The 70137-nt window shown below is 17.0% G+C and overlaps 16 protein-coding genes across 16 annotated transcripts in view, besides 94 other annotated features; 8 read left to right on the forward strand and 8 right to left on the reverse strand. All coding sequences in view use genetic code 6, as the record gives it.

The window, feature by feature from the left end:
* The first annotated feature begins 5 nt into the window (after window positions 1-5).
* Window positions 6-66: a microsatellite.
* Window positions 67-414: 348 nt separating this feature from the next.
* On the forward strand, window positions 415-1565 carry IMG5_184770 (hypothetical protein; the record flags this gene model as incomplete). The annotated part of the gene is made up of 1 exon (XM_004027303.1): window positions 415-1565. A coding segment is annotated over one exon (945 nt), but the record flags the coding sequence as incomplete, so codon positions are not given.
* Window positions 1513-1547: a microsatellite.
* An 86-nt stretch (window positions 1566-1651) lies between the features above and the next one.
* Window positions 1652-1688: a microsatellite.
* A 27-nt stretch (window positions 1689-1715) lies between these two features.
* Window positions 1716-1758: a microsatellite.
* Window positions 1731-1797: a microsatellite.
* Window positions 1747-1802: a microsatellite.
* Window positions 1752-1793: a microsatellite.
* A 398-nt stretch (window positions 1803-2200) lies between the features above and the next one.
* Window positions 2201-2232: a microsatellite.
* A 328-nt stretch (window positions 2233-2560) lies between these two features.
* Window positions 2561-2622: a microsatellite.
* A 98-nt stretch (window positions 2623-2720) lies between these two features.
* Window positions 2721-3858, reverse strand: IMG5_184780 (ibr domain protein; the record flags this gene model as incomplete). The annotated part of the gene is made up of 2 exons (XM_004027304.1): window positions 2721-3208; window positions 3305-3858. The coding sequence occupies 2 exons, from the start codon at window positions 3856-3858 to the stop codon at window positions 2737-2739; spliced, it is 1026 nt and encodes a 341-aa protein (XP_004027353.1). The 3' UTR covers window positions 2721-2736.
* Window positions 3210-3263: a microsatellite.
* Window positions 3218-3299: a microsatellite.
* Window positions 3261-3299: a microsatellite.
* Window positions 3264-3302: a microsatellite.
* Window positions 3859-4792: 934 nt separating the features above from the next.
* Window positions 4793-4818: a microsatellite.
* A 143-nt stretch (window positions 4819-4961) lies between these two features.
* Window positions 4962-4995: a microsatellite.
* Window positions 4996-6811: 1816 nt separating this feature from the next.
* Window positions 6812-8035, reverse strand: IMG5_184790 (protein phosphatase 2c, putative; the record flags this gene model as incomplete). Its single annotated transcript, XM_004027305.1, has 5 exons — window positions 6812-7149; window positions 7216-7365; window positions 7399-7580; window positions 7631-7793; window positions 7858-8035. 5 exons carry the CDS (start codon window positions 8033-8035, stop codon window positions 6812-6814), a joined length of 1011 nt encoding a protein of 336 aa, XP_004027354.1.
* Window positions 7339-7372: a microsatellite.
* Window positions 8036-9200: 1165 nt separating the features above from the next.
* IMG5_184800 (hypothetical protein) lies at window positions 9201-9978 on the reverse strand. Its single transcript, XM_004027306.1, has 3 exons — window positions 9723-9978; window positions 9404-9654; window positions 9201-9288 (listed from the first exon to the last, which is right to left on the reverse strand). The coding sequence occupies exons 1-2, from the start codon at window positions 9894-9896 to the stop codon at window positions 9478-9480; spliced, it is 351 nt and encodes a 116-aa protein (XP_004027355.1). The 5' UTR covers window positions 9897-9978; the 3' UTR covers window positions 9201-9288; window positions 9404-9477.
* Window positions 9330-9395: a microsatellite.
* A 2227-nt stretch (window positions 9979-12205) lies between the features above and the next one.
* Window positions 12206-13587, reverse strand: IMG5_184810 (hypothetical protein). The gene is made up of 3 exons (XM_004027307.1): window positions 13482-13587; window positions 12756-13256; window positions 12206-12684 (listed from the first exon to the last, which is right to left on the reverse strand). Exons 1-3 carry the CDS (start codon window positions 13558-13560, stop codon window positions 12311-12313), a joined length of 954 nt encoding a protein of 317 aa, XP_004027356.1. The 5' UTR covers window positions 13561-13587; the 3' UTR covers window positions 12206-12310.
* Window positions 13582-13651: a microsatellite.
* A 318-nt stretch (window positions 13652-13969) lies between these two features.
* Window positions 13970-14017: a microsatellite.
* A 118-nt stretch (window positions 14018-14135) lies between these two features.
* Window positions 14136-14244: a microsatellite.
* Window positions 14140-14246: a microsatellite.
* A 97-nt stretch (window positions 14247-14343) lies between these two features.
* Window positions 14344-14388: a microsatellite.
* Window positions 14389-14559: 171 nt separating this feature from the next.
* Window positions 14560-14605: a microsatellite.
* Window positions 14574-14614: a microsatellite.
* A 138-nt stretch (window positions 14615-14752) lies between these two features.
* IMG5_184820 (hypothetical protein) lies at window positions 14753-17189 on the reverse strand (the record flags this gene model as incomplete). Its single annotated transcript, XM_004027308.1, has 2 exons — window positions 14753-16035; window positions 16082-17189. The coding sequence occupies 2 exons, from the start codon at window positions 17187-17189 to the stop codon at window positions 14753-14755; spliced, it is 2391 nt and encodes a 796-aa protein (XP_004027357.1).
* Window positions 14762-14801: a microsatellite.
* Window positions 14799-14843: a microsatellite.
* Window positions 14812-14853: a microsatellite.
* Window positions 16044-16106: a microsatellite.
* Window positions 17190-17594: 405 nt separating the features above from the next.
* Window positions 17595-17743: a microsatellite.
* Window positions 17595-17744: a microsatellite.
* Window positions 17599-17745: a microsatellite.
* An 841-nt stretch (window positions 17746-18586) lies between these two features.
* Window positions 18587-18628: a microsatellite.
* Window positions 18588-18621: a microsatellite.
* A 1971-nt stretch (window positions 18629-20599) lies between the features above and the next one.
* Window positions 20600-23277, reverse strand: IMG5_184830 (hypothetical protein). Its single transcript, XM_004027309.1, has 3 exons — window positions 22337-23277; window positions 20677-22197; window positions 20600-20636 (listed from the first exon to the last, which is right to left on the reverse strand). Exons 1-2 carry the CDS (start codon window positions 23088-23090, stop codon window positions 21437-21439), a joined length of 1515 nt encoding a protein of 504 aa, XP_004027358.1. The 5' UTR covers window positions 23091-23277; the 3' UTR covers window positions 20600-20636; window positions 20677-21436.
* Window positions 22221-22279: a microsatellite.
* Window positions 22255-22307: a microsatellite.
* Window positions 22256-22334: a microsatellite.
* Window positions 23278-23485: 208 nt separating the features above from the next.
* Window positions 23486-23539: a microsatellite.
* Window positions 23540-23861: 322 nt separating this feature from the next.
* Window positions 23862-23913: a microsatellite.
* Window positions 23914-24356: 443 nt separating this feature from the next.
* Window positions 24357-24421: a microsatellite.
* A 581-nt stretch (window positions 24422-25002) lies between these two features.
* Window positions 25003-25048: a microsatellite.
* Window positions 25049-26364: 1316 nt separating this feature from the next.
* IMG5_184840 (protein kinase domain protein) lies at window positions 26365-27429 on the forward strand (the record flags this gene model as incomplete). The annotated part of the gene is made up of 3 exons (XM_004027310.1): window positions 26365-26659; window positions 26701-26946; window positions 27011-27429. 3 exons carry the CDS (start codon window positions 26365-26367, stop codon window positions 27427-27429), a joined length of 960 nt encoding a protein of 319 aa, XP_004027359.1.
* Window positions 26800-26843: a microsatellite.
* A 734-nt stretch (window positions 27430-28163) lies between the features above and the next one.
* Window positions 28164-28234: a microsatellite.
* Window positions 28235-28262: 28 nt separating this feature from the next.
* Window positions 28263-28347: a microsatellite.
* Window positions 28327-28353: a microsatellite.
* A 142-nt stretch (window positions 28354-28495) lies between these two features.
* Window positions 28496-28522: a microsatellite.
* Window positions 28523-28561: 39 nt separating this feature from the next.
* Window positions 28562-28605: a microsatellite.
* A 678-nt stretch (window positions 28606-29283) lies between these two features.
* Window positions 29284-29325: a microsatellite.
* A 206-nt stretch (window positions 29326-29531) lies between these two features.
* Window positions 29532-29570: a microsatellite.
* A 288-nt stretch (window positions 29571-29858) lies between these two features.
* Window positions 29859-29893: a microsatellite.
* A 356-nt stretch (window positions 29894-30249) lies between these two features.
* Window positions 30250-30283: a microsatellite.
* A 46-nt stretch (window positions 30284-30329) lies between these two features.
* Window positions 30330-30360: a microsatellite.
* Window positions 30361-30884: 524 nt separating this feature from the next.
* Window positions 30885-30934: a microsatellite.
* A 302-nt stretch (window positions 30935-31236) lies between these two features.
* Window positions 31237-31315: a microsatellite.
* A 2018-nt stretch (window positions 31316-33333) lies between these two features.
* Window positions 33334-33363: a microsatellite.
* A 243-nt stretch (window positions 33364-33606) lies between these two features.
* Window positions 33607-33658: a microsatellite.
* A 335-nt stretch (window positions 33659-33993) lies between these two features.
* On the forward strand, window positions 33994-34404 carry IMG5_184850 (hypothetical protein; the record flags this gene model as incomplete). Its single annotated transcript, XM_004027311.1, has 1 exon — window positions 33994-34404. One exon carries the CDS (start codon window positions 33994-33996, stop codon window positions 34402-34404), a length of 411 nt encoding a protein of 136 aa, XP_004027360.1.
* A 1172-nt stretch (window positions 34405-35576) lies between these two features.
* Window positions 35577-35650: a microsatellite.
* Window positions 35577-35654: a microsatellite.
* Window positions 35584-35660: a microsatellite.
* Window positions 35620-35662: a microsatellite.
* Window positions 35661-35708: a microsatellite.
* A 57-nt stretch (window positions 35709-35765) lies between these two features.
* Window positions 35766-35832: a microsatellite.
* Window positions 35833-35875: 43 nt separating this feature from the next.
* Window positions 35876-35925: a microsatellite.
* A 2608-nt stretch (window positions 35926-38533) lies between these two features.
* IMG5_184860 (hypothetical protein) lies at window positions 38534-40287 on the reverse strand (the record flags this gene model as incomplete). Its single annotated transcript, XM_004027312.1, has 3 exons — window positions 38534-38578; window positions 39062-39146; window positions 39761-40287. The coding sequence occupies 3 exons, from the start codon at window positions 40285-40287 to the stop codon at window positions 38534-38536; spliced, it is 657 nt and encodes a 218-aa protein (XP_004027361.1).
* Window positions 38992-39039: a microsatellite.
* Window positions 39042-39071: a microsatellite.
* Window positions 39645-39673: a microsatellite.
* Window positions 40288-40346: 59 nt separating the features above from the next.
* Window positions 40347-40393: a microsatellite.
* Window positions 40348-40393: a microsatellite.
* Window positions 40394-43120: 2727 nt separating this feature from the next.
* Window positions 43121-43165: a microsatellite.
* Window positions 43166-44850: 1685 nt separating this feature from the next.
* Window positions 44851-44942: a microsatellite.
* A 479-nt stretch (window positions 44943-45421) lies between these two features.
* Window positions 45422-45492: a microsatellite.
* Window positions 45430-45492: a microsatellite.
* Window positions 45460-45509: a microsatellite.
* A 555-nt stretch (window positions 45510-46064) lies between these two features.
* Window positions 46065-46116: a microsatellite.
* Window positions 46066-46124: a microsatellite.
* Window positions 46125-46315: 191 nt separating this feature from the next.
* Window positions 46316-46357: a microsatellite.
* A 1715-nt stretch (window positions 46358-48072) lies between these two features.
* Window positions 48073-48142: a microsatellite.
* A 33-nt stretch (window positions 48143-48175) lies between these two features.
* Window positions 48176-48228: a microsatellite.
* Window positions 48225-48254: a microsatellite.
* A 504-nt stretch (window positions 48255-48758) lies between these two features.
* Window positions 48759-48808: a microsatellite.
* Window positions 48762-48819: a microsatellite.
* Window positions 48820-49436: 617 nt separating this feature from the next.
* Window positions 49437-49476: a microsatellite.
* A 14-nt stretch (window positions 49477-49490) lies between these two features.
* Window positions 49491-50149, forward strand: IMG5_184870 (hypothetical protein; the record flags this gene model as incomplete). Its single annotated transcript, XM_004027313.1, has 1 exon — window positions 49491-50149. A coding segment is annotated over one exon (594 nt), but the record flags the coding sequence as incomplete, so codon positions are not given.
* A 117-nt stretch (window positions 50150-50266) lies between these two features.
* Window positions 50267-50329: a microsatellite.
* Window positions 50330-50485: 156 nt separating this feature from the next.
* Window positions 50486-50541: a microsatellite.
* Window positions 50498-50541: a microsatellite.
* Window positions 50542-51355: 814 nt separating this feature from the next.
* Window positions 51356-51385: a microsatellite.
* A 998-nt stretch (window positions 51386-52383) lies between these two features.
* Window positions 52384-52447: a microsatellite.
* Window positions 52400-52443: a microsatellite.
* Window positions 52448-52751: 304 nt separating the features above from the next.
* Window positions 52752-52804: a microsatellite.
* A 557-nt stretch (window positions 52805-53361) lies between these two features.
* Window positions 53362-53402: a microsatellite.
* A 721-nt stretch (window positions 53403-54123) lies between these two features.
* Window positions 54124-54176: a microsatellite.
* Window positions 54177-54301: 125 nt separating this feature from the next.
* Window positions 54302-56314, reverse strand: IMG5_184880 (npl4 family protein, putative; the record flags this gene model as incomplete). The annotated part of the gene is made up of 5 exons (XM_004027315.1): window positions 54302-54391; window positions 54446-54553; window positions 54602-55414; window positions 55461-55716; window positions 56094-56314. 5 exons carry the CDS (start codon window positions 56312-56314, stop codon window positions 54302-54304), a joined length of 1488 nt encoding a protein of 495 aa, XP_004027364.1.
* Window positions 54562-54599: a microsatellite.
* Window positions 55965-56288, forward strand: IMG5_184890 (hypothetical protein). Its single transcript, XM_004027314.1, has one exon. It carries the CDS (start codon window positions 55967-55969, stop codon window positions 56270-56272), a length of 306 nt encoding a protein of 101 aa, XP_004027363.1. The 5' UTR covers window positions 55965-55966; the 3' UTR covers window positions 56273-56288.
* A 541-nt stretch (window positions 56315-56855) lies between the features above and the next one.
* Window positions 56856-56893: a microsatellite.
* A 1651-nt stretch (window positions 56894-58544) lies between these two features.
* Window positions 58545-58653: a microsatellite.
* Window positions 58654-59101: 448 nt separating this feature from the next.
* On the forward strand, window positions 59102-61953 carry IMG5_184900 (hypothetical protein; the record flags this gene model as incomplete). The annotated part of the gene is made up of 6 exons (XM_004027316.1): window positions 59102-59179; window positions 59238-59862; window positions 59924-60054; window positions 60104-60403; window positions 60468-60708; window positions 60771-61953. The coding sequence occupies 6 exons, from the start codon at window positions 59102-59104 to the stop codon at window positions 61451-61453; spliced, it is 2058 nt and encodes a 685-aa protein (XP_004027365.1). The 3' UTR covers window positions 61454-61953.
* Window positions 61954-63551: 1598 nt separating this feature from the next.
* On the forward strand, window positions 63552-65248 carry IMG5_184910 (hypothetical protein; the record flags this gene model as incomplete). The annotated part of the gene is made up of 2 exons (XM_004027317.1): window positions 63552-64738; window positions 65194-65248. The coding sequence occupies 2 exons, from the start codon at window positions 63552-63554 to the stop codon at window positions 65246-65248; spliced, it is 1242 nt and encodes a 413-aa protein (XP_004027366.1).
* Window positions 65115-65178: a microsatellite.
* A 1216-nt stretch (window positions 65249-66464) lies between the features above and the next one.
* Window positions 66465-70137, forward strand: part of IMG5_184920 (hypothetical protein) — a gene marked incomplete at both ends in the record, with an annotated part of 4798 nt that continues 1125 nt past the window's right edge. The window contains 3 exons of the mRNA XM_004027318.1: window positions 66465-66861; window positions 67021-69180; window positions 69859-70137. The exon at window positions 69859-70137 is cut by the window's right edge and continues 680 nt beyond it. Coding sequence (XP_004027367.1) covers window positions 66465-66861; window positions 67021-69180; window positions 69859-70137 — 2836 coding nt within the window. The remainder of the gene's footprint in view (window positions 66862-67020; window positions 69181-69858) is intronic.

The following is a 70137-nucleotide window of genomic DNA, read 5'->3' on the forward strand; positions in this document are numbered from 1 at the left end:
AAATAATATAATATATATATATATATATATATATATATATATATATATATATATATATATATATATTGTTTATTTTAAATATTTTTGTTTACATCTTCAAAGTAAATTTTTGAACAATTAGACTAACTTTAAATATTTTACAAAATATTTTAATTAATGAATTTTTTAGCTAATTTTTAATTAACTAAAAATCTAATTTTCCCTTAAAAATCTTCAAAGAAAATTTTCTTTTATTATGGTTCAGATTTTTTTATTTTTTATTCTTAGATCTACTTCTTGATTTAGAAACTTTTCTTTTTTTTCTGAATTACCCCTACTACTATAAGCAGATGATATTTTTTTTAGCCTTTTTATTTTTGTTTAAAAAATATTTATTTTTAAACTAAAAAAACAAAACAAAAAAATTACTTTTTAATTTAAAATTTTCTATTCTTAATCCTAAAGTGAGTTTTTGAATTAATTAGCCAAATTATCATTTATAGCTTTCCCTGTTAGAAGAATCGGTCCTCCGTTTTTGAATATTTCAAGCTATTACAAAATAATGCAACAAGCATCAATTTTACTATTAATATTTCCTGAAATACTAATAGGGCATTCTTTTTAATCTCCAAAGTCTTTTTCTTTATTACTCATGATTTTAATCTATGCTCCTTTACTTTTTTACGAAATTTCTTTAATCATACACCCCTAAGCTCCAATAAGTTTTGTCACATACTTATTTGGTATCATAAACTTAATAAATAATTCATTATTTTCATGTTCCTGTTCATAGTATTTATCGATTTTCTAATAAAGTTTAATAGTCGAATTTTAAATACTTTACAATTTTCCTTTAAGTAAACAAACCACTTCATTTTATTTGAGTTATCTTAGTTTTCTATCATCATAAAATCTCAAATTTATATCAAAGTCTTTCTCCAAATTTCTCAAAAAGTCCCTTTTATTTTCCAAATATCTTTAAACTCTATTATGTAAAATAAACCTCACTTAAGTCTCTTATTCTGTATAATTTACAGGATTATTAGAATTTTCGTTTTCGGTCATTTTAGAAGCCCTCTCTTCTATTATTTAATAAATCATTTTTATTGCACTTCCGACATTTCTATATTCGCCCTCGACACTTATAGTTCTTTAAACCATTTTATTTATTGGTTAATTTGCAACTACCTTAGTCTTTGACTCCTCCATTATTTAGTTTATTTATTTACCTTTTATTCCAATCACTAAGCTAACCATATTATTTGGAACTAAACACAAAACGTTATATTGTCTATCTTTTTAGTATTTTTAGTTTATTTCTTAGAGTTTTTCATGGACTAATTTTAATAATTTCTATAGCTCTTCATACTTTTTGCTTTGATTTTTATCAGCTATTCTTACAAGGATCCCATTTAAATCTGCAATTGTAAAATTTTTATCTAATTATAATGCTTCAGATACTATTTAAGATTCATATTTTAATACTATTTCTCGCTAATCGTTTTCAAAAAATAACTCGTAATCGAATATTCTGTTTTCTTTATTTTAGTTTTCTTTATTTTGGTTTTTTTTTGGAGAACTACTTCTATTTATTTATTATTATTATTAATATTTTTTTAAAAAATATGTATATATAAATGTTTACCTGGAAACTGTAAATGAAGATTATGAACTTGATCTTGACCTTGATCTTAATCTTGATCTTGATCGCGATTTTGATCTCGATTTATTTGACATTTTTTTAGTATTTTTTTTTTTTTTTTTTAGTATTTTATTTTTATTATATATTTTAATTAATTTTTATATATATTTTTTTTTTTTTTCTCTTCTTTATTATATTGTATTATTAAATATATTTCTTATTTTTTTTTAAAAAACAAAAAAAATATAATTTACATATTAAAAAATAACTATTTAATAAATCAATTTTTTTATTTAAACAGTTTCTATTACTTTAAAAAGTTATGAAAACGTATTTTTAAGGATAATTGTTAGTTATAATTTGTAAAAATTCATATCTTCACATTAATTTTATTTAGTATAATTAAATTAATAATTTTGGTTTTTTATAATTTAATAGATATATCTAATATATTAATATAAGAAATTAAAATACAATAAATATCTTAAAATATAAAATGATTTAAAGTTTAATTTATTAATTTAATAAAATTTATTATATACTATATTTATAAGATAAATAGTATTAATAATAATTTATATATATATCTTAATAATATATATCTTAATAATTCAAAAAAATATTAAAATCATGATATTTTAAATCATTTAATTTTTTCTATTAAATACTAAATTATATCAATTATTATTTTCTTAATTGTTTATTTTTATTATAGGACAAACAAATTTGTATTTATTGATACTCTTTTATTTTCTAAATTTTAAATAGATTAATAAATATGGAAATATTATAATTATGATAAAAAAATATAAAAGAAATATATATATTTAAAATTCATATATATAGAATAACTAAGCAAAACTTTTTTTTTATATCAAAAATTTAAATTTAATATTTAAATTAAATAATCAATTACCCGAAATTATAATATATATAAATTTTATAAAAAAAAAAAAATAAGCATTTTATAAAAAAAAAAAAAAAAATCTACTTTATAAAAACTTTTTTTTTAAAAAAAATAACTTTAATTTATATCACAAGTAAGTAAAATTAAAATCTAAAATACAAAATCTAAACACATTTTTAAATTTTAATTATAATATTAAACATTTAATTCATAACTCATTATTTTCTCTTTATTATAATCTTTAATTAGCTTTGCTTATAATTCTATTTCTTTCTTTTATATACAATACAAATAAATAAATTATTCCTGGAACAAGTAAAACTGCAAAAATAACATCAAGAATGAAGCCCAAAAGAAATATAATAATTCCCAAAAAAAATAAAATATACTTAATATAACATTAACAATTTAAATAAGTACTATTTCTATATTTTCTCAACAATTCAATATAAGCGCCTAACAAAAAAGCAGGCCCACTAAACAAAAGAGCAAAAGGAAACAAAAATATAATTAATACAAATATCCAAAATCTAATACAATAGATTTTCCACATTTAAGTGTTATGAACAGTAAACCTACCATTTTATAACATAGGACATCCGAAAGGATTTAAAGCCATAGTATGCATTTAAGTATAAGTATCTCCACAAAGCCAACACCATTAATATTCACAAACAGAACTATATATATATATATATATATATATATATATATATATATTATATATATATATATTTTATTTATTTTATTATTATTTATTATTTTTTTATTATTACCATGTCATATGATTGCATCCTTCTATTTTTTAAACTAATGCTTTACATTTTCTACACCTTTAAATATCTCTTGTATTTATTAATATTGTAATTTCTTTTTCGAGAATTTAATTGCAAGAGAATTCTTCATGATAATTTCTATTACATTAAGTACATATAAATGCTTAACATTAATCACATTATATTTTTTGCTAGTTTTTGTTTTCTAATTATAATATATTTTCACAATTTATTGTCGGGCAGAATCTTTTTAATGGATCTTTTTATATATTGACCCTTTTTTGAAAATATCTAAATTTAATATATGTTTGATTATCGACATTATCTTATATAATTTAATCAGTTAGTAATTCCAAACAATGCGGACATTTCATATTTTCTACTTTTGAAATTCTAATTTCTTCATTTAAATAATTCTTAAAGCAATCCATACATATTAAATGGCATACTTTTTAGATAAAAAGCATTTAATTTTCTTCTACTTAAGATAAGCAAATCTAACAAATTTTATAAGAAGTATTCTCTTTTAAGAATTCGTCCACATTCAAATTCATCCGTAAATTTTCTATTTTTTGAAATAATTGTACAGCATTTGTTATATCAAAATTCGAACATTTTAAATGCAAATTTTTCTAACTTTTACAGATTTAACATATTTATTCATTATTTTATTCAGGTAAAAATAAATGCGTATACATATCATCATCGTCTGTTGTTAATTATAAAAAAGCTTCATCCGCACTCATACAGTTTTCACTTATAATTATAAAAAATGCATGATTTTGAAGAACTCCTGAAGTAGTTAATTATTTATATATGTTATATTAATTCATTTTCAAATTTAATTTTGCGGACATTATTTATGAATTTATTCGAATATATTAGTTTTATTGTTTACTTTCACTTGATAATATTGAGTCTATCATATCTTCGGAATCTATACGACTTTTATAATATAAATGGTGTGGGGAATTATTTAATATATTGTTTTAATAATTCGAAGATATTTAAAACGAAATATTTTCGTTATTATTCATTTTTTTTTATTATTATTCAATTTAAAGCTAGTATTCCTTTTTTTTTTTAATTTGTTAATATAAAATTATTTATAATAATAAAATATAAATATTTTATTATTTTTTTATTCATTAATAAAAATTTTTTTTTTTAAATAAAAGTATCATATAAAATTAATAAATAAGTTTGAAATTAAATTAAAATTATAGCCACATATACTTTTATTAAAGGAAAATATATAATATTTATATGATTAGAATTATAAATTGCATTAATTTTAAAAATATAAATTTTACTTATATAACATTTTTTATATGTGTTTGTTTTATAAAAATATTTTATATTTAAACAAAAATTAAAATAAAAATTGAATAATATATTTTTAAATAATAATAATTTAAAATTTATTTACTTCTAAATTATTTACATGTATATATTATATAATAATTATAAATTTATGTTTAAATGTAAATATATATATATATATATATATATATTTTATAAATTATATTGAATTTAAAACACTTTAAATATTTATGGTATAATGAAATTTTAATAAATCAAAAATAATAAAAAGCTATGAAAAGCATTAGATAATATTTTTAATTTAATTTTTTTTTAAATTTCCTATGCGTTACGATAATTATATATATTTTAATTATAATATCTTTTAAAATTAATTAATATATTAATAATAAAAGTATTTTTTATAAATAATAATAATAAAATTCTATAATTAATACAAAAGCTTTCTAAATCTAGTGTTTTATTTAATTTTTTTTAATAATAAAATTATAATTGACTACCAGAAAATAGAAAACCTAATAATAAAATAAAAGATAAGAATAATATATTTAGTATTTAAAAAATAGAAATTCTAATAATTTATATTTCATATATTAAATTTAAATTAATCTAAAAATATTTATAAAAAATTAGATTATTAAAATATAATTTATATTATAATGTTTATAGTGTACATATATAATTAAGATAATTCAGATTTTTACATATTACATAAGAATTCTCATAAAAATAATAAACTTAACAATACAATAATAGTTTTACAATTATATATAAAACACATTTAATCTATTTTCAGGTATAATTATTTTTTTAATCTAAAAAAATAAAAAAAACCTATTCAAAACATTAAAAATAATGATTTCTTAGAAAATGTATTTCAAATATTAATTTTATTCTCAGTAAAAATTTTCCTAATCTAAATAATTAAAAAATAAAGTAATAATTTTAAATATTTTATGAAGCTTTTTAGTTAATTAATATTCCATTTTTAATAATTATTTTATTAAAGATAATTTTTTAATATAAATTATATTATATTTATTTAATAATTATTAGATTAACTAAAATAAAAATATAATAATTTTCTTTTTGTTTTAATTTTTATTCAGTTTCCCTTTAATTTTTATTTTAATATATAAGTTTTTTTTAAAAAAAATAAAAAAACAATAAGAGTGACAAGTGATAGTTAAAAAATATTAAGGTTTTAGCCATTAATAATTTATAAATTATTATTGTTTTTAAATAAAAATTAATTTAATCATTAATATTAATATATTAAGTATATAAATATTATAATAATAATTATGTATTTATATTAAAAAAAATTTAAGATTTTAACCTTTTAACCCAACAAAATAAAAAAATAAAATATTAAACAAAAGAAATACAATATAAAATTGCATATCAGTACATTTGGTTTTTTTTTATTTAATTTTTAATGTATTTATTTGTTAAAGTTTAAAATAATGTTAATAAATTATTATGATAATTAAATTTTTAGAATATTAATAATAATAAATTAATTCTTATTAAAATCTAATTGAAATATTTTATATGATTATTTAATCTAATATAAATAATAATATTAGATAACATAAAAGTTATAATGTATTTTTTTAATTTTTTTAAATTTAAAGCATTCTTTTAAGTAAAGAATATTATTTATCAAAATAAAACAATGTTAAAGAAAGAATATATAATAATTTTGTGTGTATGACAATATTTAATACCAAATAAAAATTTATTAGAATAATTATAAATAAATAAATTAAGTCCTTCTTTTTTTAAAATGTTTGCAAGAAGATTTAGTACAAAATTATTATATAAATAATTTTGATTAAATAATTAAAATATGTTAATGATATTTAATTTTATAAATTATATAAAAGATAGATATATATATATATATATAAAAAATAAATAAGTAATTTATATTTTTTATTTATAAATTCACTAATTTCTATATTTTTATTAAACATATAGTTATTTTATATATTTTTATTTTAATAAAAAAAGCTAAAAAATAAAATAAATATTTTAAAATCTTTATTATTATTATATTTTTTATGTATTAATAAAAACTAATATTAACATATAGTATATATAAATCTTATTTTTATATTTTATTTTTTTCAATATATATATAAAAGATCTAAATAAAATTAATGTAAATAAAATAATTTATCAGTTTAATAATTTTAAAATAATAAAACAAAAAAATTCATAAAAATATAACGATTGCGCTAATATCATCCCTTTGATTGGCTTAACACTTAAAAAATTATTAAATAAAATATAATATAAACTTTAGAAAAAAAATAAAAAATAAATATATACTTTCTTCCACTTAAATAGAGCCCTATTTATTAAATATTTAACAGCTTCTTCCACATTTTTTTATTCGTAAAAAGGCTTAACTAAATTAACAGCTTCTTCGTTATCAATAATAGACCAAATTCCATCAGAAGCAACGATAATAAATCCATTTTATTATATTTATTAATAGTCAAATTCAATAATTTCTTTTTTTTATAAATAAAAAAAAAACAATTAAATATTATTTTTATTAGTATTTATTAATTTATTACCTGGATCGCAAACAATTCCTGCCTAAACACCTATTTTATCCCCAAAACTTCTTGTCATAGCCAAACCTGGGGCTTATTTATTTTTAAGCCAAACCCTTAAAGGCCCTTGTTTACTACCATTAACTTTTTTTTATTTTTTGCTTTTTTTTACTTTTTTTATTTTACTTAAACATTAATCTATACTTCCTCCTGCTTTAATTATTCTTTGATATTCTTATTATATATAAGGACTATGATCATTTGATAACTTTTAAATTATGTATTAATTATTTCTAAGCTTTTTTGCAAAAATAGCTCTAGAATCTCCAACATTTGCACAAAATATTTTTTTTTCTGTAATGTATATGTTACATAATGTAGATCCACTTATAATTTAAAAAAAAATATTATGTAAGTTATTAATAAAAAATAAAACCTTAAATTAACATCGAATTATCTTTACTCATTAATTAATTTATTCAAATTAGAAAAAGCTTTCTAAATGCAAACTTTTAAATTTTAGTTTTAATTTAATTAAACTTCTAAAATACTATGTAAATTCTATTTAATAAATTAAGAAACTAAATGACCATTTTCCCCTTGTTTTTATTTGTTTTTTATTAAAAAAATAAAAATAAAATAAAATATAAACTAAATAAATACCATGTCCATCACAAATCCCAAAATTAAAAATATATTAATTTTTAAGATTTTAAGGTAAAGTTATAACTTCATCTTAATTTATTTTATTTTTTTACATTTAATTAAAACCAGCAATTGATTTAGATGCAAAAATTATGTTTTTTTAATTTTCTTTTTTCTATTATTTTATTAAATGCATTGATATTTCTTTTTACATTTTCGGGAATCCTTATTCAATATAAATTTTTTATTACGTTTAAGCGTTTTCTATCAATATGCTTCTTTTTAACTATTTTAACTAAGGTTAACTATTAAATTAATTTGTAGCTTTTATATTTTCTTGTATTAAAGGTAAATTATCGAAAGAAGATCTTTTTTATTTTTTATTTATTTGTATTTTTTATTAAGTATAAACATTTCTTAAATTTTCTAATTTGTATTTTTTTTAATTTATTTTATTTTATTTTTGTTAAATAAAAAAAAAAAAACCTTCATTTTCTTTTTACTTATTAAGATTAAAATAAGAAAATTATTCATATTTTCTTTTTTTAAAAAATAAGTAATATATTATATTAGCTTATTTTATATTAAAATGAAAAATACAATAACTAGGAACATTTTCTTAATTTATTTATTTGCTGTAAAATACAATCTTTATTATTAGTTTGCTCTATATCAACTTTTATTTCTTTTTGAGATTTTCTGTTATGTTTTTCACTTATATCTAGTAACTATTTACTTTTTAAAGTATTTATAAGTTATAATAACGGAGAAATCATATTTTAGTTTTAATTCATTAATTTTTATTTGTCTATTTAGAAATAAAAATTATAAATTTTATTATATAGTTTATAATTTTAATAAAATAAAATTTTAATTTAAATTTTTATATATTTAAAATGTATTTACATCTATATATATATATAAATTTTTATATGTTAATGGCTTAAATTTTATATTTTTTTAATATTTATTTTTAAAAACTAAAAAAAAAAAAAAACTGACAAATAATTGATTATTCTTATAAATTAATTTTTTTTAAATAGAATTTTATAAAATAAATTACATAAAAATAAAAGATAAACATTAATTAATAATAAAAAAATAATTATCAATAAATTGATAATAATTAAACGAATTAAAAATATAATGCACTTAAGAACAAAAAAACAATATACAAATCATTATTGATTTAAATTAAGTTCTTAAATTTTTATTTTTCTAGCTTCTTAATCTTAATTCCTTTTTTTTTTAATTTCATTTAAAATTAAATGTTCTTAATTTTATTCATTTAAAACATTTTACAATTATCTAAAAATAAAATAAAAAATTATTATATATTATATTTGATAACATTTTTTCATCCTAAGTTGCATGATTATCGTATCTTTATTTAATAATATTCTTTTATGTTAAATATCTCATTTCTTCAGTAATTCCTTACTCTAATTCCTAAATAAATATATATAAAAATAAATAAATATTTTAATAATTTTTAATAAATATACTTTTTTAAAATAAAGTTTTATAATATATATTTTTTTAAACAATAAAATTTTTAAAATACTTATAACATATCTTTTTCCCATTCATGTCTTTCAATTTCATCTTATATAAACTATTTATTCATTTAAGAATTTTTCAGTAGATATTTTTTTTACAATATATTATTTTCTCTTTCTATTAATTCTTATTTTTTTTATTCATAATATTCTTTTCTTTCTTTTTCTAATTACAATTTTTCTTATTATTCACAATTTTCAATTTTTTTAAATTCAAAATCAACTAAAATTTTTGATATATTTTTTCCTTATTATTCTTTAAAATTATATTCGAAAAAAATAAATAAAAAAAAATGAAATTTTATTTATCTTTTTTTTATTTACATAATTTATCATATATTTTTTCTTTTTATTTTAATAAATCAACTGAATATTATTTATTTTATTTTTAAACTTCTTACTATATAAAATCTTTTTGTATTCTTTATTCGATTCCTGAGTTTTTCTTTTATGTTAAATCATTATATTTTCTTTATTTTTTATTTCCTTATATTCCATTATTATTTTATTCTTCTTTTCTTTACATCAATGCTATTTGTAATCCTACTAACTTTTTTTTATATTTTATTTGTTTTATCAATAAACAAAAACTTAATATGAATTACTGAAGAATCATCCACTTCAATTTTATTTTATTGTTTTTTTGGAATTATAGTACTTTCAGCTAACCAACCTAAATCACTCATTTTTTTTTTTTATAAAATTTGATTAATTTATTAGATAAAATATAATATAATAAATATTTATAATTATAAATAAAAAATATTAAAAAGAGAAGATAATTATTTAATATTTAAAGATGATAAAATTTTATAAATAATATATATTATAATAGCGATAATAACTTTAATAAAATATAAATATTCTAAAAAAATTCATATATATGTTAATAGTAATAAAAATAATAAAAAATATCTTAATAGTATTTTTTGTTTTATAAATTTTAAATGTATATATAACATTTTACAAATTAAAATTCTTATTTAATATTTTTATAATATATATAAATTTTTAAGATAATCATTATTCTTTTTTGTCTTATTCTTAAACACTATAGAAATCTAGAAAAAAAATAATTAGCGATTAAAATAAAATATAATAAAATACACTTTTTTATTTAGTTGGTTATATTAAAACAATTCCTAAAAAAGCAGTAAAAACACAAACAATTAAACAAACTATTAATGTTGGAATCATATATGCATACTTTTTTCTGGAAAATAATTTTATATTTAATGTGTTGGCTCAATAAAAGGCTTTTTAATATAATATTAGCTAATATATATTTTTTATTTAATTACAGTTATTAATACCCATATTAAATAATAAATATATAATAATGTTAATGTTATCATTCCTATTTATCCTATTGATTGCATACTCATTTTATTTAATATTTTTGATTATTTTTCAATATTTTTTTTTTTTACTTTATAAAAAAAAAAAAAAAATTTTAATTAATTTAATTTGAAAAAAAAGAAAAACTAAATAAATAAAATAATAAATAACCCAAAAATGAAATAAAATAAATATATACATTTTAATATCACTAAGGTAATTTAAGATTCTTCTACTACGCATAATTTCTAGGTTTTCTAGGTTAATAAAAATGTCATAAAGACTTTTGTTAGTTATTTATTTAATTATTTAAATATCACATTATTATTATGGCTTTTCGTAATATTTTCTAATTAATTCAATTTTTTAAGCAAATTTTTATATTTTTAGACTTTATTTCTTTCTAAAAGTACTATTCGTTCATTCTTTTTTCAGTTTAATTTTTTCTGTTTTCTGAGTTTTCTATTTATATTAAAAATTATTCATATTCGTTATTTTTTCTGGAGTAATTTTTTTAAATCTTTATATTACAATTTTTCAAAAAAGTAAATTTAAGCATTAAATTTCAATTTTTTTCTCTTAAAAATCTTTATTTATAAATTTCATTTAATACAAAAAAAAAATTATCTAATTTTTAATTTTTCTCTTCCTATAAAACTAAAAGTTAATTAAATTTTCGTATTTTCTTCTATTAACAATTTTAGACCAATCTTTAGATTAATCTTGATAATTTTATTTTCTGAAATCACCTTTAATATTCATCTTATTATGCTATTAAACTAAACTGTCTGTCTTTTGAATTTTTTATTTATTATTAAAGAAACGCCACCTAAGATTTTAACTAGTTTAAGCATTTTATAATTCCTTTTATTTTAATTAACCGAAAAAGTTCAATGGAAATATATTAAAGTTTTATAATTTTATTAATTTTATTTTTTTATTATTTTTGAACATTAAACTTAATTCTTTATATAAAATAAATAAATATATATATTGGTTTGTAATTTTACTTTTATATTTTACAGAACCTTTTTTTTTATTATTAAAATAGTAAATATAAATAAAAGTTCATATCTTATTTTAATTTATATTTATAAATTAAATAAATAGAAAAAATATATATTAAAAATTATTTATTTTAAGAATAAAAATATATATTAAATACATTCATTATTTAAGCCCCCTCAATTAGTCTGTTTTAAATAACACTAAAAGGTCTTATTATTTAATATTTTTTCCCTCAAATTATATAAAAAGACTTACCTGCTTTTTTAAAAAAACCAAAAGGTAAAAATATTAAAAAATAGCAATAAAGCCTTAATTTAATTTTTTTTTTTAATATATTTATATTAATTCTAATATAAATAAAAAATATTAACAAGTAGTATAGAATATATAATCTTAATATAATCCATAAATAATTTATTTATAATTGAATTATTATAATAATAAAATTTTAAATTAATATAATATTTAAAACTTTTTATATTTTATGAATATTTAAAAAATAAAAATTATACTAATATTTTTGATTTTTTTGTTTTTATTATTTATATGATAAAAAAAAAATATTATCAAATCCTAATATCATCAGTTATCTAATTAGAATCTTTTTATTTAATGAAATCTTTCTATTAATAAATATTAAATTTAGTATTTTCAGGATACCAGTTTTCATCTTTTAATAAATTTTCTTCTTATAAACTATCTTAACTTTTCCATAACTCTTTTCTACAATGAGGATTTCTAGGACTTGGGTAAGGTCTCATATCTTCCGGAATACTCATTTAGTCTTGAATAATATTAGCCTCTTACCACCATTCCTATTCATATTCAAACCAAGTATTAGGCACATTTAAATCAAAATCATTAATAGGTTTAATTGGTGGATCTGCCCAAAGGAAAATTTCCCAATGATAATCCACACTTTCTAGTACAGGTGCAAAACCTATAAATATATAAAAAAAACAAAAAAATATATATAAGTAAATATTTTATAAAATAAGTATTTTTATTTACCTACATTAAGCATTGCAATATCTTCATAAGCTTAAGAATTCCATAATACTTCCACTTTTTCACCTTTAGAATTAGTGACTACTTATCTTGCAACAAAAACTTGATTTGTCAAATAAAATATATCAAGTCCAATATTATATGCTATATAAGCAAAATCTACTTATTCTTAAGGGGATAAACCTAATTTTGTTATCCATTCAGCCTCCTTTCTTGTTATTCCAGGAACTCTTCTCATTATTTCTTCAGGGTCCATTTGACAATAACAATAATCATAACCTACTGTGGTATTGTAATACATTGATCTTATGTCTTCCATTGTATATGGACCGTCATATGTGGGTAATGGACCTGATTCTCTTACTGGATTAATATGACGAACGTTTCTGACAGGAGAATTGGGAACAGAATGTACACTATGAACATATTCGACTATTTCTTCATTTTTTGGTAATGTTCTTGGCACGTAATAATCTTTATATCTGTTTGGATTATATGGACCGGCTTTTTATAATTTTTATATAAAAAAAATCTTAATTAAAATGATTTATATCATTATTTTTATTATTTTAAAAGCTCAATAAAAAAAAATATTAAAGTTAACATTTTTTTTAAAAAAATACTTTTTAAAAATTACAGAAAAATAAAAAAATAATGCCATTAATAAAAAAAATATTAAAAAAAAATAAGAATAAACTTTGATAATTAATATATATATCTTTTATTTACAGAAACCGCTACTGAAACTCTATGTTTTAGTTGAATGAATCTGCTTTAAAGGTTAAGTTAAAAATTTCTTTAGGAACATTTGATATATTTTTTGTTTTCTTATATATAATGAATATTTATATAAATATATATATATATATATATATATATATATATATATATCTATATATTTATTATAAGAAATATTTTTTTTTTTTTTTTATTTTTAAAAATAAATATATATATTTTTTTTTATATACTTTTTATTGATATTTGATTTTATATTATTAATGAAATAAAAATTATATTCTTCAGATTTTTATTTAAATAATCTTATTATAATTATATTATTTTATTTTATTTTTTTTAAATATATTATAAAATATTAGAATTTTATGAAATATTTGTTTTAATAAAAATACATAATAATAAATAAATATATAAGTAAAAAAGATTAATAAAATAAATTTTATCAAATTAAATCTAAATCTTCTTCATCTATAGCTTCGAAATCTTCTTCAATATTTTCTTCAAAATCTTCTTAATAACTTTATTCATTATTTTTATTATAATTATTTTAAACTTTCTCCTACTTAATCTATTAAATCGGTTATAATTTTTTATTTTTGTCCCCAAAATCATCTTTTTTATTATTATTTTCATAAATATCATTATCATCTTTTTTTTTTTCAAAAGCATCTTTTTTTTTTTCAAAAACATCATTTTTTTTTCCAAAAGCATCATTTTCTATTCCTAAAACATTTTTTTTTTTCCCAAAAACATCATCTTATTATTTACCTTTACTATCTTAAAAATCATCAATTTCATCACTTAAATCAAATTCGTATGCAAAACCACTTTTTTATTCTTTTTTAGGCTATATTTCTTATTTTTTTTCTTCTTCTTTTTTTTTTTTATCATCTTTTTTATTAAATATATCATCATCTTCATCAAAAAAGTCATATTTTTTCACTTATTATTTAATTGGTTATATTTAATTTTTATTCTCTTTTTTTCCTAAAGAATCATACTTTTTGTTTAATGAATTTAATTTTTTACTTTAAATATCATTATCATTTTATTCTTTTTTTCCATAAAAATCATCTTTTTTCTCTAAAGGATCAATTTTTTTGCCTAAAGGATCAAATTTTTTGTTTGAAAAATCATCTTTTTTTCCATATAATATATGATCTTCATCTTCTTCGTCTTTTTTAGAAAAAGAATCGAATTTTTTTGCAAATGGATTATTATTTTTTTTATTTAATAAATCATCTTTTTTTCCAAAAAAAGAATCAATTTTTTTTCTTAAAAATCATCTTTAATTTCTTAAAAATCATCTTTTTTTCATCCGTTTTTTTCTTTCTTCCGTTTTTTTTTTTCTTCTTCTTTTTTTACCGAAAAATCATCTTTTTTCTTTTTTTCATAATCTAATGGTTAGCCTTTATTTTAATAATCATTATTATTATTACTATTATAATTCTTATTTTTATTTTCAATAGGAGAATCATGAATATCTTCAAAGATATATTAATTATTTTTTATTTTTATTTTTAATAAATATCAGGAATTTCCAATAAATTTTTATTTGAAAAAACATCATTTTTTCCTTCCTAAGAAACATCCGTATTAATTTATTATTGTAATTATTCGCTTTATTTATAAAAATTACTTTTATTTTTCTCCAAATTATCTAATAAATCTTTCTTATCACTTATAGGTCGGGTAGGACTTTAAGTCTTTTTAATAACAAAATCTTCTGTATTTTTCCTATTTCTTGACCTTTCTACTTCAGTAAAAACTCTCAATCTTGAATTTGTTAATTAATTATTTTCAACTGATTTTTCTTATTCTTTTGATTATTACATTAATTTTTGTTCATATTTTAAATAATCCATTTCTTCACGAAATGATTCTTCTATTAGATTTTTATCATTAAAAAAAAATTATTTTTATCCAAAATTATTATTTTAAAGATCAAAAATTTTATAATTTTATAAAGAATTATTTTTATCCAAGTAATCATTTTCTCTTTAAAACATTTAAATTTATTTATTTCTTTTATTTTTAAGATCTTCTAGTTCTTTCTAAATAAAATTTTAATTATTCATACTATTTCTATTTTCATTATTATTATTATATAACTATTAATTTTAATTAAATTATTATTATTATTATTTTTAAGAAATTAATTCTTAATTTTACATTTACACTTTTCTATATTCTTTAATTTTCGTTTCTAATTCTTCTATTTTGTCCTAATAACCTTAAATATCATTATTATAATTTTTTAATTAATCAATTTAATTCATTTTAATTTATTCGCTCATTTTTTTACTTTCGTCTAAAGCATTTTTATAGAAATTTATTTCTTCTTCTTTTATTTTTATCTTTTATTCATAATTTTTTATTATTTCTTAATCTCTTCTATATGATTCTGATACATTTCTCATATTTTCCCTTATTTAATTTATTTCGATTTCGAATTCTTTCTTTTTCCTTTTTGTTTCGTGTAAATCTTCCGTTAATTTTCTATTATCCTCAGCTAGTTTTTTATTTTATTCAGTAAATTAATTTACTGTATCCTTTAATATAAAAAAAATAAATATTATTTATTTAAATACAAAAAAATACTTTCATTTATTTAATCTTATATAAATCTTCATCAAGAATTTTTTTTTTTTCCAATAATTCCAATTTTTCAACCTCAAGTTCTCTATGAGCTTCTAATTTACTATAAGCAATATCATTATTATATTTCTTTTCAATAATTAATTAACTATCTTCTGCTTTTTTTATTTTTTCTTTCAATTCTTTCTCCAAATTTGTAATTTTAGCCTTTCCCAATTTCTCACTTTCCTCATTTAAAGCTTTTTGTTTTTCAATTTATTCTTCCCTGAGTCTAATTAATTCGAAGTCCTTTAAAATTTTTTATCTATGTCCATGATTTAAGCTCTCTATTTCTTTCATTTTCTAATTACATTTTTCGAAAATATCCTTTTCTCTATCCCTTAATTTGGCTAATTTTTCCATATAATTTTTCTCTAAATCTTCTCTATAATCCTACATTACTTTTCTGTTTTTTTCTTACTCTTCCATTCGAATTTGGCTAATTTCGAATTCGCGAATTCTTACAATTTCTGTATTCATTTCAGCTTTCATTCGAATTTCAAAATCTCTTTTATATTTTTAAAGTCTTTCTTCCATATCTCCTTAAGTATAACAACTTATTTCTTTTACTTTTTCTTTAAATTAATTATCTACAGAATTTAAACGCTGCTCTAAATTAAAAACTGCATCTGCGTGTTCTGTTTGTGTACTTGAATTGTTTTTAGAAACTCTTTTTTCTGGTTTTAAATGAATTTATATAAGATTTTCTAATAAACTTTCTTTCTAATTTATTTCTTCTATATTCATTATATCCTAAATTTCTTAACGAATCAATGTTTTTTGTGCAAATCCACTTTCTGGTAAATATATACTTTGAGAATAATGGAATTATTCGTAATCCATATATTCATTTATTAGACTTGCTAATAAACGCTTTCTTAATTATTTTTAATTGTCTAACTATTGTATTTATAAATTTTATTATTTTTAGGATTGAACTAATTTCTCCATCATTTTATGACGGAGCTGAGTTTTGACTTAATCTAAAACTCCAGTATTTTTAAAACTTTAAAATAGTTTTTCTTTGTAGTTATCAATGCTTTCATCATTTTGGTTATTCATTTTTTAATAAATTAGTTTTATTTTTTTTATAAATATAAGTCCTTTTTTTATTTATATGTATATATATATTTATTTTTTAAATAAATACATAAAAATTTTAAAATATCAAGTTTTTTTTTTTTAAATATATATATATATATTTTTTTTTTGAATTTTTATTTTATTAATTAAATTATATAAAAAATTAATTATTTATTAAAAACATATTTAAAAAATATAAAATTTATTTTATAAAAAATGTTTATAAAATATAAAATATCTAGAATTTATTAAAAATATTGTTAAAGATTTTATTTATTTTAATATAAAAAATTAGATATTATATTTATTCTCATACATTTAGTCTTAGTTTATATTATTTTTTAAAAAATAATAAATAAATAATAATTTTAATATAAATTATAATTTATTTATTTTATTTTTATTTATTTTATTTTATTTTTTTTTACATTTTTTATTTATTTTTATTTTATTATATTATATTTATTTGATTTTTTTATTAAATTTTATATTTAATTTTTTTTATCTATATTTTATTTTTTTAATTTTTATTTTTGTCAACAATTATATTTCTTATATTTATCTTAACATGTTTATATATTATTTTTTTTATATATAATTAGTTTAAAAAAACATTTTATTTTAATATAAAAATATAAAATTTTCATTTTTATTATTTAATAAATTATCTTTACAATTATTTTTGTCTTTTTAAAAATAATAAATAAAATTATTTGCTTAATTTCCTTTCATATATTATATTTCACATTATTTTTTATTTATTATTTATATTTATATATAAATTTACTTCCTTTATTTGCATTAAATCTCTTTATTTTATTTAATAAATATATTTTTTATTCTTTTATTTTTTCCAACTTAGTAAAATATATTGAAATTGCATTAATAACAATATATTTTTTGTTATTTATACAATATTATAAAAAACTACTTAAAAAATTAAAATATGAACAATTTATATTTTTCTCATATTTAATTTTTATAAATAAATAATTATTTATTTTCTTTTAGTTAAGTTAAATTAAATATGATATTTATTTATTATAATGAAATATAACTTCAAAATATATAAATAAATATCTTATAATTTATTAAAAATATTATCATATTCCATGTTTTTTATAATTTGTCACAATAATATTTATTTTTTGTAGCATTTTTTAATATTTTTTAATAATTTTTATTATATAATTAATATTATATTATTCAAATCTTTTAATTAATTATTATTTTTCAAATATTTGATCTTTTTAAAATACTCATTTATATAAATAAAATAGTTATTTAAGCCTTAAACTATAAATGAATCTAATTTTAATTAGAATTATTATAAAAATTTAGATAATATTTACTTTAAACAATATTGTTTATTTAAATTTAGATTTTATATATTTGTTAGTTTTATATATTTTAATTTTTTATTAAAATAATCATTTTTATAATATAATTTATATTTTTTTTTTTTTTTTTTTTAGATTTTTTTTTTTTTATATAATTCATATTAGAAAGTTTTAAAGAAATGTCAAATAAACTAATATTTATAAAAGAATTATTTTAAATATAAAAAATATTTTCTATAAAATAATAAAATATTTAAATTTAAAATAAAACTTGAATTATAGTGCATTTACAATAAATTTCAAATTATTATCTTCTTTGTTAATACAATAAGAATTAGCATTAATAAGTAAAAAAATAGAATAATTTTAAAGTGTAAAATATAATATCATAGAAATTATAAAAAACTTATACAGTCTTCTGACAAATGGGTAGAAGTAAATAAAATCTAGAAAAGGTAATACGTTTCAAAAGTATTAGAATTAATATATGAAAATAATTAATGATAGATAAATTTTTATAAAGTACCTAAATATTTACAAAAAATCTAAATCAAAAATTAAAACTCAGTTATAAAATATTAAACTAATATAAGGCGATAATTCAAGATAAATTAAAAAAATATTAATTAAAGTTATAACTTTATTTTTAAATTAATATTAGATATAATGTATGATTATAATTTAATTTTTATTGATAAAACTATGATTTTTTTAGATTAAAAAAAACGCATATATATAAATAAGTGAAAAAATGGTTTTAGAAAAAAAAAAAAATTATAAAAAATTAATAATTCTTAGGTATGTTATATACTAAGGAAATTCAGGATATTAAATAATTAGATAATGGGATATATATAATTTAAAAGAAAAAATTAATTGATTTTTGTTCATTCTTTGAAGTATTACTAAAAGGAGTTAGAAAAAAAAATTTAGAGTATGTATTAAATATATAGATTACTAAAGATTTTATTGAAAAACAATAAATATATATAAAAAATATTTATAATAATAAGTTAAATTTATTAAATATAAAAATAATGATATATATAATTATAATATAATATATTATCAAAAATAAAAATTCAAAGCAATTAAATTATATTGAAATTAATTAATTATATATATATTTTTATATATAAAAATAATATTTTTTATTTTATTTTTTTAATAAAAAGTTATTATAATTATTAAATTGTTATAATAAATAATAATAAAATATAAGATAAAAAACATATATCGATTATAAAAAAATTTTATAAAATTTTATATATATATAAAAAAAATAAACTAAATAAAATAATACAAAAAATGTCAAAATTATTTCATATCTTCCCCTCTCAAAAAAAATCACATACATGAATTAAAAATCTATTTAGCTTTATAACATCTATCCTAATTAGTTTCGCACCATGTACTAATACTAATTTCCTCCAAAAGTACTTTAAAATTACTACTCTATAATAGTTATCCAAATCCATTATCTAAATTATCAAGTGCATTACCTTTATTACTAAAAGCAATATCTACCATAATATTCTAAATACACAAGGGTAATTCATTTTCATCAAAACCATAATATTATTATACTTAATAATGTTTTCTTTAATATAGGTGTTGAAAATTTATTCAGCTTAAGTTTAAGAGAATGGAATTTAATTTGTTTGCATATTTTCGAAATCTATTCCTTATTAAATTAAAATATTCTAGACTTCAGTTAAAGTTAAATTCGGGGTCAAAATATTTATAGATTAGTCAGATATTAATGTCATTAGCTTTGAGATATTTTCCTATTACATTATAAAATCGCTCATTTAAATGCACTAACATTTTGAATTTTCATTTTAACTTTATTTATCATTCATCTATTAGGCCTATTCTGAATATTAATCAGATAAACTATCTGTAATATCGAATTATTTATCCGTTTCTTATACTTATATTATTTTTATTTAAGTTATTTTATAAGACTCGAATTCATTATTATGATTTTCATCGCATTTTTTTATTTCTATATTTCTTTGAGGACTACTTCCTTATATATGGAATCTTTATCTTTAATGACTTTCTTAAAACTAGGTAAAATAACCTATATTTTTCATTAAAAAATAAAATATAAAAAATATTACATCAATAAATCCATTCCCAACATATTTTTAAACTAAACCTTAAAAAATTAAATTTATTACGAATCTAAATCTCTACCACAAATTTAGGCCACAAAATATAGTCTTTTATTTCCTTTTAAAGATTAATTTCCATTAAAAAACGCTTTCTCTACATCTTCCAATATTTCCTACTTAATTTCTGTATCCCAATTCTCAAAACAATTTACTTCGATATCTATACTCATTAATTCTTATGTTTAAACCTTAGTATTTCTTCTTGTTTCAAATTATCCCAAATTAACATCCAAAATACCTTCGCAAACAAAATCTTTACACTAGTTTTCTTCTTAATCTGATTACAAATTAACCTTTCGATTATAAAGAGTTTTTAAAAAATTATTATCTTTCGCAAACTCTATCAAGCTTTACGGATTTATTCCTTTATTATCTATTTAGGCATCATATTAAGCCAAAATAATACTCAAAATAAACACAAGTTCCCCTTTTTTCTCATCCAAAAAGCTCCTAGACAAATCCAGATTTGAACAATCAACCAAATCTCCGCTAACTCCTACTAATAGATCCTAAAAAAAACTTATGGAACATTACTTTTCCTAAACCAAACTAATATTCTACCACATAGTATTTTTTTATGAAAAGCTTTTCAAAAAACCAACCTAATAATGCTAATTAATCACCTCTCCATCTTCTACAGACGGACAAACACCCTATTCATATTAGGCATAATCCTTATTTTATTATTCTACGAGTTCCTTTAAGGTCAAAGCAGAAGCGGAAGTCCCTAGAGAGTCACAAATTCCATTTTTAGGATATATAGATTTAACATTACTACATATAATACACTCTGTATGTCCTTTTCCCTAACATTTTTAACAAGAAAAATGACAAATTTCGCATTTAAGAGTTTCAAAATCCCAATAATATCCCAAAGAACATTCATCGCACTAATTTAGGGTATTACATTATAAGCAGTTTTATTTACAAGACTAGCATTCTTTATCTTCTGGGTTATAAAATTAGGAAATAGTACATCTATTTTAAATATTTTACTCATTTTCAGCTTCATCTTATTAATAGATATCAAGAGTTTACTAGCATTAAAATTTATTATCTTCTTATACTGGAGAATAACCTTCGGGACATTAAGTATAGCAATTATATTTAAAATTAAAAGTCTAAATATAAAATTTAAAATCATCTTTACATTTATCACAATTTTCAGACGTATCACTACACGATTCACAGGAAAAAAAACATGTAATTTATTCATCGATCTCCTATTCAGGATTATTATTTTCTACAATATCTTCTTGTTTGTACATACAAAAACCGTCTGAGAGCTCGTATTATAAAGGATTATTGCATTCAATGCAGTCACTATTAGTTTCTCCAGTACATTTAGAACAAGATGAATGACATTATTAACATTTATAAGGATATTCGGTAGATCTAAAAAATCCATCAGGACATTAATCATCTTTACATCCAGTATTTAATGGAGCTTATGAACAAGTATTATTACTTTTAAAAAAAATTAAAATAAAAAATATATTAATATATGAATAAATGAATAAATAAATATATATATATATATAAATATATATTTATATTCTATAAATCTATATATATATTTGTATTTGTATATATATTTTTATATTACTTTAGTGTAAATCCATCAAAGCATTAATTACAAGTATTTTCTTAAGTACATTTTTTACAATATTACGGGCATTAAATACACTTATCATCTGTTAAAAATTATCCATCTATACATTTTAAACAAGCCTTTGACGTTTATATATAATCTTTTGGACATTTACTTTTACATTTGCCATCTAAATTGAAAAATCCTTTATAACATTATTAACATTTAAATTCATCGTCTTAAGAATCATTAATACACATAGAACAATTTACAGGGCAAACTTTACATTAACCATTTTCAAATAAAAATCCTTTTTGGCATTCAAAACACTTTGATTAGTCTTTTTAACAACGGAAGCATCCAGGCAATAATGTGCAGGAAGAACCTCCACAAACTTCAGGAAAACCTTAAGAAGGGGATTGCAATAATTTAGATTAAGTAAATGTATCAAATAGTGAGTTTACAGGAATTTAATCATCAGGATTATTGCAATTCCATATTTTTTAGAAAGCTTCTACTACTTTTTAAGATAAATCATAAGAATTTTTAACTGTGAAAAGGTTATTTTTATTATCATATATAATTCTTTATTAATCTTTTAAAAGCTTAGATTATTAAGGACTGCTACAACCAAAGTAATTTCCTTTACAAAGCTTGCAATTTTCATAAGATTCACCTAACATTTATAATACTTCTTCACTTGCACATTATGAATCCTTTTTACTTTATTAAATATATATATAATATTGAGGAAGTCCTACAAATCCATAATTCATTTCTAATTTTTAATTTAAGATTTAAAATGTCTTCTCGATCTCTATAAGAGTATGAGATTCTAAATATATAGAGTTATATATTGAAGGACCTGTTTGGGAAGCATAATCTAAATTTATGGCGTTTTAGATTAATTTTACATCGCAACATTAGTGAGCTGCTTCCAATATTTACAAATTTAAAGGTTCGGCATTATTTTATTTACCACATGCAGTATCTGATATTATTTATTGAATGCGCTGCTAGTGGGTATTAGTTAGAAATATTAAGAATACTAATAGTATTATTATTAAGTCTTGTTTTTATTTTTTCATTATACTTTTTTTATATTTTGGGTTTTATATTTTTATTTATTTTATTTATTTATATTGTTTAGTTTTTTTGATTAGTTTTTTTTAATTTTTTATATTTTATTAACTTTTTTTATAATATTAATTATTTTTACTAGAACCATGCAATATTTTCATATCTCTATTTTATTTAGAATATAACAATAATTTAATTGAAAAAAATAAATATTTAAATTATTTGATATTTAATTCATAAATTAAAAAATCCTATTAAAGCAATAAAATAAATTTAATAATTATTTATGAATTAACTTTGACTTATATTAAGATAAAGATTTTATAAAATTTATTGAGTAGAATTAATCTTTATTTGCTTTCAATGTTAATTTTGGCTATTATTATTTTATATATAAGTAACTATATATATTTTTATTTATATGGAATTTAATTAATGATGGATGTTATATTCTCTAAAATATTTTAAATATTAAATTATTATTTATTTTAAATACTTTATATTAATATTTAATATGTGATATATTTCAAGTCTTAAATATAATTTAATATTACGTAAATTTATATATATTATATAAAGATTGCGTTTACTATAAAAATTTATAAAAAACTTTTAAATATTTTTGTTTTTATTTAATGTCACAAGGTATTTTATTAATTATTAAATATAAATGAAAGATCATTAAAAATAAAATAAAAAATTTATTTATCTTTATAAATTTAGAATTATACCCATATTATAGTCTTTTTTTACGTACTTTAGATGTTTTCCATATTTTTTTCTTATTATAAATTTAAATAGAGAAACAGCAATTATTTTTTTAAACTGAAATTTTATACTTAAAAAACTAAAACAAAACCTAATAAAATAAATTAAATTTTAAATTAATATATTTAAAAATAAAAAAATTTAATATATAAAATAAAACTAAGAATATAAATTAAAAAACATTTACTTTATTATTTTAAAAAAATTAAATATTTAATTTTAAAACAATAATAAATATTTAGTTTTTAAAAATAAGAAAAATGAAACTTTTTTTAAATTTGCTATTTATAAAAAAAAAAATTAAATTAAAAAATTATTATCTTTTTAAAAATATTATAAATATATATTTAATGAAATTATATTAAATTTATTATTAATATGTTCTAATATAATATTAAAGAAAAATTATTTGATTAAAGTTACAAAATTAATATTTAAAATTTTAAATTATTATTGATAAAAAAATCATTTAATATATAATAATATAAATACAATAAAAAACCATAAATATTAAATATTTTTTAGATTTTTTAATTAAAATTTCATCAATAATTCATTCATAATCTAAATAACTCAATTTAAGTATCCTTAAAGTTTTCTGAAAAATAGTCAGATTTATTTTTTATAGATTTTTTAGGTGCTTTAATCATCTCAGATTCCACAAATTTAATTCTTTTTTATTTAGGAGTAGAAGGCGATTCATAGTCAGTTTTCATTGAAGATTTTCTTTGTATTTTTTCTATTAATATATTAAGATTAAATTAAGATTTTAAAATTTTTTTAGAACAAATTTGTTTGTTTAAGTTTTATTCTTCTTAGTGATATTTAGTCATTTTTTTAGTTTTTTTTTTTAATGTTTTTTAATTTTATTTTATTAATTATAAATTAATGGTATTTTAATTGCTTAACTCTAATAAATATTTAAAATATCTTTTGTAATAGATTTTCTGTATACATAGTGTCTTTTCTATTATCACTATTTAAAAAAAATATTTATTTACATAAAATGTAATAATGAATATAATATATTAATTAAATATTCGTTAAACAACTAATTATAATATTATTTATTATTTTTTCTATTTTTAATGAATAGAAAATAAAAAGTATTATTTCTATTTTCTAAATTTTTTTTTAGTTTAAGTTACAATAATATTAATTAAATTTAAAAAGAATTTAATTTTTATATAGAAAAATTTTATAATAACACAAATGTTCTATATGCTATAAACTATTATTAAAAATAATATTTTATAATATTTGATTTTTTTTTGAAAAAAAATAAAATATAATTTATAAGAAATCATTTTTGGTAATAAGAAAAATAAAAAATATATAAAAATGTTACTAAATAATGAATAATATTTATATTTTTAAACTAAATATATAATTATATAAATTTTATTGTTTTTTATCATTTTTTATTTATTATTGGTTTTTGTAAAATTAAAATAAAATATAATTCAATCATAAAGTTTTTATAATTGATAATCAAAAAAATGTTATAATAAAAATGATTTAATATTATAAAAAAAAATCGAAATTATATAATGAATTATTAAAAAAATTAATAAATTAAATCTTTATAAGTTTTACAAATTTAAATATATAATAATTTAAAAAAAAAATATAGAGTTATTAAAAATCATTTATTTGAAAAATTTTATACATTATTACTTATTTATTAGATGAATTATATTTATATCTCTATTTATATATTTAGTTAACAAATTATAACATTTTTAATAAAAAATATTATATTTAATAAGTCTTATGTTTTAAATAAATAATATATTTGATAAGAATAAATTATAATATTAATAATTATAAAAAAAATTATCAAATATATTAATTAATTTAAATTTATAAAATATTTATAACTTATAAAATAATTAAAATACTTATTAAACTTATATTAATTTAATGTTATTTTATATAATTTTCAACTGAAATATAGGGAGTAAGATTTTATTATTTATAAACTAAGTTAATTTGAAAAAATTATTAAAAAGAGAAAAAAAAAAATGCATAAAATAATTAATTCATCAATTAAAAAACAAATATAAATATATATTGACATAAATAATAATTTTTTTTTAAAAAAAAAAACAATTTAATAAATTTATATTTTTTAAAAAATATAAAAGGCAAAAAAAAGAAATAAAAACTATCATATTGCCAATAAAAAATAATATATGAATTAAAAAAATTAATTTTTTATTGATTTGTAAAACAATAAATATGTAAAAATAAAAACACTTTCGAAAAATTCTTAATCAAAAGTTTATTTATGTCATATTATAGAAAAACCAAAATAAATGTATGTTTTAAAAAAAATACTATTAAAATATTTAGATTTAAAATCTTAAGAAAAGACCTTAGAAGAATATTAAATAATGAAAAAATTAAATCATCCAAATATTATAAAGTGTGAATCTGCTTTTATATAAAAAAGAAAATATCTTTGCATAATAATTTAATATGCTGAAGGTAATAAAATAATAATAAAAAACGTATAGAAATAAAAATAGGGGGTGATATGTAATAAAAAATAAACTAAATGATAAAAAATAATCAAAAATTTGACCAAAATTAAATCAAAATATGGATTATATAAATAATAGATGCATTAAAATATATACACGATAATAAAATAATACATCGAGATATAAAAGCTTAAAACATATTTTTAAACTCAGAAAATAATATCCTTCTAGGAGATTTCGGAGTATCTAAATCTCTTGAATCTACTAAAGATTTATGCAATACTTATGTAGGTATTTATTTTTATAAATTATATATATATATACTTATATTTTTTTTATTAAAAAATAAAAAAAGGAACCCCTTATTATATTGCACCAGAAATTATAGATGGAGACCACTATAGCTTTAAAGTTGATATTTGGAGCTTTGGAATATTTTTCTATTAATTAAATTATTTAAAATATCCTTTTGTAGGGAATAATATATTAGCTGTATATAATAATATAAAAAATTCATAAGTTTAACTGAATCAAACTGTTTCAGCTGATTTTAATAATTTAATATAATTACTTTTGTAAAAATTACCAAAAAATAGGCCTGATATATATTAATTTTAAGGTAAATTGTATTTTTTATTTATATATTTTTTTTAAAAAAAATATATATATACAATATTTTAATATATAATTATATTTTAGAGAATGAAATAATAAAAAAAATACAAGAAAAATTTAAAAAAAATAATAATTTATAATTCAAAAATAAAATTCTGAAAATATAATTTACTCATGCAGGAATTAAAAAATAAAAATCTATTGAATAAATACAAACAAATTAAGACTTTTTACCTTAAAATAATATTTTTTTACGATCTCCATAAAAAATTAGAACAAATTTTAATAAATTAAACATTATAAATCCTTAAAAGAAGTTTGTTTTAACAAATCTTCCTGTTTTAGGAAAAAAAATCATTTCTGAATGCAGTACTAATGATAGCTAAAGTAGTCCAAATTTAATCTTCTAAAAACATTAATCAGAAAAAATTAAAAATAAAAAACTATTTGAAGAAAAAGAAAACTTTATTTAAAACAAAATAAATGAAGAGAAAGAAAAAACAATTAATATGAAAATATTAAAAATATTTAATTAAATAATAAAAATATTTATTTTTATAATTTTGAGGATTTTTCAAATTAAAAAGAAAACTACTAAAATATAACAAAGGTTATTTTTTATTAAAAAATAATATATATAAATTTTTTAATTTAATAGGAAGAATTAATAAAATAACTTGGAGAAAGTTTATATTTATAGTTTATTCATTTAATTGGGAAAATGTTAAAATTATATAATTCTGAATAAATTAAAAATAATCAGGGAATAAAATAAAAATTCCTTAATTATGATAAATAAAATAAAGTTATAGATTATTCTACATTAATTGATAAAATTATATAATTTTATAAATAAGATTATTGAATAATTCTTATACATTAAAACACTAAAAATATGATATATAAGTATATATAAATATATATATATATATATATATATATATATATATTTATATATATATATTTAATATGAATTAAATAAAAAATATTAATATTTTATAAAAAAAAATATAATTGTTTGTAATTTATTTAAATTTATAATCAAAAAATATATCTTTTTATTTTATTTTATTTTATTTTATTGTAATTATTAAAATTATAAAAATAAAAAAAAATTATGTATATTTTAAACATAAATTTTTTAAGATTTAGTAAATAAAAAAAACAAATTAGGTAAATATATATTAAAAATATAAAATAATTTAAAATTAATTATTATTTAATATGAAATTATATATTGAAATTATATATTTAATTATTTATTTTTAAAATAAAATAATTTGAATTCATTTATATATAAAAATATAAATATTTATAAAAATATATATATATATATATTTATATATTAATATATTAATTTATTTTTTCATTTTTTAGCTAACTATTTTTATAATTACAATAATCATTTTTTTTAGTTTAATAAAAAGTTTTAGATTAAAATATTTTTACTTAATCATGATAGTTTTTTATTTTATAAAATTGAATATTTATAATGTTCTTTTTAATTTTATTTAAAGCTTATAGATTTTTTTTTATTTAAATTTGCATCTTCTTTTACATCTTTTAATTCATCTAAAATATCAAAAATAGTATTTTAACTCTTCATAAACTATCCACTTTAAATTAATTCATTTTAATTTTATATGAATTAATTGTCTAAAATCGAAATTGATGAGTATTTTTTTAAATTAATTTATTTTTAGATATATAATTAATCACTTTTCTTTTTTTATTTTGGATTTGTTTATAGCAAAAATAATTTTTACTTTAATTTTTCTAATTTTTCCTAAAGAATATTATTTTCTTTTTTTGCAATTTAATTTATTTGTCTTTGTTTTTCCAATTGCATTTGTATTTGATTCTTTTCCAAAATCTTTTATTTTATCAATTATTCGTCTTTATTTTAAATTTTTTAAAAAGCCTCTGAATTGTTCCTTTATCTTTCAGTTTTATTTTCTTACAAATTTATTTATATAGAAGGAGCATCTTTTCTTTCCTATTGTCGCATATTTATAATTTTTAATATATTTTATTATTTAATTTAATTTAATTATTAATGTATATGTAAATTAAGTTTTTTTTTATAATAATATAAAGATAATTTTAAGCATTATAAAATATAAATTAATATAATTTTTTTTTATGTATTTTTAAAGATTTTTAATTAATTCTTCATATTTTCTTTATATTTAACATTATTAATAATATAATTTTCAAAGATCTTTTTTATTTTTTCTAATAAAGTAATAATATTAATATTAAAAAAAAAAGATTATTAAAAAAAATATAATAAAAAAAAACTAAAGAAATGAAAAAATATATACATGATTATGAAAATTTTAGAGATTTAGCAGTCGATTTAATTTAAGAAAATCCATTCAAAACGCGTTTAGTTGTAAAATATAACCATAAGAAAAGTATTTGTTTTTTAAAAGTTACAAATGATGCAAAAAATATAATTTTGAAACTAAAAGATCAAAAAGATTTTTAGAAAATAGAATAATTTGTTTAAGCCGCATCTAAAATATTTTCAAATCAATTCGAAGATTTAAACATAATGCAAGAAGAGACAAAACCTGAAACTTAAAAAAAGAAAAAATAATAATAAAAGAAAAAATGATAAGTCCTTCTTTATATTTGTTTTTTAATATAAATATTATTAAAAACATTATTAATGTATTAATGTAAAGGAAATATATAGTTTTATATAAAAATGCAATATATTTATGTGCTATTTAATTATTTACTTTAAATAAAAAAAAATTAATAATTTTTAATTTTATTTAAAAAATAAAATAAATATATAATATTTTTTTTAAAAAAAAATATTAAAATAAAAATATATAATTATATACAAATAACTATTTTATAATATATAAAATTAATAATTGTTAATATTATATATTAATGTAAAAAGTATAAAAACAAATATAAATATTTTTGATATAAAATAATACTTAACTTTTGATGTTTATATGGATAATAAATAATTAAAAATAATAATAAATTAAAATATATTTTTGTTTATATTAATAATAAATGAGAATAAAACAAAACAAAAAAATTAAAAATAAAAATTAAAATTAAAAAATATTTTAGACTCATATAATTAATATATATAAAATAATTATATATATTATTTTTTTATTCATTTTTTTTTGTATATAAATCTTTTTTTTATTATTATTATTTTAATATTTTTTTTTTTTCATTCTTCTTAAATCATATTTTTTTTTATTCATTATTATATTATTTTCTTTGTTTTTTTTATATTTTTTATTCCTTTTTTTTAGTTCACGTCTAGCCTTTTTATCTAAAGGATAATTATTTTCTTCTTGCATTTTATTACTTTATTCATTTAAAACTTTTTCTACTATAGTATTTTTTTTTATTTTTTGATATTCTTAGCTTTATCGCGTCTTTATTTATTAAAATAAATATATTTTTCATAATTAAAAATATTTTATACCTAATTTTGACATTTTATATTTTTTATCTATTAAAATTTATGCCTCGACCCATTTATATTTAATTATATTTAAAATTAATTTTTATATTTTTAAAGGAAATTATATTATTTATTTTATATTAATAAAAATATGTAATAAAAATAGTATATATATATATATATATATATATATATATATATATATATATATATATAATTTATACAATAATTTTTTATCTTTAATATAATTTAATAAAATAAAATCATATTAATATATAAAAATTAATATAAATATATATATTATAATTTATATTTATTTTTATATAAATTTTAAAAATATACTATAAATAATATATTAAATTAAAATATTATGTTTTAAAAATGATAGTTAAAAATAATAAAATAATATTTTTAAATCATCATTGAAAAATTGTAGAATTATTTTAACCAGGATATATAGCAAAAAATTCATCATTTTAATTATTAAGATCATTATTATAATAATCGTTATGTATATGATTATCATTATCATTTTTATTATTATTATTATTATTATTATTATTATTATTATTATTATTATTATTATTATTATTATTAACACTTTCTTTAATTTATTTTTTTAATTAATTTATAATAATTTCTTTTTCTATAAGTTATTCTTTTATAGAATTTATATTAAAACTTTGAATTTATTCTAATTTTTATATATCTTATTTAAGTGATATATTTTCTTCTTTTAATTATTATATTTAAATTTCATATTCTTTATTGAAATGATTTTAATCTTTCGAAATTTTTTCATTTAAAAATTGTAATTTGTTTTACATATCATAATTTTCTGTTTCTTAAATTTCATACTTTTTTATTAAAGCTTCATTTTATATAATTAAATTGTTTTTTTGAATTTCCGTCTTTCTTAATTTACTTTTACTTTCTTCCAATTATTTCATTAATATACTTAATGAGTTTTTATAATCTTATTATTATTTTAAATAATGTTCTTCCATTATTTTATATTTTTGTTTATCTTTTCTTATCAGATTTTTGATTTATTAATCTATTTCTTCAGCTCCAATTTTATATTTATTTTTTTAAAAGCTAATTTTAGTTTATAAATAATATATAAATATAATATAATAAACTTATAATTTTCTAATTAAAATTCTTCTATTGTTCCATTAATTTCTTCCTTTGTTAAATTATTAATCCATTTATTATCAAGACTTTATTTCATTTAATCATGTTAAACTTAATTTTAAATTACGTCTTTTAGACTTTCTTCAATATTTGTCAACTCCATTATTTTTTTGAAATTTAAATGAATAATTGTTGCTAGAGCTCTTGGGAAAACTTCAAACTTATTTTTTTATTTAATTAAAATTAATAAATAATAAAAAAAAAAAAAAAACATTTTTTGTTTATAACATTTCATTAAGAATAACAAAAACAGTTGAAAAGTTTAATTAATTCAAAAGAAAATAATTATATTAATATGAAACATATTTTCTTGTAAACTCATATATTTTCTCGATTTCAATTGCTTATGGAGCTTTTTTTTTATGAAAATTATCCACATAAACTCTTATAATATACTAAATATTTTCATCGAATTTAAATTTATGTGGATGAATTACCTCTGGATATAATAAAGAATATATATCTTTCATTATGCAAAAAGCTCTATTACAAGAGGCGAAACATAATAAAAATAAAGTTAACATTCCATGTCCTTTTACGTATATTTTTTTTCTGTAAGTTTATTTCTTTCTAACATATAAGATATAAATGCACGTAATACATTACTTTGGTTTTATTTTATATCTTCTTCTTGTATATTTTATTATAATTTATCGAGAATATCAGCAAATGATATATTTAAATTTTTAGTATTATATACATTTTCTTCATATATGTCTTTTTTTATTTAAATTATATCTAAATTTTCGGAATATTTGCTAGTTGAAAGGTTTAAATAATATTCATAATGTCTTTTTTTATTTTTTATAGAGCTTAAATAAATAAATTATACTTATTTTCTTATATTGAAATTAACCAAGTATTTGATAAATCAGAATCAAAACACCATTTAAGGTTGTTCTTTAAATTTTTTATTATAAATATTATTTTATTTTTATTATTATTATTTATACATTTATCTATAAATTAGAACAAAATAATAAATCAAAAACACAACATTTTCCAATTGATTTTTATTCGAATAAATTTTTTTATTAAACTGTTAAACCCTTTTGATTTTTTTTTTAACAATATTTATAATTATTTAATATGAAAAATTATTCATTTTTTTAAATTAACTTTTTTATCAAATTTAAAACATTATTTACAAGAACATTAATTGCATCTTAAACAAGTTAAAATTTGAGAAAATTAAAATTTTTTGCAACATTATGCACATCTAAAAAGTGTGTTCATTATTTTATTAATATATATAACTTAAATAAAAATATAGTTATTTCTTTATTTATTATAATTATTATATTTTATTAGTTATTTATATAAATAATCCTTTATTAATAATATATAAATTAAGATATATAAATAAAAAAATTATATTAACCTTAAAATAATATTTTATTTCCTAATGTATTATTCTAATATATATATATATATATATATATAATATAAAATTAAGAAGTTATACAATTAATTATATATCATCAACTTAAAAACTATAATTTTTGTTTTATTTAAATAATAAAAAATATAATAATTATTGATTTCTAAAAATATATATTAATTTTATTTGTCTTCTATTTTGATTTATTTATTGATATTTTATATAAAAAAATAATAATTATATTTTAAATTTTTTATATTTAAAAAAAATAATAGTTTATCTATACTTCAATATAATTATTTTAAAGTAAAAATAAAAAAATTTAAAATTATTTAAATAATAAAACATAAAAATAATTTAAAACTTAAAAAAACACAAAAAAAAATGAGTAATCCATTAATGGGTAACATGTTAACTGAAGTGGTAATAATCTAAAAAAATAAATACACGTATATTCAAATATCAAAATAAATAAATAAATAGGTAATGGAAAAAGCCATACGTGATAAACTTAAATTATAAATGGGCTAAAACCAATAAAATAAAAAAGAGCCTAAAGGCATAGTAATAAAATCCCGTCAAACATAAAAATCTTGTGAAAATTCCGACCTTTCTGATGATGAATTTTTCGACGAAGAATCAAGAAAAATACTCGATAGAATGAAAGCTGAAAAAATTGACGAATTAAATAGAAATAATGCCCAAGTTTAGCAAAAGAAATAAGGAATAGGTGAGTATAGATAAATTAATGAAGATGAATTTTTATCCAGTGTTACTAAAAATAAATTTTCTGTAGTTCATTTCTTCCATAATGATTTCGAAAGATGTAAAATTATTGACAATCATTTAATTTAAATTGCCCAAATACATCCTGAGTGTAAATTCTTCTATTTAGATGCAGAAAAATCTCCCTTCTTCATACAAAAGTTGGCTATAAGAATGCTCCCGACAATCGTATGTTTTATCGATGGGGTAGCGAAGGACAGAATTATTGGATTTGAAGAACTTGGAGCCAAAGATGACTTCAAAACTATTGTTTTGGCAAGAAGATTGGTTAAAAGTGGTGTTATGGTACCTTAAAATAAAGACGAAAAAGGTTTTTCTATGAAAATTAATAAAACTAGAATTAATGAATATAATAGTGATGATGATTATTCAGATTGATTAAACAAATATTCTTCTTCTTTTTTTTATTTTTTAATAATTAAAACAAAAATATTTTTTATTTTTATTTTTATAATAATTAAAACAAAAAAAATTATCATCATTATCTTTTTTATTCATCAATTAAATTTTTTTAAGATATATCTTCATCATTAAAATTTTATAAAATAAAAATTAATTTATTAAACCCGTCTTTTTAATTATTATTATTATCATTTTTTCTATAAAATTCATCGTATTTTTCCCATATAAATTCTTCAGGGTTCTTAACCAAAAAAAATAACTCCTATTGAAATTTCAGTTTATTAAATTCATTTTCCTTATCCTCCTATCTTAATACTTAAATTATATTCTTAGTATAATTTTCTAAATATTCTTCTATAAATTAAGCGAATTTCTATTTTTCAATACTCTAAGTAATCACTTATAGAGTTATTATTGTCGCCTCTACGATTGTTTCTTGTATTTTTTATTCCATATATTACTTTATTTTTCTTTTCCAAACCTCGATGAGTCTATTATTTCCTTTTTTGAATAATGTTTTTAAGTATTAATCTTGTGTTTCTTTATCTTTAGAATTTTTTAGTAAATCTATGAAATTGTTTCTAAGGACTTTGTAGGCTATGGTTGCTAGACCAAATGATAGGATGATATTTTCTTCGATTAAATAACATATGATATCGTTTTTGAGAATTTTTGATATTTTTTAAGATGGCTTTTAGATTAGTTGAATTTTGTTTTGTTTTATTTAATGAAGGATTTATTATTTATCAATTTATTATTTTTATTTCATTTTAATTTTGTTTTAATAATCATAAGTAAATAAATAATAATTATTAGTTTTTTGTTATTACTATATTGCTTAAAATTTACTAAAAAAAAAAAATAGAAGTAAAAGCTAGTTAAAAAAAAATTAATATAGAATATATAAAGGTTAAATAAAAAAAATATCTTTTTTAAAAAAATAAAATGTAAAATATGATTATAAATTTAATTTTTGCTGTAGATTAAAATTTAACAAAAAAGCATTATTTATGATAAAATATATAATATTAAATATTTAACAATTAATTAGTTATTTATTTAAATAAATATTATAAAAAAAAAAAAATTTAAAAATATTATAAATGAATAAATAAATAAATATATAAATAAATGCATATAAATAAATAAATATAAATATAAAAATATAAAAATAAAAAAAATATATATATTTTATTATTATAAAAATAATAATATTTTAATATTTATGAATTTTTTTATTAAATATTTTTAGATTATCTTTTATATAATATAGAATTTATATAAAATACATTTTATTTATAATTGAAAATAAATTCTTTTTATTTAATTAAAATAATTTTTTTTATTTTTTTCATAAATAATAATAAAATTTTATAAATATAAAACTTATATAATTTTTTAATTGAATATAAATTTTTAATTTTTTACATTTAAATAAATTAATATAATTTAATATTTATTATATATTAAAAAAATAAATAAATCACATAATATTTAATCTATATATGAACTATTATTTTTACTAATCTTATTATAAAATTTACAAATTTTCTAATCTAAAATTAAATATTTTAATACATTACTTTTTTTTTATTATTTTTCAAAAAAATTATAAAAATATAATAAAAAGATTTATTACTTAAATTTTTTCTTTAAAAAGTTAATTAATATTAACATCTTCGTATAATTAAGTTTTTCTAAGTAAAGTTTTCCTTTCTGATCCTTCATTTTCACACATTCTTGAATTAATAGCTTAAGTATTTTTTATTTATTTAGATTAATTATCATTTATTATCTACAATCCATTAATAATTTTACCAAATATATACTCATAAGTCAAATTAAATAACTCACCTGAAAAACTACATATAACCTACATAATAGCAATAATATTAATTTTCGAAGTATTTTTGCTTTCTACATATTCCATATTTCTTATCCAATTTTTTATAAATTCATCAAGATTATATCCTTATTCTAAAAAATAATAAATCTATATATATAGATTTTTTTTATATAAATAAATTACACTAAATAAATTAGAAAATCTATAAATAATCCGCAATAATAAATCTATTAAAAATAGTTTACAAAACACTTCTAAAAGCCTAAATATATTTAATATTAGCATTAATTTTTTAATTAGACAAATCTTAAATAAGTAAATTTAAAATCTAAGTTTAAAACCCTTACCCTTCATTTAAAAAAACACATTAAGATGCCCTTTATTTAATAAAATTAAAAGCAAAGTCCCAATTAAATTAAAAGCAGTTAATTTAATTTAAACACTCTAATATTCATCTACTTCAGTCCCATTTTATGCATAATTATTTGCAATTTCATATTTTTTTAAAATAAAATGCATAATCTCAACAGAATCACAACTTATAAACCCCAAAAGTAAATATTCTTCAATAATACTAATACTTTTGACAATAGAAAGCTCTTCTTGACTTTAAATTAATAATTAGATGTGTTTTATAAAATTTATTTCATCTCATTTTCTATATTTTGGTTTATTTAATATTCTTTTATAATAAAATGCCATAATTTTAATATGTTAGGATCTAAAACTCTCTTAATTAACACATTATCTATAAATTATAAAGAAAGTTTATACATCTCTGGCATATAATGTCCTCTAGGCATACAGGCTATCAAATTCATAAACATATCCACCAGAGCTTCTTTTAATAGATTATTTTCTGTTTTTATTAAATCCAATAGAGCTTTATTATTCAAAAGATCGAACAACTATTCATGTTATCCTTCCGCTTTTTATAAAATCAATGTAAGAAACTATATTAAAGGCCACTAAGTTGATGGCTACTCGAATTTTCCAAGAAGAGATTCAATAACAGGTGCTAGTTTAGAAATGATATTCGCAAAATCTAACTAGACATTATTTTTAATAAGCTTTTAAATACAAATACAACATTAAAATTATATCGAAGGTCTATTATTTTCATTAATAATTTAAAGTAAAATTTAATAAATTTAAGTAAGTGTATTTGGAGGTAAATAAATGAACCATCTAGAGATTAAAATGGGAATTCTTTTGGATGAAAAAGGTAGTTTTTTTATATTAAAATATAAGTATTCTAATAACGAAAAAAAGTTAATTATTTAAGTAGGTTCTACGTTTAATTTTTTTAATTATTTTGGAATTAAACCTACTAAAGCGAATATTCCATCTTAATATTATATATCTATACATGTGTAATTTGCTTTTTTTTTATTATTATTATTAATATATTTTTTTAATTTTTTACATTCAAGTAAATTATTCATTAATATTTATATTAAGGTTATTGTTTTTTCAGGAAAACGTATAGTAAGTTACTCTACTGCTGAAATGGCTAAATTAAAAATTGAATTTTCACAAATATCAGTTTCTAAATCTAAGTAATTTTCCTCATCTTCATCTTATCTTTCTATTTCTTCATCTTCTTTATTCCCTGAGGTGTAAAAGTTAGGGAAGATTTTTTAAATCGCCATATTTAAGATATTTTCGATTTCATTTTAACTGAAAAAACTCACAAATTATTAATTACAAATCTATTAATATTATTTTAATTGTTCTAAATTTTTATTCTTTAAATTTGCTTATATATAGTTTTCATTATTTGTATAATAAACAAATTATTTACAAGTTTTATAAAGTGTAAAAAATCCGCATTTAACTAAAATTTCGCTCTTATATTTTTCTGTTTAAGTAACTAAAATTTAAATCAAGCTTAAATATTCTTATAATATTTTATAAAAGGCAAGAGGATATTATACTTAGATTTTAGTTAAACCCAAAAGAAGTATTTTTAATTCTTTTTCAAAAAGTTCATTTAAATCTTAATTTTATTAATTTTCTTCTAGTTTATTTAATAAGTCGGAAATTTTTAATAATAAACATTGTATTATATGTGTTACTGATTCCCTTATTTATTTATTTTTAAAAATAAAAAATATATGTAAAATATATTTTTTATTTTTAAAAATACATCTATTAAATAATATTAAAGTTGGCTGAAAGTATTGAAAAACACATCATTTTATCAAGCGAACATGATGTTTTGGCCAATAACAAATATTATTTATTACTAGGATGTATTTATTATATTATAGTATTTATTTGTTCCCATATAGAGTATATAATTGTAGTTAATTTACTTTATTATTATGTATGTTGTATTTATTTTTTTTATTATTCTTTTAAAACATTTTAAAAAGTTTTAAACAAATTCTATGTTTATTATTAAAATAAAATTTCTATGTTTCTTTCTTGTAATTAAATCTATATTTATTGCATTAATTATTCAATATAAACATATAATTAGCTAAATATTAAAGGATGATCTCCTTTTACTATTAGGCATAAACAATCATTTAAATGTTTCCGAAAACTAGGAGACTATATTGTATTTAGCATATTTATTAAATATTCTCGAATTTATTTTTTCGGTTATTCACATATAGGATCTTTAAATTTTATATTTTTAAGAAAAATAAATAAATATATATATTATATATATATTATATATATATATATATATATATATATCATTTTTTAACTTTTTTTTTACTTTTTTTTTATTCTATTGGTTTTTTCCAATATCTTTTTATTACATTTTTTAAATACATAAAAGAAGATAATTTAATAGTTTAATCCTTTTTTAAAAAATATTAAATTTATAATAAATAAATAAATAAATATATTTTAATTTCATTTATTTTTTTATTTACATTTGATTATTCATAAATTTATAGTAACATTAATGGAAAATATGGATGAAACTCTTTACTTAATAAATAATCATTTGCTTGTTATCTTATATTTTCTTACTGAGAATTATAAAATGATTTTAAACATTCTAAAATTTCACTTTCATTAAGCTATTCTATTTTTTATTATTAATTTATAATATTCATATTTTATTTAAAGTTCAATAATTTATTTATATAATATTTTTTGTCTTATTAATATTAATATCATTATTAGTAAAAAAATAAATAAATATAAGTATATAATTATATATGAATTTATTTTTAATAAATACAAATTTTATTTTATTTTTAGTATTTACATTAATATAATAATAAAAGTAGAAAAACTAAATATTTTATTAAAAAAAATAAAATAGAAAATATAAAGAAGAGAGAAAATATAATAATAATTAAAGAAATAAAATTAAAGATTATATTTTTATAAAGACAAACAACAATATTGTTATTTAAAAAAAAAAAAAAAAAATCATCATTTAATTAATTTTTAATTATTTTACTATCTTATTTCTTAATAAAATTTTTCTAAATGAAACATAAAACCTCCATTAGGATTAACTTCTTTTCTATGTTTTTTTATTTCCTAATAAGCTTCTGAGCATCTAATATTTTCTTTTTTCATTAAATAAGCTATACAAATAGTAGGACTTCTTGAAACTCCTTTGAAGCAATGAACCAATACATTAGTTTTTTCCAAATTTTCATTAATAAATTCATATGATTCGTAAAAGTCCTTTTTTATATCATAAGTAGAACAATCACTTGCGCATATTTTATGATGATTTATTTATGTATTTTACTCATACTATAATTCGTCACAATCTTATACTGTTAAAACTGCTTTTATATTATTTTCTTTCAAAAAAGCTAAGTCACATGCTGCTTTTATACCACCTAAATATAAACAACCATGCTTTTTTTCATTATTATGAGGTTTTATTTAATATACCATATCTGCATATGAAGGATTTTCTTATACGGGCTATTCGTCAAGTTGTTCGTTATTTTAAATTATGTTTTAATTCATTTTTTTTTTATTTATTTGATTTTTTTTTTTCTCTCTTATTTTTTTTATTTTTTTTATTCTTTTTTTTCTTTATTAATATATTTTTTTTTTGTATAAATAATTTTTTAGATAATATAAGTTAATGTTTTTAATAGCCTAGTTTTAAATATTATTAAGATTTTTTTAATAAAAAGAAATAATGTTTATCATTTAATTATAATAATCGAAATTAGATTAATAAGATTCACATTTTTATTAATAGATTTATAATACTTAACAAATATTATATTAATGTCAAATTTAACTCTAAGCTAGTATTATTTGAGTTTATAAATTAGACTTATTTATTATTTAATATAATTTTATGAAGATGAATTAATTAAAATAACTTTCTTAATATTTTATTATTTCTCTAATTTTTATAAAAAATTAAATATGGTGAAAAAAAAAATGGATCATGGTCTTATTTTTTAGATTAGGGTTTTATAAAAAAAATAATAATAAATATTTTATTTTTGATAAAAATAAAAAATTAATAATTCTATATATTTAATCTACATATATATATATTAATATTTTAATATTTTCCATAATAAAATAAAAATAAAAAATATAATTAATTATTAAAAAGTTTTAAACATAAAAATTATTAAAATATTTAATTATAATATTCTATTTATAATAAAAAAAATTATTTTCAAGATTATTTAATTTATTAATTATAATTAATCTAATTTTAATTTACAAATCTTAATTAAAATCGTTATTATAATAAATTAACAATTATAAAAGGTAGCATCAATTGTTAATATATTTTTAAAAAGTAGAAAATAGTATATTAATTTTAAATTAAGATTTTAAAATCAATCAATAATAAAATTTCTAGTATTATTTAGAAAATAATTAAATAAACTAAATTAAACTATTAAATAAATATATATATATATATATTAAAAAGGTAAATTTTTTGACAATTTTTTTTAAATAAAAGTATTATTAAACAATTATTCTTTTTCATTGATATTTTATATGTAAAGATACTTTTAATAAGTTTTAAAATCAACTAAATTTAAAATCCTAATTAGTTTATATTTTATTAAATATAATTTTTTAAGTATTTGGCTTTTTAATTTTATTATATCACCTGAATTATTTTTTTCACATTAAAATTTCAATTATTTATATAATTTTTTTATAAAAATAACTATTTTTTTAATTTCAAAAAATTTTTAAATTAGTTATTTTATTTTTAATTTTTACAAAAAAATCATATTTTATAATATAATTTAAATTCTTAAATTTATTTTTAAAAAAGAGATAAAATTAGATGATTAAAAGTAAAATTAATTATGCCAAATAATTTCTAAAAGATAAAGAATATAATGAAGGGATAAATCATTTAATATAATGTTTAGTAATTGATGAAATAACAGATTAATAAATATCAAGAGTTAATTACATAATTTCTAATTATTATTATGAAAATAAAATTACTAAGAATCGTACTAATATGCAATAAATAGTATTATTTATAATCATGAATATGAAAAAAGACAATAACTATTATTTAATATATATAATGAATTATTAAATATTTAGGATTTTAACTAAAGATAATAAATAATAAAAACAATAATAAATAAAATAAAAGAAGAAAAAAATTAAAAATAAATAATTTAATAAATAATAAAATTAGAAATTAAATAAAATAGTGAATAATATATAAATTAATTATTTTTATAATAAGAATTCAAATACAAAGATTTATTTTAATTTTTAGAAATTTTAAAGTTCGAAAATGAATATATACTTATTAAATTAATTTAAAAAGAAAACATATAAAAAATATTTACAAGTAAAATTTAAAAAGAGAAAACTTTAATAAAAATAATGGACATTTTTCAAGAAATTTTCTAATAAAATAACCAAATTATAATAGAATAAATAAAAAAAGAAATAAAGGATGATAAAAACACCATTTTATTTAAATTTTTAATAATTTAATATATAAATAATCATAATTTTGGAAAATAAGAATGGTTTTTAAATATTATTGATGAATATTTTTAAAATAATACTATAAAAGAACTTTAATTGTTATACATATGTAGTTTTAGTGAATAATTATAATTAATTTTGTTTTAAGAAAATATTCAAAAAAATATAATAAATAAAATAAATGAGATCGAAAATAAATAAGAAAGTATAATTTTATTAAAAATATTGACAAATTTTTCTGAAAATGATATTAAAAACAATAAAAATGTTGATTTTTTGATTAAAAGCTTATAAATTATTCTAAAAAAAAATCAAAAATTAGAAAATGAGTTTTTAGATTAAATTTTGGAAATTTTTTCTAATTTTTTAAAAAGTTTACATATAGAATTAATATATTTTTCGATTGAATTTTTGAATATATTTTGTTTATAATAAAATTATTTACATAATATTATTGAAAATAATTAAATAATAAAATAAATATTCTAGATTTAAGAATATTTATTTAATTTATATGCAAAAAAATAGTTAAATGAATTTATATCGGAATTGTTTATTAATTTATATAATATATTATCAATTTTAAGTTTAAATAGTAATTTTTTAGCAAAAAAAATTAAAAAATGTATCATGAATGATTAAAAAACTATATATTTGCTGATAAAAAATTCTAATAATGATTAAAAAAAAATTAAATTTATAGGAAAAATATTATTTATGTAATAAAATTTAGCAAATAATGCAATTACAAATTAATAAAAGAAATATATAAAAAGTTTAATTGGAAATATAAAAATTGAAAATAAAGTATTAAAAGAATATTTAGATTATGTTTTAAATTGAGAAAAAAAAAAAAATATATATATATATATATATATATATATATATATATATTTATATAATAAATTTAATATATCAAAATACTCATAAAAATAAATAATTCTATTTATAATTTTAAATTTATATTATTATTTATATAAAACAAAACGAAAAATATATATATATAAATATACTTTAAAAATTAAATTAATGTATTTTCTTACAAAAAAAAATAAAAAAAATTTATTAATTCATTTTCTTATTTATATTTCCTAATTATCTTGTAAATTATTAGTAACTCGTTCAAGAGCATTTTCATACTAATCTTTTAAAATAACAAGTATTTATTAAGTATTAAATTCATTTTCAATTTAATTTTAATAATTATATTTGTTTTTATTTTTCTAATTAATTTATAAAGTATTAAGTTATTCATTTAAATCTTATAAGAATTAATCATCATTGATATTTTTATCATTATTTGAATTTTCTCTAACTTAGAAAGATTATGGGTTTTAAGGATTTTGTAAATAATCCTATTAAATTATAATATCTTTAGCTGTCGAAACATTGGAATCTTCTTAATATTTTTTTTAATTTAAGAAATAATACACTAATAATTATTTTATTTTAAATCAAATTATTATTAAATATCTTAAATAATTTAATCTTTGTAATTTTCAAATTAACTTCTTAATAAATTAATTTCTTTTTTAAACTTTTATATTTCCCTTTCCAGACATCCAAATCTTTTTTTAAGCAAATAATATAGCTTTTATTCTCTTCATTTTCTTTATTTTAATTATGCATTTATATAATTCTCTTTTATTACTCTACTTTTATTTCTAATAATTCATTTACTAATTTGTCTTTTTCCTCAAATATTAATTCACTTAAATTTTGTATTTACTCTTTTTCTTTTACTAATTCTTTTATTATATTATCTTTTTATTAGGTTATATCGTTTATTAATAAATATTCCTTTTAATTAATTGTAATATAATAATTTATTATTTTTTAAAAATACTTATAATAATTATTAAATTTTCTATTCATAATAATTCCTTATTTCTTCAAATTCTTATTAATAGTTAATATTTTATTTTTCCATTTTATTTTTTAATTCTAAGAAAATTTAATTATTAATTTATTAGGTTGCACTTTCATTTACTTTTTTTTTCAAAATTTTAATTTATCTAACATATTCATTTAATTATTAATTCAAGAAAATTACCTTATCTAACATATTATTTTGTCCATCTATTAATGATCTTTCTTATTAACTATCTGTAAGTTAAAAATTACCATATTTATCTATTTTTACAGATATATTTACCTTTAATTATTAGCTACTTTTTAAAGATGAAACTGATTATTATTAATTTGGATTATTTTACATATTTACTTATTAGTAAATATTATTTTCTTATGTGCTTTTTTATAATTAATTTGATGATTAAATATTTTTTGAATAGAAATTTAAATTTATTTACTATTATTAGGGTTATAAATCTGTACTTTAAATAATATTTTATTAATTTAATAATTAAAGATTTCTGTTCTAAGAAGAAGATAATTAATTTAAACATAATTTATATTATATACTTTTATCAATTGTTTATGATTAAATTTAGATAAAAACATTCTAATCGAAAATTTAATCGTCCTATTATATTTATTCATTAAAATTATTTATTGAATCGCTTGATTATTTTTATTTCTAAAAATTTATTAATTATTTATTATTGTATTTAGTGTATGGGAAAAATTATTATTATTATTATTATTATTATTATTATTATTATTATTAATATTATTATTATATTTAATATATTTATTATTATTAATTATTTATTATTTATTTTTATGAATTGTTTTCTTTCTCTTCTACTTACGAACCAAATAAAATTTATAATGAACTTTATTATTATGTTTATTATTAATTATTATTTTATTTGTCTATTTTATATTAATTTATTTAATTTTATAATTAACTTTCTTATTATGTTTATTAAGATATTTATTATTACATATTTTGTTCATTTTATTTATTTAATAAATGTTTTTTTAAACATTCTTATAAATTTTATTATATACTATTTTAATTTAAAAAAGAGTTTTCTTATTACTTTTATTAAGATATTATATATTATTATTATTAATAATTAGATTATATATTTTGCTATAAATTTATTTATTATTATATTTGATATTTTTTTTGTTAATCTTATATTTTTTAAATTTATTATAATTAGGTATTAATTACACTATTATCTTAAACTTATTATTATTAAGAATTAATTAATTATTAATTTTAATAATCATTTAAAGTAGAATTTTATAATTATTATTATTATTATTATGATTCAATTATTTATTATTATGTATTACTTAATAATTATTATTATTTACAATTAATAGATTATCTTTATTAAGTATTACATTAGGAAGTATTATGTATTTATTATTATTAAAAATCTAAATTATTATTTTTTTGATTAAAAAGAATAAATTCATTATCTAATAATTCCTTATTGTATTATTAATGTGATCTTAAAGAGAGTTCTAGTGTTTCTTTATTCAATTATTTATCATTTATTTGCATTGAATTCGAATATTTTTAACGAATTTATTAATTTTTTATTGATTGTTATTAAAGAAGTTATTCATGAATTTCTTATTTTTTAAATTCTTCTCCTTTTTTTTGTTTATTATAATATCTTAAATTTAAAGTTTATTCTTTGAAAATATTAGGAAATTTTGAAAATTAAATATTCTATAAAGATTTTTATTTTTTTCTTATAAAAAATAAATTTATTATTAATAAAAATTTACTTATTTTTGTTGATTATTTTCTTAATAAATATAATATTATTAATTGAAGTTTAAAGAATTAAAACTTTCTTCATTTTAAAAACTAACATATAAAGGTTCGTTTCTTGTATTTGTAGATAAGGACTATGCTCTATTTTAAATAATAGATTATATATTTTATTATTATTATTATTTTATTTATATTTTTTGTTTATTTATTTCTATTTCTGAATTTATTTCTTTTTAATTTAAAGTTTTTATTTATTACTCTTATACATTTATATTTTCTTATTGATTATTTAAATTACCAAAAAGTTTGTTTATTTATTATTTCTCATTTTTATTATTATTAGTTGATTTAGACATTCCTCTTAAATTATTTCTTTTTTTTTTATTTAATTTTTATTCATTTTCTTAATTTTCTATTTCTTTATCTTTTTTTATATCTTCATCTTTTTTTTATTGTTCTTTTTTTTTTTTTCTTATTCCTCTTCATATTCAACATCTTCTTCTCCTTCCTTTTCTTCTTATTCCTAACTTTATAATTCATATTTTCTGTTTGATTTCTTCTTCAAATCTTCTGTCCATTCTTCTTACACTAATTTTTCGTTTTCTTAAATTATTTTTGAAGACTCTTTTATATTTTTATTATTTTAAGGGCTTATTACTTATTCACCTTTTATTCTTTTTTATATAATCTTGTTTTCATTATTTGAATGTTTATCTTCATTATATTATTCTATAATATGATGAATTATATGTTCATAATTTTGCTTTTATACCTAAACTTCTTAATTTTCATATTTTTAAAGTTAAATACTTTACATTTTTAAAGAATATTTTACTGAATCAATAATACTATTATCTATATGATCATGTAAAATATTAATTTACTTTATATTTTGTTTATAATATATTATAATATAATTATTTATATTTCATACTTAATTTAGTTTGGTTATATATTATTTCAAATCTTCATTTTCAGTTTTAAGTTCAGAATTTTCAATCATAAAAATTTCAATTTATTAAAGTTAGTGTTCAAGAGTATTATCTCTATCTTATATATTTTTCGAAAAAATTTTAATTCTTTTATTTAGTTCTTCTATAGATTCCTTATATTAGTTATTTTATTCCTATTAAATTAGTTTTTGTTCTAAATCAGTAATTTTTCTTTCTAAGCTTTTTATCTTATAAATATTATATTAATTCTTTAAATCTATATCATCAAATCGTATTTAAAGTTTCTCTTTTTCTAATTTTAAAATATCGATTTCTTAATTTTTACATTGCATTTCTTCTTTTTATTAATCTATATATTAACGCATTTGTTCTTATTTTTCATAACATCTCTGTATTTCATCTTAAGCATTTTCTATTTCTTTCATTGCTTATTCGAATTCACTTCCTAATATGGCTACACTGTCTAAAGCTTTATTTTAAACCCATTTTCTGTTAGGAGATACATCTCTATTTTTATTTTAATAGCTATTTTTATTTTTTAGTTTTTACTTTTTTGTAGAAGAAGCTTGCATGCTTGGACTTTTGTTATTACTGACTTAAAGTTGTCTTGGAGGTGTTATTGGCTCGAGATTTTATTAACCTGATATTGATAATTTTTTTAATGTTTTTTACATTTTTTAACTATCTATTTAATTTTTTTTATATATTTTATTAATTTTTTTTTTTTTTTTTTATAAAATTTATTTGAGTGTGTTTTTTTTATTTATTTTTTATTTTCGTTAAGACATATTTTTTTTTTACTATTATTTAATTTTTATTTCTTTTTGTATAAAGGTTATATTTAAAATTTAATATTTTAAAAATTCTATAAATAGATTTATATATTATTTAAAATAATAGAAAAACTATTTATTATATTTTATTTTATTGTTTTAATAATTATAAAAAAATAGAATAAAATAAAATTATTTACAACTTGAAAAAAAACAATTAAAAATTTTAATTTTATTTTTTATACAAATAAAATTCTATATTAAAAATAAAATGTAAATTACAGATATTAATATATAAAATTTATATATTAACTTATTCTATTAATATTTATGATATGAGGAAATTAAAAAAAAATATTAATTAAACTTAAATTTATTAGATTAAAAATATAAAAATATCATAAATATTTAAATATTAAAAAAATACATATGATTAAAAAAAATAAAATATTATAAATATATAAATAAATTATTAAAAAAACTTAAAATAAATTTTAAAAATAAATTAATAATGAATACATAAAACTCAATATTAAAAAAAAATATATATATATATATATATATATATATATATATATATATATATATAATATATTTTTTTTAAATATTTCTTTTAAATATATCATTAAAAACTTTATTTTTATTAAACTAAAAAGAATTATCAATTTTAAGGATATTATTCTAGAAATAATAGCTTTTATTTTTCCACAAGTTTCATTAAATCTTTAAACTATTCATTCATACCTTCATAATTAAGTACAGCAACTACACTAATTCTCGGTCCGAATTTTCCTGTAAAAGCTTTTCCCAATCTAGCCCTATTACAAGCATGTATAACAGTAATATTTTTACTTTATGCTAATTATATAATTTATACAACTAATTAATCAGATCCATTATCAAGAGGACAAATCTATAGATTAAGAGCAACAATAATACATTTAGGTTTTCTATCTTTATTTGAAGATTTTAAAGCTGAAAGTACTTCTCGAAAACCTGCAACTATTCTCTTTTTAGCTTTTTTTGGTTCTTTTAATTTCTTCATAGCTTGTTTATATGCTAATTCATTTATTAAAATTAAAATTTGATTATCTATTTCTTAACAAGGAATATTATCTACCCAACTAATTTTTATTTTTTTAATTTTTAATTTTTTGTTTATTTATAATTTTTTTTTTTTTATTTACTATCTTAGTGTCATATTATTGTATTTTTTTCCTTCAAGGCATTTTTTTATATTTATATTTTGTATTAAAAATTAAGGGATTTCTTTTATTTTTTCTTCTTCTTCATTTTCAGTTATATATTCATTATCTTCTTGTGATTTTTCTTCATTGTTTTCAACTTTTTATTGAATTTGCATTTCTTTGTAAGCTTTTAGAGCTAATTTAATTTTTGATTTTTTCTTCTTTTTCTTTTCAATAAGTTAAAAATCTAATTAATTTGCAGGAACGGCTTTATATTTAATTCTTTTATTCAAATGAGGATTTTAGATACCTCTTTAAGCTCTAAAAACAGCTATTTCTTTGGAAATATTTTTGATATAATTTAATCTAGTAAGTTTTTTTAAAAATCGTTTTCTTCTTCTTTCATTGTTTTTCTCTTCAAGTTCTTTTTTTAACTTTTCTTATTATTCTTATTTTTATTTAATAGTATTTTTTAATTCTTTTTATTATTATTCATATTATTTTAATTCATTTTCTGAAAAAATATTGCTTTCCCAATTATCTTTTGGAGCTTTTAAACTGTTTAATAAGTTTAGTCTTTCTTTTAATTATTCAAGTGTTTCTTCAGGTTATTAACTTTTTTTTTTTTTTCTTATTTTTTTTCTTCTTCTTTATTTCATTATCATATTTTTACTTTTATTCATCAGGTTTTTCATCTTATTATGTTATTTCAGTTTATTATTATGTTTAATTTTCTTAATTTTATTAAGGATTTTTTATAGAAATTCTTATTTATTTTTAGCTTTTTTATATCAATTTTTAATTTTCTAGAAGATTTTCAGACTAATTTTTATCAGAAATTTAAGGCTAAATTTGGATATTTTATTAATCTTTTGTATTATTAGATTATATATTTTCGTTTTTTTAGTTATTGTTTTGGCTTTTATTTATATTAGAATTTATAATTTGGTTTGTATTTAATATTGAGTTCTGGCTTTTATTTTATATTTTATTTTAGACATTGTCTTTTTTTTAATTTCTTTCGGCTTTATATTTGTTTGTGTTAATATCTTAATTTAAATCTTATATTTACTAAATAATTATGTTTTAGTTTATATTTTTGTTATTTTATTTTGGTTAATTATTATTATTTAAATTATCATTTACATTTTTTTTTTTTTAACTTTACCTGCCTTTAGTTTAAAAATCAGATTATTTTTGATTAATTTCAGAAAAACTTGCTTATTATTCTTAGTTTTGGATAAAAGTTGGGAAAATTGGAGTGAATATTGATGATTGTATATTTAGTTTCTTTTAATTAATTTTTTATATCATAAATTCTTCTGGAACAAATTATGAACTTGCAAATTTCATTTACTTTTTTTATACATTTGATGTATTTTAATTATTTAATTAAGGTAAATCATTTTTCTAAATATCAATTAATTATTATTAATCCATAAAATATTTTTTTTAATTTTTTTATTAAAAAAATATGTTTTTATTTATATTTTTCTTATATAAACAAATTAATATAAATAAAGGTATTTAATAAAATAAATTTTATAAAAAAGAATGAAATAATTATAATTTAATTTTCTTATAGAAAAAATAAAAATATAATAAAATTTATATTAAATAATGAAAAATGATATAAGATAATATATATATAATATTAAGATAAACATATTTATTAAAATATATATATATATAATATATTTATATATATATATATATATATACAATTTAATTTGTTATATTTATTTAAAAAATATTTATAATATATTTTTAATAATATTATTTTAAGTTTTTTTTTTAAAAAATGAGTTCTAATAATTAATCTTTTACCGAAAATTAATGTTTTCAATAAAATAAATAAAATTATAAAATCAAATAAGCTATAAGACTAAAAAGCAAATCACAATAAAATAGATGTAAAGAAAAATATTATGTTAACTATTTTGTATCACATAATTAATCCAGTTAATTATTATTTGCAAGCTAATAAGGTATGAATATTAAAAACTCATATAAATCTGAATAAGATGAATACATCCTTAAAAAAAAAATTTAAAATGAATATTAAGCAGAATCATTTTAATTTGATTAAGCATTTGGAAACAATATAAGGTATTCATTTTTAATTTTTATTTTTTTAAAGAAAAATTAGTTAATGTCAATTATATAAAAACTATTTTTAACAATCAGTATAATAGTTATTTCAAGGAATAGATGCATGTTTTTTTATTCATGGTTCTTCAAGGTAAATAATAACTATATTTTTTTACAACAATAAAAAATATAGTTCTGGAAAAAGCTATACTTTAAGTGGAAATGAATAAGAAAAAGGAATAATATTTTTATGTTGCGAAGACATAATTAATTTATTATAATATCAACAACTGTATTAAAATTAAAGTTAAGATTTAATTAATTTTCGAGTTTCAATATATTCTATATATAAAAACTAAATATATGATTTATTATGTCCAAATAGTAAAAATATAGAACAAATGGTAAAAAATATTTAAATTTACACTTATTAGTATATAATACAAAAAATAAAAAAAAAAAAGAAAAAAAAAATAATTTAAAAAAATGAAAACGAATATAAAATAAAGAATTTAAATAAACGTAAAATTAGATAAATTGAAGATTTTAAATAAATATATTCACTTGCAATATAAAATCTCCTTTCAGTAAGCGAAATTTTAAACGAAAAAAATTTCTATGGAAAATCCCATTTTATAATAAAATTTGACATAACCTAAAGTTTACTTGAAGAATCGATCCTTTCATTAAACTCGGAAACAACAAAACATTAAAAATTAACAATTATAAGATTAGCTGATACTGATATATAAAATGAAAGAGAAGGAAGTAATAATAATAATATAGGAAATGAATATTTAAGAATATTAAAAAGAATATTTTTTAATAAATATATATTATAAGATTAAATTAATAATTTATTTGTTTAGAGCTTAAGTTAGAATATTAATGAAAATAGCAATTTTTAAATACTTTTTTGTTTAAATGAAAATCCTTTGAATTAAGAATAAGATATGAATGATATTATAGAATTTTAGAATTTATTTTAGGAACTTAATTAGACTAAAAAAAAGAAAAAATATAAAATTTTACTGAAAATTCTTTACAAAATTTTAATATTTAAGCATTAACTTAAGAAAATAATCCAAGTTCTACTCAAAACTTTACAAGGATTGATAGTTAGAGAACTTCTAGATATTAAAGTAATTTATTCGAAAAAATTATTGGAGAAAGTGAAGAATTAGTAGCGAATATTTCCAGAAGTTAAAATAATTTAGAAAATATAGATTTAAATAGAAAATAAATTTGGTCTGATGAAATGATGAAAAAAATAAAAACTCTTTAATCTTAAATTTAAAAAGAATAATCTTAAAATAAAAATTAAACTAATTTTTCTTATTGCGAATCTTTACTTTAGAATGCTTATAATATGCTATAGAGAATTAATAGAAAGTATATATTTTTTATTTATTTATTTATTTTTTTTAAAAAAAAAACAAATTAGGAATATGAGTTTGGATATAAATAACTTTAAAGAATAGAAAATAAATATTTAAGAAAATTCAAAAGATATATAATAAAATATTAAAAGAAAATAAAATATTATAGAAAACGAAATAATAAAATAATAAACATAATATAGCTATTGTGACGATTAAATTATATAAACATCTAATGTTTAAATAAAAGAAAAATTAAAACATATTGAAGAACTAAAATAAGAAATTATATAATTATAGAATGAAGCAAAATTAAATAAAAATAAAAATAAAGATTTCGAATTGAAAGAAGAAAACTATAAAAAAATGGAAAAATAATTAAGAGAAATGAACGAAATGATACGATAAAAATGCCAGAAAAAAAAGATAAAATTAAGTTTTTGAAATAATAATTATTAAATTAAAATAACAATAACAATAATAAAAAGTAAAAAGAAAATATATAAAATAAAAATATTTTTTTTAATATTAAAACAAACAACTAGCGATTCATATTAAATAACTTAAAAAAATAAATAACTTAAGAATAAAAGTATAGATTTTAATCAAAATTTGAGTTAAAAAAATTCATATATAGAATAAAATACAGAAAAGTAAAATAATTAAGAAATTACTTATCAAGTCAATGCTTTATTAAAAAGAGTTGAAGAACTAAAAGATTTGAATATTACTTTAGAAGCAAAAATATAAAAGGATAGAGCTTTATTTGAAAATTAAAAGAAAGATTTCAAAAATTAAATCGAAGAAGTTAAAAATAGAAAAAAATAAAACAAAGGAGAATATTAATAGATAATAAAAGAATTAGAATAAAAAATAGAATTATTAAAAACTGAGAATAGTTAATTAGAAAATATAAATCCAAAAGACTATAAATATAAAAATTAAATCAATGACCTTTAAGAATAAGTAAATTTTTATTTTTTTATATTTATATATTTTTTTAATAATAAAAAATAGAATGATGAATTATAAATTTAAAATAAAAAATATTAATTTATTATTAAAGATTTGGAAGAGTAATTATAAAATTAAGAATAATAATAAAATGAAGATTAAAATTAGATTAAAAATGTATATATTATCTTTTATTTAAATTTTTTATTATTTAATAGTATAAATAAAAAAGTGATAGCTAAAATTAAATTATTTCTGAACTAAAATAAACCTAATAAGAACTTGAAATAAAATTATAAAAAGCTTAAAATTCATAAAATAATGTAGTCTTTTTTTTATTTTAATTATTTATATTATAAATATAAAAAGGAATTATAAATTATTGAAAAAAGAGTAGATGACTTGGTTGAATAAATAACTTAACAAAAGCAATTAAACGAAGAAGGAAAATAAAAAGAAGAAAAATTTAAAAAAGACATTTAAAATTTAAATAATAATATAGAAAATTTAAAAGAAAAATACTACAAAGTTAAACATTAAAATAAATAACTAAAATAATAACTTAAAGATGTAAAAAATATATATCTATTTTAAATTTTATATAAAAAATAGTAATAAGATGTTAAAATAAATAATAATCAAACAGGAAAGGAAAATAAAGAAAGACAAAAATCTTGGACATCTTTAAGATCTTAAGAGTCTAAAGAAAATAAATTAAGAGTATTTAAATATAAAAAAAATATATAATATTAATTCATATATATTTATATAATATTTTTTATTTCATTATTTTATAACAGGTTTTAGAAGAAATATAAGGTTTAATCTAGAGTCATAAATAAAGTAAAAAAGAATGAAAATAATTATAAACTTAATAGTATAAATTAAAAAAATATTTATAATAAATGAAAAATATTATTTATTAAATAAATTATTTTTTATTAATTTAAAACTAACAAAAAATACATTAATTTTTTTTTTTTTAATTAAATAAAATATTTAATTCATAAATAAAAATTATAATATTAATATTTTCAAATATTTGTTTTATTTATTATCAATAGCCGATAATTTGATTAATTAAATTTTCACATCCTTCAGGGATATCAGTTTCTTAAGCAACTGATTAAGCAATAACTAAAGCAGTCTTTAAAACAAAAAAATATTTTTAAAACAAAAAAAAATATAATATTAAAAATACTTAAAGATCAACCAATTTAGCTAAATACAATAATAAATGAAAATCTGAATATTTTTCAAAAGATTTTTAGTTTTTGAATTTTTATAAATATTTTTTAACTTCCATAGGCTATAATATTAAAAAAAAATAAAAATTTTAAATAAAATATAAAAATACGCTTTATTATTATCTATTAGCAACAGGAAAATCTGCATGTTTAATAATCGAAAACTTATTATGATTAGAATGTCCATGGGCAACATTTACAATGAAATAATCAGGTTCAAATTCTTTAACAGTCTTTCCCCCGACAATAATTTACGGTAAAACATCAGTATCATTAACCGGATCTCTAATTTACATGAATTTTCTTCTTTCACTTTCTCCAAATATATTATTTTTTTCCATTATCTAAGCCTAATCTGACACCATATAGACTTCAGGTCTAACTTCACTTGGATTATCTTTACCAGTTCTAAGTACTACACTAATGAAAGTGGAAAAAGGATACCCAGATTCATGTAGAACTCTATATTATTCTTAATATTTAGCCGCCATTCTAATTTCATGTGAGCAAAGGAATGTATCATGATTGATGGTAGTAAAAGCCCAACCTATTTTTTCCAAAGTAAGTGCTTCAGCGATTTAATCAACATATTATTCATATTCATCATATAATAATTTGAAACCTGAAATATCACCTACTTATGGAGGTTCATATATTGCTTCTATTATTGCCCTTACACCTCCTTTATAATTCGGATCTTCAGCATAATATCCATATAAAAAACCCATTTTTTATTATGTGTGAGACGTCTAAGTCCATGATTATACGAAATTTGAAATCTCCTTCACATTCATAAATTAAGCAAAATCTACATGCCTATATGGCTATCTAGCTATTACGCAACTTGGAGGAAGGCATTTATTACACATTGCTTTTGGCCAAGCCTCGTGATTTTTGCAAGTTGTGTCAACTGTCATTCTTTGCTTTTTTATATTTTTTTAGAGAAAAAAATAATATAATAATTTTTACTTCTGAAGGAGGCAAGCAATTCGAGCATATTCCATCTAAAGGGTGTTAGCCTTTACATTTAGATTTTTTTTCTTCTAAAAAATAGGTAAAGGATACGTGCTTTACATTTTGAATCAATTCAGAATTTATACAATGTGAGCATTTACCTGTAGGACCATGCTAACAATTCCATTTTTACCTTTCTTGTTTTTCATCTTCCTTTTTAGATGTATCAATACAATTTAAACAACTTCCTTGAGGACCATGATTACATTTTCTTTTTTTTATATATATATATATATATATTTTTTTTTTCTTTATTTAGAAGTGTTATTTTATTATTTTTTACTTTGTTTCTTATACTTTTAAATCTTTTTTATCGCTTTAGACTTAGCTTGTATTTAAACAATTTATGCATCTTTAATTAATGGTATGATTACAAGTGGAAGAAAGAATTCTTTATTTTTTTATTATTGATTAATTTATTTTTTGATTTTTTACATTTCATTTTATTTTTTTTCTTTTAAATGAGGGCTTTTTTGTTCAATTTCCATTTTCTACTGTGTTTATTTTTCTCTTAAAAATATTTCAACGCCATTTCTTTTTTTAAATTTTTGATATATCTACATATAAAAACTTATTTATTATTATTACTTTAACATTGGAATCTAACTAATTAATGTTTTATCTGTACCTTATAAAATAATTTTATATTATTAATCATAGTAAAGTTGATAATCAGAAGGTGCTAAAGTAGTAAGTTCTTGTATTTTTTATTTCAGTTAACCAATAGAGTCTTAAAGTTTAATGGATACTCTATTATAACCTTTTGAGGAACGAATTCTTAAAACTATTTCTTGTTATTAGTTTTGCATTTTATTGATTCAAAATTTTATTTTTATTAATAATTTTACTATATCAGAGAGTATTTTATATAATATTTCTTTTTTTTTAAAAAAAAAAAAAAAATAATAAAAATTATTTTACATATATATAATTTTTTTTAATATTAGAATAAATGTATTATAATAAATTATGAATTTATTCTTAGTTCTTTACTTTACAGTAATAAATATATAATTATGATATTTTTTCAAAATACTTTAAATTATTTATTGTTTTTTGTAAAAAAAAAAGTGTATTTAGATTTAATTATTAATAAATCAAAAAAAATATTTTTTTTATAAACTATTTAACTAAATATTACTATATTGTCTAATATGATTAATAAAATGTAATTTAATATTTTAAAAAGTTTAAATTAATTTTTATATATAAAAATATAAATAGAAATAATTTTTTTATTTATAAATATTATATTTCATGATGTTGTTTGTCTGTATTTTTAAAAATAACTCTTTAAATAATAAAAAAATGAGGCAATTTTTTATCTCGCATTTTATTGTAATATTGTTTTCAAAAAAAAATACAAAAAAAAATCAAAAAAAACATCAGAATAGTAATATATGTAAAAATATAAAAACTATTAAAATTTATTAAATATATTTTAGTAAATGGCATAAATTTTGACTATTATATTTTAAAAAGTTTTAAATGTAGGAGTTTTATACTATTTAAAAATATTATTAAACCTTAGGATAGAATAGAGTACATGAAAATTCTATAATTTAATTTGAATTTGATATTTAAAAAACTTTTTAAAAAATAATAATTAAATTCTAAACATTACAATGTCTAAAATTACTATAATATAAAAAAAAATTGGTAATATATTTAAAAATTTAAAATAATAAAACATAAATCAAATATATAAATAATGAATTTGATTATTTTTTACTTTTTCATTTATTATTATATAAACGTGCTTATTTTCAAAATATATTAACTTTATTATTTTAAATAATATAATGTTTTTTAATGAATAAAAATTTAATTTCTTCATTATTAATTGTTAATAAAAAGTAAGAAAATAGTAATTATTTTTTTAATATTTATATAAATTTATAAACAATAGATAAATTATTAGAATAAAATTTAAAATAATTTATCTTATATGGTATTTATTTATTATATAAATGAGAAATTTTGTATATTTTTAATATATTATTTACTTAATTATAAATTAAAATGTCTTTTTTTAGGTTATATCATTAATAAAAATAAAATAAACTAAATATTTTAATCATTATGTTATTAAAAATAATTATTCTATTTTAAAATAATGAATACAAATAAAATACTAATTATTATATTATAAAAATCCTTAAAAATAATTAACAAATCTATTAAGTTTTTAAAAAATTTTAAAAAAATGAATTCATATTAAAAGTAATTTCTAAAAAAATTGCTTCTTAAAAAGATGAGTAATTTATAAAATAGTTCAATATATATATATATTATATTTTATTTTTTCTGTAAATTCCATAATCCATTTTTCTCACTTTTTTTTTTTTTTTTTGATTAAGTTTTTAAAAACATGTTCTGTTTAGTACTTTTTTTATTTAAAGCTTTTATATATAATTTAGGTACTATAGCGTTTGATGAACTTTCATAAACAATAGTTTAATTTTTTAGGGGCTATTTTTGATTATATGGAACATTAAAGGAAATAGGTTGGCGATAATAAAAATAAAGCTATTTAATATTTATAGTTAAATGCTTAAAAAAATGAATTAAGTATTTGAACAGAAATGCTTATATATAAATTGGATTAACAGTAAAAGAAATTTATTTAGTAGCAAAAGATGCAATGCTGATAGATATACGCTTAAAAGGGAAATTGGAGGCGTGATTAATTTTCATTGAAAAAATTTTTATTATAGATATCTAGACTGTTTTATTCTTTTTTTTTATAACGAAAAAAGCGCTTTATTTTTTGAATTTATTGATAATGAGAATATAAAATAAAAGACTTTATGTTTATAATTTATATTTAAACTTATATTAAGTATAAAAATAAGTTTAATTTAATTATTATTTATATCAATAAATATTTGTATATTTTAATTATTTTTTTAGTCTAATAGATATAATATATTAAATTTTAAATATTAAAAAAACACAATAGTTTAATTTATATTATAAAAAAAATTAGTATTGATATTTTTAAAATAAATTTTTAAAAATTCAAAATTAATACTATATGAAAAGAATTAATTTATAAAGTCCGAAAAAAATAAAGTTACAAAGTCCTTAAAAAATCGATTTATAAAGTCCAAAAAAAATATTTTTATAAAGCCCTAATAAAATAAATATTTAAAACCAATAAAGAGTTATATATTCCGAAGGTATAAATCAACGAAATTCATATTTATTTTACGTAAAAAAAAAAAAAAAAACGAATAAAATTAAAAAAAAAAAAGGATAAATTACCGAAATTTCAAGAAAACAGCAATACTTTATAAAATATATAAAGCAAAAATCTATTTTTAAATAAGCCAAAGATATTTAAAATATCGACTAGTAGATCACCATCTCCAAAAATGATAAATTTATCTACTAAAATTAATAAATCTCCTCTATAAATTAACAAAAATGAAAATAAAGAAATTAAAAAATATTATTTTCCTTTAAAAGATGGTTTAAAATAATAACATTCACTTCGAACTATTGATACAAGTCAAATAAATAAATAAAATGAAGAAGAACACACATAATTATAACCAAAAATATTTAAATAATATAGTGATTAATAAGGAGAAATGCCTTAAAATATAATAATAGAACGCAAAAGGAAAGAATATGCCAAAAACGATGTAGAAGATTTGATTAAATAAGAAGTTAATTTATAATAATTTATTTAATTTTCATTTTTATTTTTTTGTTAATAACTTAAAGAACATAGACTATGATGAATATTATAATTGGATGGATTTAAAATTATTTTATGATAAATAAATGGATGATTATAATGCACGAGAACAGATATATTTTGTAAAATAAAAAAAAATAGTTATTAAAGGAAAAGCTTTTATAAAATAAGGAGTTTGGAAGAAATTTACTTTAGAAGATTATTGTGAATAGAAAGACTAATTTTTTATAAAATTCGAGGAAAATGGATGTTATGAATATTTTGATAGAATTTATTTATATTTTGAATGTGAAAATCCCAAAAAATTTATTTAAAGGTTATCTGGTGCTTTTTAGTAAAGAATAAAGAGTGACTCACTAATTAGATATAATTATATTATCGATAATATGCCTCTTTAAGATTTGTAGGAATTAAATCCTTATTAAATTAAAAAAATAAAGGATTTAGTTTAAATTAAATAACTTTAAAACATGTAAATAGCATCTCTACTTGTAGAAATTAATAAAGATTTTTGTAGAACTATGAATAAAATGATTTTTGATTTACATTTAAAAAATAATTTTGTCTAATAATAGGATTTTTTTATTGTTAAAAATTTAAATAATTTAAAGTTTATTTATAATTAGTCTTAAAATAAAGCTTAAATGTTTGGTATTTAGTACTTAATTTATTTCTTTTTTGTATTAATTATATTTTTTTTATTATTTTCAAGGGCATATTTCAATAAATAGAGGAGATACAATAATTATTTAAAATAATTAAAAAGTTGAGATTGAAGAATATAAAGGATTTAGAAAATTATTTAAGGACTTTTGTATTGATTCATTGCATATGAAAATAGAAGTTTATAAAATAAATTTAAATAATTAATCTTTATTTTAATTCAAAATAGGTTGTAAAATCATTATAATAAATAAAAGATGAATGCTTAAAACTAAGCTAAGTAAATGTTTTTAATACTAAATTTTAAGGTCCTTTTGTATTATAAGAACTTAGATATATTCAAGAATCTGCAAATAGCAAATTAATGCATTATATAAACGATGTTTGGGTATCAAATGTGGAAAAGATTATAAATTAAAATTTCGAAAAAGTAGGAAAAGGTTGGTATAATTTAAAAGAATCAAACAGTTAAACATATAATTTTAGTAAATTAAAAAGATTTTTAACATTAGTTAAGTTAATTATGTAGGTATCACTAAAATATTTACTTTTAAAAAAATTTTAAATATTTTTTTTTAAAAAAAAAAATAAAGGATTCTATATATTCCTTAATTTATGAAAATTTTAATATTTTAGAATAATATATAATTAATTATATTCCAAAATAAACATAAGTTATAAATCTTTAAAATGTTATTAATATATATAGAACAGAAAAATAATAAAAGGCTTTATTTATTATTGATATTGTCAAAAGTTAAACCGAAGAAGAATATTTATATGCGATAAATCCTGATACATATATATAAAATATATTGAATTTTTTTGAAAAAAGTAAATATTTTTTGTTTTATAATATTTTATATAAATCTTTATTAAAAAATATAAAATTAAAGCACTTTAAAATATAAAAACTATACCAGATATTGAATCCATAATAATGACCTAACTATATACTAGTTTAAGTTCAAAAACTTATTTGAAAACAATATAGAAACCTAAAGAAAAACCTTTTAAATATGGATAAGAATCAAAATACAAAAACTTTAATTAAGAAGGTACTTGGATATGGAATTTATTAGATAATTTAAAGGAAAAATTAGAAGAGGGAATACAGCCTTTAAAATTATATTTGAGTAAATTTGAAGAATTCAATGAAATTATGAAATTAAATACCGAAGAATACATAAATAAAATAAAAAAATAAGGAATAGAGTGTGAAATAATCAAAATATAAACAGAAATAGAAAAAGTAAAAAAATAAAATAAAAATATATTTAAATTAATCTATACAAAAGATATATTAATAAGAAGAGAAAATAAAAAATCAAATCCCATAATTAATAAAAGTATCCTATTTTTAAATCTGTTCAAAGGAAGCGTTAAATTATTTAGCAGAAAAATACAATACATTGAGAAATAAATTAACGAGCCTAATAGTTCTTCGCGCAAAAGAAAATACATTAAAAATATACAACTCGTACCATGCGATATAATAAAACCTATAAACCCATCCAAAAGATATTTTCCAATTATCCGAAATGCGAGAATATATTTAAAAATTGCCTTCCCAAGTTGATATTCTGAGTCTAAAATTTGAAGAAGTTTCCAAAATATATGATATTTTAGAGAAATATAACTATATGTTATCCAGTGATGATTTTGATAAAAGATGGCATGTGTTCGGGTCTGCTTAATAAATGTATTCTTTAATAGAAATAAGGAAGTAGGATTTGGAAAAATTAGGGTGCAAATATTAGAATTAAACAATGGAAGAATAAGAAGAATTTAATGGAAATTTAGAAATATTAGAAAAAAGTATATAAAGTCTATATAATTATAATGATTTGAATATAAATGAATATCTATATCATAAAGTGAATAATATACAAAATTAACTTATTTAATATAAAGATATGGCCAAAAGATTTAATTTAATGGAGATTCTTTATAAATAAAAAATTACTAATTATGAATTTTTAGATGATATGAATTAAGAATTTATACATTTTTATTATTTATGGACAATTGCTTTTTAATGGCCAAAAGATGAGGAATTATGGAAAAGCTAGTATTGGGAAGATTTAGAAGAATAAAAAATAGCATTTTAAGTTGAAAATTCATTAAAAAATATAGGATAAGCTTTACGTTTTTTTCGAGAAAAGAAAATGGAAAAAATAGAAGAAATAGCTTCGATTGTAAAAAGTTGGATTGATTCATTTAATTTAGTTTTACCTTTAATTTTAGCTTTGAAAAATAAAGGAATGAAAGAAAGACATTGGATACTTATTTCCGAAAAAATTAAAAAGGAATTTAAATTTAATGAAAAACAGTTTACTATTTAAAATTTAATAGATCTAAATATAATTTCAAATGCAGAATATTGTATTTAAATAGGTGAAAATGCATTTAGAGAATATAGTATATAAAATGAAATAAAAGAAATGAAATAAACCTGGTAAAATCTTTGTTTTAATATACAAGATTACAAAAGCTCAAGCATTATAAAAGGTTTTGATGAAATTCAGTAAATATTAGATGAACACAGTTTGAATAGTTAGAGTATGCTTTTTTCACCTTTCAAAAAGCCTTTTGAGGAAGAAATAAATGAATGGAATGAATAACTAAAAGTTATTGGAGAAGTATTAGAAGAATGGTGGAAATGTTAAGAAAAATGGATTTATTTAAAACCTATATTTGAATCTTAGGATATAGGTAAATAATTACCTGTGGAAAGTAAAAAATTCAAAATTATAGATTTGGCTTGGAAAAATACTATAAACTAAGCTAAAATTATAAAAAATGTTTTTCAAATTTGTCTATAGGATGGCGTTTTGGAAAGATTTTAAGAGGCAAATAAAAATATGAATAATATTCAAAAAGAATTAGGCAATTATATAGAAAAAAAAAGAGAAAAATTTGCGCGATTATATTTTATAGCTGACAATGATTTAATAGAAATCATTTCCTAAACAAATAATCCTTAGGCAATTTAACCTTTTTTAAAAAAGATATTCTAAAATATAAACGAAGTATAATTCGATGAAGGAGTTAATAAAAAAATTATATGTATGTATTCAGAAGAAATTGAAAAGGTCGAGTTTTTTTAATCTATAGAAACCTTTAATCAAAACGTGGAAGACTGGATGATAGAATTAGAAAATCAAATGAAAATTTCAGTCCGAATAGCTTTAGAAAAAGCCTTATTTTACAAATAAAATAATATCTAAAATTGGATATTAAATAATACTGGATAAAGCATTCTTACATCTTCCATTATAATCTGGACGAATGAAATCGAAGAAATAATCTAAAAAAATAACGAAGAAAATTAATTAATGAATTATTTATAAAAAATGGAAGAATAATTAAACTAAATAGTATATTTAGTACGCGAAAAAAACCTCGAAACAAAAATAAAAATAACCTTAAACGCATTTATAGTCCAAAAAGTGCACTGTAAAGACATCGTGGAATTTCTTTTTAAAAAAGAATCTATTTAAAATATTCAAGACTTCAATTGGATAAAATAACTTCGTTATTACTACTCCTAAAAAAACCTACAAAAATGCACTGTAAAATCAATATAAACCTCCTTTCCATATGGATTTGAATATTTAGGCAATACATTAAGACTTGTAATAACTCCTTTAACCGATAAATGTTTTATCACACTAATGAGTGCTTTGAAACTAAATCTAGGGGGTGCCCCTTCTGGTCCTGCGGGTACTGGAAAAACCGAAACAGTGAAAGATTTATCAAAAGCCCTAGCAAAATAATGCGTAGTATTTAACTGTTCAGAAAGCATGGACTACATTATGATAGGGAAATTCTTTAAAGGACTATCAAGTGCAGGTGCATGGTGTTGCTTTGATGAATTTAATAGAATCAATATAGAAGTACTATCTGTAATAGGACAATAATTATAAGTTCTTTTAAATGCTAAAGCCTAATTTTAATAATTTGTGGAATTCGAAGGATCTTTAGTTCGCTTAGACTTCTCCTTTAGTATGTTTATCACTATGAACCCTGGTTATTCTGGCAGAACAGAACTTCCTGATAATTTAAAAGCTCTTTTTAGGCCTGTGGCTATGATGATACCTGATTATGGGATGATAGCAGAAATTTTGCTTTATTCTTTTGGATTTAAATAAGGAAGAATTTTGGCAATGAAAATTAAATAATTATTTAAAATTGCTTCCGAAGTTATTTCTTTTTAGGACCATTATGATTTTGGTTTGAGAAGTTTTAGAAGCGTTATTGTTACTGCAGGCATTTTAAGGAAAGAAAATGAATAAAATGAAGATTTATTGATTTTTAAAGCATTAAAAAGTGTTAATTTGCCGAAGCTTTTGCCAGATGATGTTCCTCTTTTTACCAATATACTCAAAGATTTGTTTTATTAGGATACATTGGATTAATTAAGAGAAGATTAGGATACTTTGAGAACAAAAAAGGACATTTTAAACCATTTTTAGAAGAATAAAATGCAAATCGAAGACACTTTCTTACAAAAAATTCTCTAACTTAACGAAAGTCTAAAAGTTAGACACGGTTTAATACTTTTAGGACACCCAGGTAGCGGAAAAACAACCAACTATAGAACTTTAAAGAAAATAATAGGTAAGAGAGTTCACTGTAAAGTAATAAATCCAAAAAGTATTAGCCTAAATTAACTATATGGATATTTTAACGAAAACTCTCATGAATGGAATTTCGGAATTCTGGAATTTTTGATAGTTGATTGTTTAAAAAATAAAGAAAGCTTAAATTGGATAGTTTTTGATGGTCCTATAGATTCCATTTGGATAGAATCATTAAATACTGTATTAGACGATAATAAAAAATTATGTTTGAATTCTGGGTAAATTTTTAGCCTAGATAATAATATTTCGTTTCTTTTTGAAGTGGAGGATTTAAAATTTGCAAGCCCGGCAACTGTGAGTAGATGTGGAATAATTTATATGCAAAATAATTGCATTAGTATTAAAAATTTAATTGAAAAGTGGAAAATTAAAATAAGATAAAATAATATAGGAAGTTAGTAATTAACTAATTTGTTAAAATAGATTGATTTTTTGATTGAATTTTATATTAATTAATCTTTTGTGAAGTTTCTAGATTAAAATTTGAATTTAGCAAGATTTATGAATTAAATTTTTGAGTGTTTTCTTAATTTTCTAACTGCATTTTTCTTTGAAGATTTTTATCTTTTGCAGGAAAAATTAATTTTGGAAAAAAATAATAATAATAATAATAATAATAATAATAATAATAATAATAATAATAATAATAATAATAATACTTAATTTAATTAAGGCTTATTTATGATTTTTGTTTTTTGTTTGACTTGGAGTTTTGGCTCATTTTCTGATTAAGAAAATAGAAAAAAATTTGATCTTTTTATAAGGGAAATTACATAATAAAAGCAATTATTACCTCAAAACTTATATGATTTTATCATTTAAGTAAAAAATAATGCATTAGAATATGTTCTTTGGGAAAATTTGAATTCTTTTTCTATATTATAACCTAAAATGGAATATCACAAATTAATAATACCTACTAGATAAACAATTCAGAATAATTTTTTAATAACTAAATTATTAAAAAATGAAAACAACAATATATTTATTTTAGGAAACTCAGGAACTGGAAAAACCATTTTGGCTAATCTTTTAAATTAAAATAATGATAATGATAATATTTTTATTAAAATAAGTATTTCCCCACATACCACATCTAATTTTACATAAGAAAGTATAGATTCGAAATTAGAAAAACGTAAAAAAGGTGTTTATGGGCCTCCAATTAGTAAAAAATGTATATTGATTGTTGATGATATTAATTTAGCTAAAAAAGATGAATAAGGTAATTCTGTGCCTCCCTTGGAACTAATAAGATGATATTTAGACCATAAGGGATGGTATAGTAGGAAAGAGTTAAAATTCATTTAAATTTAAGATGTTATTGTAATCGGAATTGCAGGTATTTCAGGTAAAATGCGATTTGTTAAAGATTTTAAAGACATTTTAATAATATTTCATGCATAGATTTCTAATAAGATGAACTTTTATCCATTTTTTAAGAACTCGTAGGAATTTTTTTACAAAGATAATAATTTTAATAATCTCATCAAATTTTGTGTTGAGACATTCTTCTAAATAAAAAATAAATTTCTCCCTACCCCTGGAAAGCCTCATTATAATTTTAATACTAGAGACCTTTGGAGAATTTTCCAAGGAATATGTACTGCAAATAATATATTAAATAACATCACAAATGTAGAATAATAATATAATTAAGAAACTATACAAGAATTGGTTTTCATTCATGAATGTTTTAGAGTCTTCCACGACAGATTAACAGAAGAGAAAGATCGGGAAGATATGAGGAAAATAATATTGAAAAACTTCAAAAAAAATGATGATGTATTCTACTAAAATCGTTTGATATTTACCTGTATGAGAAATAATTAGAAATATTTACAAATAAAAAATATTTCCGAATATTCTTAAGAACTAGAATATATCTAAAAAGATTATAATAATGAGACTTCATCTTTTATTTTAAACGGTTTAAAAACAAAAATGAATTTACTTATGTTTGAAGATGCATGTGAACATATGGCCAGAATCGCCCGAATTTTGAAATTTCCACAAGGTCATGCTTTTTTATTAGGAATAGAAGGTACTGGGAAATAAAGTGCAGCAAAAATTGCTTGTTTTTTAATGCAAATAAAAATTTTCTAAATTGATTTAATAAAAAATTATACTTTTAGGAATTGGAGGGATGATTTAAAGAATGTTTTGACATTTACAGGTATTGAAAATAAGTCTATAGGTTTTATTTTAAGAGATACATAAATTTATTAGTATTCTTTCATAATGGAAGATATTAATATAGTATTGAAAAATGCTGGTGAAATCCCAGGGCTTTACACTTAGAAAGATTTAGAAGAAATTATGTAATCTTGTAAATACGACTGTATTAAAAAAAGTATATAGATAACTAAATAAAATATCTTTAATGAATATTTGAATAGAATTTAAACAAACACTCATTTAATTATTATTTCATCTCCTTAACACATTAAATATTTTGCTCCATATATAACTTCTTAATGCTTAATTAATTCATTTTTAGAATGGCCTTAAGAAGCTTTAATTGGTGTAGGAAAACTTTAATTATAAAATTTCCATATAAACGAAGAAAATAATGAAGAAAACATAAAAAATTAAAAAAATATGGAAGATTAAGAAATAAATTAAATAACATTAGTATTGACCAAAATACACTAAAGTGTGTAAAAAGCAAGCATTAAATTTAAAAAAGAACTCAATAGAACAAATTATGTTACCCCAGCCAGCTTTTTAGAATACATAAGTACTTTTAAAAATTTGAATATTTCCAAAAAAGAAGAAATCGCAAATTCTATTTCTAGACTCAAAAGCGGGCTTGATATACTTGAAGAAGCTAATAAATAAATCAAAGAAATGGAAGCTGCCCTTAAAGAAATGTAACCTTAATTATTAGCAGCTTAGATTGAAACTGAAAAAATGATGGATTCTTTAATTGAAGAGAAAAATAAAGCTGATGCAAAGCAAAAAATAGTTGCTGAAGAGGAACTTATAGCCTCTTTATAATAATAAGAAGCCACAAAATTAGCTCTAGAAGCCGAAAGTAGTGTTGCCGAGGCTAATATAATCCTTTCTTTGACTTTAGCAGAAGTTTAGAAGCTAAAAAAGGAGCATCTAGTAGAAATAAAGGCTTTAGGAAGTCCTCCTTAAGCCGTGAAAATAACTCTAGCGGGAGTAGTAATACTAAACACTGAAAAAATAAAATAAAACGGCGGAGAAATAATAATGCAAGTAAAAGAAGGGCAATAATTAACTATGAAAAAAGAAGAAAACTATTTCGAAACTGCAAAAAGATACCTTTTAAACGACACAAGAGAACTACTTGAAATGCTAATGAATTTCGACAAAGACTCCATTTAATAATCAACTATAATTAAACTAGAGTAAAAAGTACTTAGTATGCCAGAATTTAATATTCAAAGTGCAGAAAGATGTTCTTATGCGACAAAATTCTTATTTATGTGGGTAAAGGCAATGGCTGATTATTATAAAGTATATTCCGATTCGAAACCTTTGAGAGAAAAATTAATTTAAATGAAAAAAAATGTTGAAGAAAAAACATAGGAATTATTAATTAAAAAAGATGCTTTATAAAAAATTAATGAGTAAATTTAACTTCTTTAGTTTGATTTTGATTAAAAAATGATACAAAAAAATAATTTTACCTAATAGATTATACTATGCTAATAAAAATTGTAAAGAGCTTAAAAATTAATAGAATGTCTTCATGAAGAAAAATTAAGATGGGCGTCAGATATTTCCAAATTGTAAAAAAAAATCAAGCAAACAATACCTTTATCACTATTCTCATCTGCAAAAATAACCTATAATGGTCCTTTTACATAAAAATATCGCCAAAGATTATCAGAAAAAATCCAAAAAATAATATTAAAATAACCTGCTTTCCATAACGTATAAAAAGACTAATTTGATATTTAAATATTTCTATCGAGTTCTTTGAAAATCCAACAAATGCATATGCAAGAACTCCCAAAGGATGAAACATCTATAGAAAACGGAATTATAATGGACAAAACTCCGCGCTGGCCTTTAATAATTGATCCATAAAATCAAGCAAATAAATACATAAGGAATTTATCTCGAGAAAATCCAGAAGGTTTTGAAGTAGCGAAAGTGAACTAAAAAACTCTTTTAAAAGTTTTTGAAACCGCAATTTAAAGCGGAAAATATCTTTTATACGAAAATATAGGCTTAGATGATTTAGAAACTGCCTTAGAGTCAGTTTTTGTGAAAAATATAAGTGAATTTGGAAATAAAATGATAATTAACATAGGAAATAAAACACTGGAGTATATGGATTCTTTCCGACTTTTTATTACTTCTTGTTTACCAAATCCTAATTTTCCTCCAGAATACTATGTCAAATTTACAGTTATTAATTTCGCAGTTACTCCTTATGGTTTAGAGGAATAATTGCTAGCATAAATTGTTAGTTTAGAAAATCCAGATCTCGAAGAAATGAAGATTGTAATAGTAAAAAAAAATGCAAAAGAAGAAAATGACTTATTAAAAATTGAAGATTAGATTTTAAAATGCTTATCCGATATAAAAGATATAAACGAAATTTTAAAAGATGAAAACCTTATAATATAATTGTAATCTTCTAAAATGTTCGCATAAGAAATAAACGAAAGAGTAACACAAAGTAAAATTTATGAAAAATAAATAGATGAATCAAGAGAAAAATACCGAATTTTTTCACACAGAGCTCAAATTTTATTCTTTACAATTATTGAATTTTCAATAATAGACCCAATGTATAATTATTCTCTTTAATGGTTTAATAATTTATTCATTTTATCAGTCAAAACATGTATTTAAGATTCTAAATTTTAAAAATTAAATGAATTCTTTACTCTTAAATTATATGAAAATATATCCATCTCTTTATTCTAAAAACATAGGTTGCTATTTTCTTTTATTTTAGCTGTAAAACTGAACTAAATCCCTGATTAAGAATTAAGATTTTTCCTTACAAAATCTCCTTCTTCCATTTCTTCTTTTAATTCAAGCCAATAACTAAATATCCCTGAAAATCCTTCATCTGAACATAATTATTTTATCTCAAAAAATATATGGACTTCCTTGTATTTCTACTTGAAAGAATTCGAAAAAGAAATTGAAAGCTCTAAATTTAATATCAAATATCATTTCATAGATTAAATTGAAAAATATAAAAGCCTATTTTTATCCCGAAACGACGAACTTTCTGATAGTCTATCTTTCTTATCTTTAACAACTTTTCAAAAACTAATTCTTTTAAAAGGCTTTCATCCCGAAAAAGGAATAAAATGCATTTAATCTTTTATATATTAAACACTAGGTTCAGAATATATAAAATCTCCTCCTTTAGACTTATAAAAAATATGTAGAGACTCCACGAACATAACTCCTTTAATATTCGTATTATCTCCTGGATCTGACCCTTTAATTCATTTCAAAAAATTATCCGAAAATGAAAAAATGTTAAAGAAAACAGCCTACATATCTCTAGGCTAAGGCCAAGGTCCAAAAGCTGAAAAACTTATAAAAGAATATGTATAAAAAGGAGGTTGGATAATGCTACAAAACTGTCATTTATGTTAATCTTGGATGCATAATT

This window comes from Ichthyophthirius multifiliis (assembly GCF_000220395.1).
Source record: "Ichthyophthirius multifiliis unplaced genomic scaffold scaff_1120509251339, whole genome shotgun sequence".
Taxonomy (NCBI): Eukaryota; Ciliophora; class Oligohymenophorea; order Hymenostomatida; genus Ichthyophthirius; species Ichthyophthirius multifiliis.